Source organism: Lissotriton vulgaris, chromosome 12 (genome assembly GCF_964263255.1).
Source record: "Lissotriton vulgaris chromosome 12, aLisVul1.2, whole genome shotgun sequence".
In the NCBI taxonomy this organism is placed as follows: domain Eukaryota; kingdom Metazoa; phylum Chordata; class Amphibia; order Caudata; family Salamandridae; genus Lissotriton; species Lissotriton vulgaris.
In genome coordinates, this window is record NC_141700.1 from 787042466 (window position 1) to 787114554 (window position 72089).

Consider the following 72089-nt stretch of genomic DNA (forward strand, 5'->3'; position numbering starts at 1 on the left):
GACTCAATAATTTCGAGGTAAATTTAAATAATGGGGAAGACAGTGTTTGGGGCTTACGAGTGAAAGAGAGATATACTCGGAATGAGAAAGGAGAGAAGAATGAAAGTTGGACCAATGCCCAAAGGGGACGATCCTTTTTAGATTCACATAACCAGTATGAAGCCTGCCTCAATAGAAATGCTTTGTGATAAGCGAGAAAATTTGGAAAGTTGACCCCACCTTCAGCTTTAGGGCGTGATAACTTAGAGGTAGACATACGTGGTTTCTTTTTATTCCATAAGAAGGAGGATAACACTGAATTGATGGATTTAAAAAACTTATTGGAAATAGAAACTGGGATGTTGGAGATGGTATATAAAACTATGGGGGAGAGCATCATTTTAATAGTATCCAGGCGACCCCACCAAGAAAGATATAAAGGGTGCCATTTATTAGTTAACTCTGTGAGTTTTTGGATGCAATTGTTCATGCATAGCGTGACTGTATATTTTATTGTTGATGTGAAATTTAAACCTAAATATATAATTGAAGATGGTTTCTAGATTAAATTAGTTGTAGTGAAATCAGCGCTATAAGTGTATTTAGTTAGAGGCAAAATTTCACATTTATCACTGTTTAATTTGTAGCCTGATATTAATGAAAAAGATCGAACTTCTTCTAAAAAAGCTGGGATCGATTCATTAGGGTTTGAGATTAAAAGTAAAATATCGTCAGCATATGCCGCGAGTTTGACATCAGATGTGGTGCGCTCGTTGAATATTGAGGATTGTGCTTTCTGGCATGTGGAGTATCTTGCAATACTTCGGGTCGTTTCCCTCTTTAGGCATTAAACATATGTGAGCATCTGAGAATGTACCACTGGATTGTCCCATAGACTGAAAGGATTCAATTAGTAGGTGTAGTTTGGGCATTAATAAATGAGAGAATTGAAGAAAGAATTCAAAGGTAAATCCATCTGGCCCAGGAACCTTGTCTTTTTTAAAATGTGTAAGTGCGTCCATGAGTTCTTGTTGTGTCTTCTTAGTTTCCAATATCGATAGGTCATCGGAGAACTGTCGAGATTTTTGAATGGGCGAGAAGAAATGTGAGAGTGTGTGATCCGTTGGGTCAGTTTCGGAAGAGTACAATTGTTAATAAAATAAAGCAAATTCATTTGAGATGGCCATATCTTTGAACTTTAAAGTAGAACTATCATCAAAAATAGAATCAATATTCACTTTGTTTTGTTTGGTTTTGAAATAGTTCGCCAAAAGTTTACCTGCCCTGTTCCTACTACCATAACATTTTGCACTCGATTTCAATAAATATAACGAAGCGGTATCTGTTGATTCCTTATTAAATTGTAAGTTCGCTTTTATAAGGGAATTGAGAACATCTTTAGAATTAGAAGTGTAAAAAGAATTCTCCAGTCTCTTAATCTCTTGGAATAAAGAATGCGTACGATTGCGAGCAATAGTACGTCTCTTTGCCACGTAAGTTATTATAAAGTCCCTTGCGGAGTCTTTAAAAGCATCCCAAATAATTGAAGGAGGTAGTGAGTCAGTCTGGTTTAGGAGAAAGTATTCATCAAAAAAGGTTTTGAAAGAGGTGGAAAATTGAGGATCTGAAAGTAGAGAGTTGTTAAATCGCCACCTCCTGGGACCGCTGACTTTAGGTAAAATGTCCAAATCAATTAATTTAGTTATGCACCGGGGAATAAAAGGTATATTCTCTCGTGGTAGGATTACATAGTCTCCAGGCATCCCTAAGTTTATGTTGTGTAACCGTATTAACAAAAGATTTATGTGGTTTGTTAGGGATAAATGTGACTTTAGAATTCCGATCTATAAAAGGATTGAAAACCGAATTACAGTCACCAGTCAAAATAAAGTTATCTTCTATGTGAAGAGTAATCTGCTTGGCTACTGAGAGCCAAAAAGAGGCGTCACCACCAGTAGGGGCATAGACAATGAAAAAAGAGACTGGAACATCTTTCAGCAATAATTTAACATTTAGCCAACGCGCATCTGTGTCAGAGTCCTGTGAAATGAATTTAAAATTAAGGGACTTGCAACATAACATCACAACCCTGTTACGTTTACCATCACCACTGGAATAAAATAATTTTCCCAGCCAACCTTTTTGTAATTTTAATGATTCCTCTGCTGTAAGTTTGGTTATTTGCAGGAAGGCTATAGCTGCATTTAACTTAGCCAAATGAGCTAGTACTCTCTGTCGTTTAATGGGAGAATTAAGCCCTCTAACATTCCATGAAACTAACTTTAACAGCATAATGAGCTAGGAAAAACATGAAATAACAAGAGTCTGCAATAATAAAGCAGAAGAATTAAATCATGAAAATTAGCACGAAGAAAATAAAGTATTGTACATATAATGATCATAGATGGAAAGGGAGAGGAAAAATATAAGGAGAATAATAGAAGAAGAAGAAAGATGGAACTTAATAAGGAAAAGAGATAAATAAGAAATAAAATCAGTAAATAAAAGGAAATATAGCATGAGACATGATGCAAATAAAAAAGTAAAATGAATAATAGTGAGATGGCATAGATGAATAAGTAATGGATTTGGAGAGTAAGAACATGAATGACAGACTCAAAAAGAGAATACAAGACAGTATAACAGGAAATATCCTGAAAAGAAAGGAAATATGTGATACCTAAGAATAAAAGGAGAAGTATAGTAAGGAGAAGAAAAAGAGAGAGAATAAAGGAAAGGGATAAAGTGAAAATGTAGGAAAAGAACATACCTACAAGGGGGGAGAACACATAGACACGGGGGGAAAGAAGCCACAACGGATGGACGGCACATCAGAGATCGACTAAACTGGACACCCGGAAGACATCATGAGATAGAGATAAAGAATCTGTGGAAGTGAAGAAAATACAGAAAAAATTAGGGTAATGGGGTAAAACGAACAACAATGTCGAGAAACGTTGATGATAATAGAACAGATAACAATTAAATAGGAGCAAAAACTAGATACTGCACATATTTAAAATCGTGCTAATTATAAAAGGTTAAAAATTCAACTTTTAGTAAGGAGAACCAAAGAAGCAAACAACATTTGAGAGCAAGCAACAATAAAGTTCAACCATGAAATGAAGAGGAAGGGCCGGAGGAATCCATTGCAGATGTTTTACAGGACTTTATGAAACTTTGCAAGCGCAGCGGATCTTCCTAAGTGGTTGTTTTGTTATTGTATGTAACCTTGAACAAACAGGGGTGGAAAAGGCCACATCTGACTCCCATCGAGTGAAGATCAGCTCTCATATTTAAAAAGGCCTTAGGTGGGTTAGCTGTAGCTTTGGCATAATCCTGAGCAAAAAATAAAGAGGAACCTGACCATGTGATTTTTGGAGAAGATTTCACTGCTGCTAATACCTTCAGTAAATCTGTACATTCTCAAAAATATAGGATAACTCCTCTTGGTCTATGCGAGGAAGATGCAAGAGATGGTAAGCGACCTAACCGGAGCGCTCGTTGAATATTGAGGAATGTCCTCTCTGACATGTGGAGTATCTCAGGGGGGGGGAAACTTAAAGAAAGTAAGCGGGTCAGATCCTTCGAGACCCTCCTCCAATTCATAAATACATACTTTGTTTTGCCTGTTGCGATTTTCTAAATCCTCAACTTGTTTTTGGAGTGCAGAAACTTGAGAATAAAGGTGAGAGATGTTGGTGCAGGACTCTGTCAAAGAAGAGACTGTATGTTCAACTGAAGAGACCCTCGCTTCAAGTTGTGACCAGTTGTCCGTCAAGGTTTGGAATTTAGTATTAGTCTCTACCATAAAAGGACAGAGAGCTCTGATTTCCTTGAGTAATAATTCCATGGATACGAGGGATGATTGTTTGGGAGGTGAAGGTGGATCTTTTTTCAAACGCTTGGTATTAGATTTCCCAGAAACATTTTGAGAAGGTTCCGTTGTTGCGACCAAGTCTGGTGAAGATGATGATAGAGAATCTTCAAAGTTGGTAAATTCTGAGAAAATCCTTGAATTCTTTATAAAAAATGCATTTTGGTTTATAGGAAGAAGGATATAGTGTCTTGGTTCTGCCCATAGAACGTATACTGAAATACTGCTTTGGTGTCACTTGATTCAGAGATATCACTGCGCAGTAGGACTCCTACTGATAATGGTGAGTGCTGTTGAAGAGAAACACAACAGAAATATGCTTGTATAACTTGAGATGAGAACACAAAGGTCACCACCAGGTGAACACAACAGCCAATAAGGATATAAAATGCCACATTAAATAGCGCGGTGTGGGGTCAAAAAATGAGTGCGCATTGAAAAAATGAGGAGATGTAGCTAATATGGAGCAAAGCTAAGGTGAAATGGAGTTAAAATGGCCGCCATACAGCTTATTACCTCAGCTGTGTAACGAAGAATAAACCAGAAGAAAGTGGCTTGAAAACAGTAGGTTCCATCATGAAGAAAGCCAAAATGGTGAGTACAGAAAGCCTCTTAATTCATGACAAAAAAGAAGTGAAACTCATTGTTCAAACAAGGTCCTTCAGCGTTCTGTGTGAAGCAATGTCAGGTGGACTGCTGAAGAATTACAAGGCTCCTAAAATGGCTGCTCTGAATACTTCAGTTAAGAAGAGAGACCTGTGCTCCTTTAATATACATTAGCGCATAAGGGCTGAGCAGTTACAAATAAAGTGTTCTTGTGACTTGAAAAGTCAGTTGGCAGACATAGGAGTTCTGCTTTATTAGTTGGGATCAAACTGAGCATACCTGTGAGCCGAGGCAGAATCGCGCAAATGACCCAAAATGGTGGCCGCAATCCAGATGGAGCAGCAAAAGCTCACTGGGTCAGGAAAATGCTTTGAAGGTGCACCGAAATAGGTTCTCACGGGTAACAAATGGGTCCTGGCATCCTCCGACGCCCGTGAACGTCTCTGGTGGAGGAAGAAACGGCTTGCAGAGGTAGGTCTCTCGGGTGAGCCACTGAGCCTCACTCGAGTGCCGCCATCACCATCGGGCGCTAAACCACGCCCCACCACTGGATGACCCCTTTAACCATGAAGGCTGCAGAACCACTCTGGACTATAGGGCGTTGAGCAGGTTTTTGGTGATTGACGGGGTAGTAGTTGCAGATGGACCCTGCAGGGTGAGGAGACACAGTTTGCTGTCATCAAGGATTTGCAGAGCATTGTGAGATATTTGAAGGCTGCTGTCTTGAATCTGAATCCAGAGTGGTAGTCTTAGGGCCTTATTACAGATTGGATGGTTAATGTGTGCGCAAACCCCTGTTTATGCACAAGACAGAATGATGAGTTTGATTTCATTTACCATACCTTAAATAACCTAATAGTCATTAGATTTCAGCAGGTCAAACCTTCTGAGATGTAACTGGGGAAAACATACGGTATTTACCATATCATGAGGATTTTGGATTGATAAACAGCAAAATCTGCATTATATTCCCCATAAACTCATATCCGCCGCCAATCAATAACATACCCTGTTGTATTGTTATTTATCAGGGCGATAAATAACGTCTTAACTGGTAATTGCCCCTTAGAGGACAGTATCAAATTATTTCATGGAATTTAATGGCATTCATCTTTTTGTGATAGGTCAGTAGATGGTCCTTTGCAAGATGGAAATAAAAATGTTACCCATGCCTCACAATGAACAGGTGTTGACATGTATCGGTGTCTTTTTCAGTGCCATACGTTCATCTAGAGAAACTGTATATATTTTACCTGGTTGGCTAGCATGCAGTGGCAGCAGTATGTCATTAATAAGTGGGGTATAGAGTACAGAAATAAAATAGTTTAAATTATCATCAATCAAAGTGTTCACTTAGAAATTCTCTAGTTGTATGAAATATATATAAATAATGTATGTAATATTTGAATATTTCTGGTAGGTGAGGCTGTTGAGGGCCTCTCAATACTTACAAGTTCTGATGCATCATTTCCTCCCTTAATACTGGTTCTTGGTTGCCAGGACAACGGAGAGGATGCCCGCCTCTACGGTCATTTGACGTCCGTCTTTACCTTTGAACCATCGCTCTCCAGTCTGTGCTTCTGCAGATGACTAAATAATCGATGCGGACAAGTTTCCCCTGCGAGGTCTGTTTGTGGCATAAAATAAACAAAGACTTGGCCTAGAACATTAGAACCTCAGGCTAGGACTTTGAGCAGCTTCTTTCATCTCTGTTCATGCTTGTGATATTTTGGATGGGAAACATCCTTTACAGTGCAACTTTTACCACGCAGTGCTATTACAACGCAGGTTTTACAACGAAAACCATTACACGCATTGCGCTGGGGGGCGCTCTAGGATAGGGAATAGATTTAATTTACTATCTAACACCTTCCCTAGTGTCCACGGGGACTGGAGTTGGAATAGGAAATTAAACTATTCACTATCCAGCACCCCAAAGCGCTATGCGTTGTAATGGTATGCGTAGTAAAACCTGCGTTGTAACAGCATGCGTGGTAAAAGCGTGCGTTGTAACGTCATACATCCATTTTGGATGTACCTTTCACCTTTTCAAAGCTGGAGTTACTCTTGCATAGTATAGCCTTGCAGCATTTATGTAGTGCTTCATAGCACTGACGAGGCCACAAGGCGCTCTGGTTTGCAGTGGGTTCTTGGCTTCCTTTCTGAGCACATGGTTGGCAGGGTGTTGGACGCAATTGAGCCTATGCGGTTCTGCACTTTATTTTTTAAAAGTGTTTGGCAGTGGGCACGGCATTTGTCTTCTGCAGGGTACAAGCACAGATAGTATTTTAACACTGAGGAGCGAACCGTGAGAGTGTGAGCCAAGTGATATATTGTAGTTTATCATGACTGAGATACAAGTCGTACCGAAAATGCTCCGAGAGTTTTGTCATTTGCATTCCTAAACACTTTCGGCCTGATTCACAAAGGTAAACTGAGATGAAAGTCTAACTTTACGAATTTTAGTTTTCACAAATGGCATTTACAAGTAGTAAAGTTAGACATTTGTCTCAGTTTTTTTCTCAGTTAAAATTAAGACCAAAACTTAAGGTAAACTGAGACGAAAATCTAACTTTACGACTTATGGCATTCACAAAGGGCATTTACGAGTAGTAAAGTTAGACGTTTGTCTCAGTTTAACGTAAGTTTTGGTCTCAGTTAGACTTAAGACCAAAACTTAAGGCAAACTTAGACAAAAGTCTAAATTTACGACTTTTGGTATTCACATTTACAAGTAGTAAAGTTATAGTTTTGTCTCAGTTTTGGTCTCAGTCAAACCTAAGACCAAAACTTAAGTCAAACTGAGACAAAAGTCTAAATTTACGACTTTTGGTATTCACATTTACAAGTAGTAAAGTTATAGTTTTGTCTCAGTTTTGGTCTCAGTCAAACCTAAGACCAAATCTTAAGTCAAACTGAGACAAAAGTCTAAATTTACGACTTTTGGTATTCACATTTACAAGTAGTAAAGTTATAGTTTTGTCTCAGTTTTGGTCTCAGTCAAACCTAAGACCAAAACTTAAGTCCAACTGAGACAAAAGTCTAAATTTACGACTTTTGGTATTCACATTTACAAGTAGTAAAGGTATAGGTTTGTCTCAGTTTTGGTCTCAGTCAAACCTAAGACCAAATCTTAAGTCAAACTGAGACAAAAGTCTAAATTTACAACTTTTGGTATTCACATTTACAAGTAGTAAAGTTATAGTTTTGTCTCAGTTTTGGTCTCAGTCAAACCTAAGACCAAAACTTAAGTCAAACTGAGACAAAAGTCTAAATTTACGACTTTTGGTATTCACATTTACAAGTAGTAAAGTTATAGTTTTGTCTCAGTTTTGGTCTCAGTCAAACCTAAGACCAAAACTTAAGTCAAACTGAGACAAAAGTCTAAATTTACGACTTTTGGTATTCACATTCACAAGTAGTAAAGTTATAGTTTTGTCTCAGTTTTGGTCTCAGTCAAACCTAAGACCAAATCTTAAGTCAAACTGAGACAAAAGTCTAAATTTACGACTTTTGGTATTCACATTTACAAGTAGTAAAGTTATAGTTTTGTCTCAGTTTTGGTCTCAGTCAAACCTAAGACCAAAACTTAAGTCAAACTGAGACAAAAGTCTAAATTTACGACTTTTGGTATTCACATTTACAAGTAGTAAAGTTATAGTTTTGTCTCAGTTTTGGTCTCAGTCAAACCTAAGACCAAATCTTAAGTCAAACTGAGACAAAAGTCTAAATTTACGACTTTTGGTATTCACATTTACAAGTAGTAAAGTTATAGTTTTGTCTCAGTTTTGGTCTCAGTCAAACCTAAGACCAAAACTTAAGTCAAACTGAGACAAAAGTCTAACTTTACTACCTGTAAATGCCCTCTGCGAATACCGAAAGTCATAAAGTTAGACTTTCGTCTCAGTTTACCTTTGTAAATTGGGCCCATTAACACTGGCCAGGTGGCAAAATAGATAAACAATCTCTCTTCAGCAGAACAGTTGTAATTACACTACCGAGCCTCTCTCACCAACCCTTCTGCACATGCACAGAGGCTCACTAGTCATGAGGAAGAGGGTCTCTTGTCACTTTAGATGACTTTTGAAAAGAGCACAGGCTCCCAAAGCAGCACTTGCCACAGGCTAGGATCCCTAGACGTGGCTGCAGCTCAGCTTAGAACACATTACGGCTATTGACGTGCACCTACCTGCTTCCTTCCCAAGAACCTCCATCCACGCAGTGTCCATCCAGCGTCCATCCAGTATCTATCCAGTGTCTATCCAGCATCCATCCAGATTCCATCCAGCATTCCTTCAGCGTCTATCCAGTAACTATCCAACCATCATCAATCAAGTCCATCCATCATCCAACCAACGTCCATCTAGCATCCATCTAGCACACATCCAGCGTCCATCAAAAGTCCATCCATAATCCATCCAGTATCCATCCAGTGTCCATCTATAATCCATCCAGCACCCATCCAGCGTCCTTCCTGACCCCATCCAGCGTCCCTCAAGCTATGCAGCATCCATCCACCATCAAACCAGTGTCCATCCACCATCAATCCAGAGTCCATCCAGCATCAATCCAGAGTCCATCCAGCATCCATCCAAAGTCCATCCAGCATCCAACCAGCGTCCATCCAGTGTCCAACCAGCGTGCATCCAGGCTCCATCCAGGGTGCACCCACCATCAATCCTGAGTCCATCCAGCATTCAACCAGCATCCATTCAGCATTCATCCAGTGTCCGTCCATCCAGCATCCATCCAGTGTCCAACCAGCATTCATCCAGCATCCATCCAGTGTCCCTCCAGCATCCATCCAGCATCCATTCAGCATCCATCCAGTGTCCATCCATCATCAATCCAAAGCCCAACCAGCCCCCATTTGCCATCCTTCCAGCATCTATCCAACATCAAAACAGAGTCCATCCAGCATCCAACCAGCGTCCATCCAGTGTCCATCCAGCATCCATCCAGTGTCAATCCACCATCAATCTAGAGTCCATCCAGCATCCAACCAGCACCCATCCAGCAAATGTCCATCCAGCATCCATACAGCATCCAACCAGCATCAATCCAGCAGCCATCCAGCGCCCAACCAGCATCCATCCAGTGTCCATCCAGAACCCCTCCAGCATCCATCCAGCATCCATTACGCGTCCATCCATTATCCAACCAGCGTCGAAGCAGCGTCCATCGAGCATCCATCCAGCACCCACCTAGCATCGACCCAGCAACCAACCAGCATGAAATGATATGCGGCTTATACTGTGCAACTGTCACTCCTAACAGAGTCTCCTGGCGCTGACCTAACAGAGTTTACTGGCGCTAGCATCCATCCAGTATCAACCTAGCATCCATCCAGCATCCACCCAGCTTCCATTAAGTGCCCCTGCAGCATCGACCCAGCGTCCACCCAGAGTCCAACCCATGTCTAGCCAACATCGGCCCAGTGTCCATCCAGTGTTGCTCCATCCAGCATCCAACCAGAGTCAAAGCAGCGTCCATGCAGCATCCAACCAGGATCTGTCCAGTGTCCATCCAGCATCCATCCAGCACCCACCTAGCATCGACCCAGCAACCAACCAGCATCCATCCAGCATCCACCCAGCATCCATCCAGTATCAACCCAGCATCCATCCAGCATCCATCAAGTGTCCCTCCAGCATTTAGCCAGTATCGACCAAGCAACCGACCAGCGTCGACCCAGCATCCATCCAGCATCAACCCAGCATCCATCCAGCATCAACCCAGCATCCATCCAGCATCCACCTAGCATCCATCAAGTGTCCCTCCAGCATCTAGCCAGTATCGACCAACCGTCCATCCAGCATCCAACCAGCATCCATTCAGCATCCTTCCAGCCAACCTCCAGCATGCATACAGCATCAACCGCACCGTATGGTGTCTATCCATCATCCACCCAGTGTCCCTCCCGGATCCATTCGACATCCATCCAGCGTCTCCCCATCATCCACCCAACATCCCTCCCGGAACCATCCAGCGTCCCTGCCGGATCCACCCAGCGTCCCTCTCGGATCCACCCAGCGTCCCTCTCGGATCCACCCAGCGTCCCTCTCGGATCCATTTAGTGTCCCTGCCGGATCCACCCAGCGTCCATCCAGGGGTCGCAACCCTGAGAGGGCAGCTGTAGGGATTACCACTCTTTCTCCACAAGGATTGCTCCACAGCATCCATCTGTCAGACCTGCACTGTCAGTGATGGCTGCCAACCAAGACTGCTAAACTCTGATGCAGCGCCGACCCCTTACAGAGGGCTTCAGTGAGCTTTGCAGCTGGAGCATTGCACCTCTCATGGTAAACCACTCTAAGGACAGCGTAGGCAACTACTGACTCTACTAAACCCCTACTCAGCACGCTTCTGGGCAAGGACAGGTGTCCAGCACCGTGTTTGACGTCATTCCAGGGGGCACTAGGCGGGTGATAGTCTCTGCCTTGCGAGGAGAGGGTTGGAGAGGGTCCCAGCAGGGCAGAGGTGGGCTAGTGAACGGTGTCACAGGGCTTTCGATTACCAGAGCGTGGATCAACACGTGCACAGTGCTGCACAGTATAGCGCTTGGCACGCAGACCTGCACAGTGGTAAGTAAGTAGGCGCTACCTTGTGCGTCATGTAGTGTTGCGGGCGTGCCCTTGGAATCACTAGTGGGGTTGGGCTCACAAGTTAAGAGTGCTCCTCAGCTCAGCAGCTGTAGAGAAAGAGAGGGCAGACTCAGAACTCTACAATAATGAGATTTATTCTGAAGAGTCCTCGGAGTCCTCGGAGTCCTCCTTGTCGCTTGAACTGCTGGTCTCAGTATAGACGTCCATCACCTTCAGCCTCCTGTACCTGCAGGGAGAAGAAGGAAGGGTCAGACCTCCAGCCACAGAGACCTGCCCGGAAACGAACACGCCATAGATGCAGACAGACACCAGGACGTACACGGCTGAGCAGGCAACTTAATGAGACAAACAGACACCAGGAGACACCAAGAGACACCCAAGCGAGCAGACACCTCAAGAGACACAGAAACAGGCAAAAACCAGGATAAACCTAGATATTCAGACAGCTCAACAGACACAGATACAGACACATCAGGATTACCCTGGATGAGTAGACAGCTCAGAGCCATAGACATAGACAGATACCAGGATTTCCTTGGATGAGCAGACAGCTTAGAGACAAAGACAGCCAGACACCAGTATATAAACAGATGAGCAGGCAGCACAAGAGACACAGAGGCAGACAGACACCAAGATACACACGAGCGAGCAGACAGCTCAGAGACACAAAGGCAGACAGACACCAGGACAAACCCAGATCAGCAGACATTTCAAGGGGCACAGAGACAGACTGACGCCAGGATAAACCTGGATGAGCAGACATCTCAGAGGCACAGTGATATGTACAGGCATCAAGGCAAAAATATCTGCACAGACATATCGACAGACAGAAGGATGCAGACAAATGGAATTACACAGGTATATGCACAGAATGGACAGACTCAAGGAACATGTGTATTTGTAAAGCGCACATTCACCTTAAGGTCTCTTGGCACTGAATAACAGATGTTTATTGTTACCCAACTCAATAGTACTCATTTTATCGACCTCAGATGGATGAAAGGCTGAGTGGACCTGCCGGGATTTGAACTTGTGACCATGAGGTTGAACACAGGCCCCTGCAATGGACACATTAGCCCACTGAGCCACCAGACCCGGCTAGACACAGACAGACCGAATGAAATGCAGAGCACACATGGGTAGAAACTGCCAAACTCAAGGATACACACAAACGGATTGATAGAGACAAAGGGGCTGAGGTAGAGTTTGTTGGATAAGGGGGTACTCCGTTGCAAACACAAGTAGTACCCTGCCTGCCAAACCTTCTGTATGCCGGCTGTAGGGTCGTGTAAATATAGAATGACGGAAAGCTTTTGTTCCTGTTGGACTCTGTAGACCTGTGATGTAAGCATTGGAGGGTAAGGAAATGAAAGCAGGTTGAGAATGTGGAGTTCTTGCTTACACGCTGAAGAATAAAGACGTGTATAACTACTCTTCATGTGTGATGTGGTCATCGGCGAGTGCCCGGGCTGGGTAGGACGCTACTCCTGCCTCCTTCAGAGATGGTCTGACCTTAATTATTCTGTCGACGGAGAATCTGTTGGCTCCATCCACGGAGAACAAACTCAGATGTCCCAATGGGCTGGGGTCAAAAGAGGAAGAACATTACACCACCCACCCAGAAGGTGAAAAGGCCTAGTCTGTGCTTTGCAAAGTTGAAAAACTTCCACCTGAGCATTACCGGGCTCACAGTGGAGCCCAGCAAGACTCAACGTCTTGTTGCTGCTCCCAAACGCAGAGGAGTTTATGGGCCTCCAGACACATCACATTATCCTCCTTGACAAAGAAATTACAGAGTACAGATCATAATGGCTACGTTGGCTCTAAATCGGCCACGTAGAGCCTCAGCCTCATTTGCCCTAAAGGACCACCATTGGCTACCCATTGCACAAAGAGTCCAATTTAAGGCACTCTGTATTGTCTATAGGGCAATACATAAAACTGGGCCTAAACTACTACAAAGGTAGTTTGTATGGTACTCCCCTGTTAGATCCCTGCGCTCTTCCTCTGCTAATTTGGTCTGTGTTCCCCATGTCAATAAAGCTCGAATGGGTGGCAGATCCTTTAGCTTTACAGCATCCAGACTTTTAGGGGTGGGCGGAATTTGCGTAATCGCGTTACGAAAATCTCAGCGAAATGGTAAAAAATCTCCGCGAACACGCAGAAATTTCACGAACACGCGGAATTGCTTGTTCGCGATGCTTTTTTACTGTTCGCAATCGCTGTTTGCTTGCTCGGGGGAAATATCTTGCAAACTCGCATTTGAGAACGCGAACAAGCAAAAAATAAACCCAAAATTACCCAAATTCTGCAAATTCCGCGAGCGGAACGGAATTTACCGCCCAGGCCTATTTGGAATACACTACCTCCAAAGCTTAGATAATTGAACACCTTGTCACGCTTTAGGAAGGAATTGAAAACCAGATTGTTTCACAGAGATTAGATCTTCGCCTATCTCAGTTCAGAGACACGTTGCTTGGTAATCCAAGCGCCAGGATACCCAAATGTGCCTTACATTACATTACATTATGCTGAATGTGCTTTCATGGCTTGGGGGTGGCAGGCGGCTCACAGGCTTAGCAAAGCCCTTAAAAGACATTGGAACAAACCGGAGGGATATGGCTTTGCGGTGACTTCCTGGGGCAGCACAGGCCCATTGCGCCCTCTGTCGGCAGTGTGAGCTGTGTTGTGTGTTCACTTCGATCTGTAATCGCTTGACGGTTAATTTTGCTAGTAATCCCCTCTGAGGATTTGAAACCCCAGACCCAAAACAAGCCCCTGTCAGTCAGTATGGCTAGCTGTTGTAAGTGTGTGCTTGACTTGGCAGGTGTGCCATCTACCAACATGTGAACAAAGCTTCAGAAATGCTGATATGTACATACAACAAGGGTCCCAGAGACCAACGGGCACACCATCACACAAGATCACACTTATATAGTAAGAAAAGACACAGAGGTCACATGTACAGGCGGACACATAAAGATGGGCCCAGAGGCAAACACAAACCACTGAGACACACAACACTCACTCGAAGAAGCAGACCACGAAGCCCACCAGGATGGAGAATGCAGAGCTCCCAGCGAGCACCAGGATCAGCTGAACCAGATCCAGCTCCTCTGCAAGGGGGAGAACAGAGATCAAACGTCAGAGGAGCAATGGGTCTGGAGAAGAGAGATCTAACGTCAGAGGAGCAAGGGGTCTGGAGAAGAGAGATCTCAAGTCAGAGGAGCAAGGGGTCTGGAGAAGAGAGATCTAAAGTCAGAGGAGCAAGGGGTCTGGAGAAGAGAGATCTAAAGTCAGAGGAGCAAGGGGTCTGGAGAAGAGAGATCTAACGTCAGAGGAGCAAGGGGTCTGGAGAAGAGAGATCTCAAGTCAGAGGAGCAAGGGGTCTGGAGAAGAGAGATCTAAAGTCAGAGGAGCAAGGGGTCTGGAGAAGAGAGATCTAAAGTCAGAGGAGCAAGGGGAATGGAGAAGGGAGATCTAAAGTCAGAGGAGCATGGGGTCTGGCAGAGAGAGATCTCAAGTCAGAGGAGCAAGGGGTCTGGAGAAGAGAGATCTCAAGACAGAGGAGCAAGGGGTCTGGAGAAGAGAGATCTAAAGTCAGAGGAGCAAGGGGAATGGAGAAGGGAGATCTCAAGACAGAGGAGCAAGGGGTCTGGAGAAGAGAGATCTAAAGTCAGAGGAGCATGGGGTCTGGAGAAGAGAGATCTAAAGTCAGAGGAGCAAGGGGTCTGGAGAAGAGAGATCTAAAGTCATAGGAGCAAGGGGTCTGGAGAAGAGAGATCTAAAGTCAGAGGAGCAAGGGGTCTGGAGAAGAGAGATCCAAAGTCAGAGGAGCAAGGGGTCTGGAGAAGAGAGATCTAAAGTCATAGGAGCATGGGGTCTGGAGAAGAGAGATCTAAAGTCAGAGGAGCAAGGGGTCTGGAGAAGAGAGATCCAAAGTCAGAGGAGCAAGGGGTCTGGAGAAGAGAGATCTAAAGTCAGAGGAGCAAGGGGTCTGGAGAAGAGAGATCTCAAGTCAGAGGAGCAAGGGGTCTGGAGAAGAGAGATCTAAAGTCAGAGGAGCAAGGGGTCTGGAGAAGAGAGATCTAAAGTCAGAGGAGCATGGGGTCTGGAGAAGAGAGATCTAAAGTCAGAGGAGCAAGGGGTCTGGAGAAGAGAGATCCAAAGTCAGAGGAGCAAGGGGTCTGGAGAAGAGAGATCTCAAGTCATAGGAGCATGGGGTCTGGAGAAGAGAGATCTAAAGTCAGAGGAGCAAGGGGTCTGGAGAAGAGAGATCTCAAGTCATAGGAGCATGGGGTCTGGAGAAGAGAGATCTAAAGTCAGAGGAGCAAGGGGTCTGGAGAAGAGAGATCCAAAGTCAGAGGAGCATGGGGTCTGGAGAAGAGAGATCTCAAGTCAGAGGAGCAAGGGGTCTGGAGAAGAGAGATCTAAAGTCAGAGGAGCAAGGGGTCTGGAGAAGAGAGATCCAAAGTCAGAGGAGCAAGGGGTCTGGAGAAGAGAGATCTAAAGTCAGAGGAGCAAGGGGTCTGGAGAAGAGAGATTTCAAATCAGAGGAGCAAGGGGTCTGGAGAACAGAGATCAAACGTCAGAGGAGCAAGGGGTCGGGAGAAGAGAGATCTAAAGTCATAGGAGCAAGGGGTCGGGAGAAGAGAGATCTAAAGTCAGAGGAGCAAGGGGTCGGGAGAAGAGAGATCTAAAGTCAGAGGAGCAAGGGGTCTGGAGAAGAGAGATCTAAAGTCAGAGGAGCAAGGGGTCGGGAGAAGAGAGATCTAAAGTCAGAGGAGCAAGGGGTCGGGAGAAGAGAGATCTAAAGTCAGAGGAGCAAGGGGTCTGGAGAAGAGAGATCTAAAGTCAGAGGAGCAAGGGGTCTGGAGAAGAGAGATCTAACGTCAGAGGAGCAAGGGGTCTGGAGAAGAGAGATCTCAAGTCAGAGGAGCAAGGGGTCTGGAGAAGAGAGATCTAAAGTCAGAGGAGCAAGGGGTCTGGAGAAGAGAGATCTAAAGTCAGAGGAGCAAGGGGTCTGGAGAAGAGAGATCCAAAGTCAGAGGAGCATGGGGTCTGGAGAAGAGAGATCTAAAGTCATAGGAGCATGGGGTCTGGAGAAGAGAGATCTAAAGTCAGAGGAGCAAGGGGTCTGGAGAAGAGAGATCTCAAGTCAGAGGAGCAAGGGGTCTGGAGAAGAGAGATCTAAAGTCAGAGGAGCATGGGGTCTGGAGAAGAGAGATCTAAAGTCAGAGGAGCAAGGGGTCTGGAGAAGAGAGATCCAAAGTCAGAGGAGCAAGGGGTCTGGAGATATGAGATCTCAAATCAGAGGAGCAAGGGGTCTGGTGGACCGACATCTCAAGTCAGAGGAGAATGTCATCTGGGGAGGAAAAATCTCGAATCAGATGAGCAAGGGGCCTGGAAGAGTGTAGACCTCTGGATCAGAGGGACACTGTGGTGTCAGCAAGGCCGAGGGAGGGAGTAGGAGAGCAGAGATCTTGGGAACAAGGAGACGAGGATCTGGAGAGCAGGGAGGTCTCACATCAGAGATGTAAGGGGTAAAGTAGAGGCCTCAGATCAGAGAAGAAAGGCCTGAAGGAGAGCAGAAACATTAATTCAGATGGACAAGTGGGTGAATGCAAAGTTCACAAGTCAGGAGCAGAGGATGTGGGAGAGCAGAGACAGAGGAGAAAGGATTCTAGGTAGAGATGAGATCTCACACTGGAGGTGCAAATGGTGTGGGGTGGAGCAAACCTCAGGTCATAGGAGGAGGGTCAATAGAGAGGAGACCTCAAGTCAGAGGGCCGGGAGTGGGGAGTGCAAAGACCCTGAGACAGAGGATCAAGGATCTAGAGCAAAACATAAATGGAATATCCGAGGAACATGGGATTTATGGGAGACCAGAGATCTCAAGCCAGAGGAACAAGGATTCTGCAAGAAAAGAAGGAAGTAGATCACAAGTCAGAGGTGTAAAGGTGGGACAGTTTACTTCTAGAGTCACAGGAGCATGGAGTGTGAGGGCAAAGACTTCAATTCTGGGAGACGGGATGTGGGAGAGAGCCCTTATAAAAACGCCATCACCAAATGCATCAACAATTTCTTAGAACACCGTGAGGTCGTTTCTCCCCCACACTAAGACAAAGTTTGTAGACTGAGCTTGTGATTTCCACAGATCCAACTCTGAGGCCAGTTTCAGGCAGTTCCTGAGTTTTACAGGTTTATCCCAGAATTGTCTAGCTATAGTCTTTGGCTCACAGTGTCAGCAAGAGGGTGGGATGGAGAGGGGGGCTCCTTCTTCCCTGGTACCAAAGCAAAGGCACTAAAGAGGAAGGGGCCTCTTTACTTAACTGCCCATCAGTCTGCTGTGGGTAACACTTCTCGCGGAAAATGGAGCAGGAAAAGGCTCTCGCTACACCTCGGAGGGACTTGCAGGCCAATCCCCAACATCCTAGAGTCTTGTCCGCTACAGAGAGCATCAGGAAGGATTTTGAGAATTCCTCAAGACATTGTGGTCTGGGTTCTAATCAACCTCAATCCATCAATCAATTTACCCTAATGTGAATCAAAATGAATTAGAGGCTGACACAGCCACACACAGCACATACAACACACATATATATGGTAAGCATATGTGTATCATCATGTCATAGAAACTCGCTCTGCGGAACTCAAGGGCACACACTCTCCAGAGCCAGGAGGGGGGTCTTTTCTGTCCCAACAAATCTCAAGTCAGAGGAGCAGGGAACCTGTAGGAAAGCAGAGGATGTGGATGAGGAATAGAGACTCGACAGGGGGGGACGAGTAGAGGGAATACACATTAGGGGACTGTGAGGGAGCATAGAGACTAGGTCAGGGAGGTGGAGGTATAGGGCATGCAATGGCACAGAAGGGGACCATCCCCATAACTGTGCAGAGAGGCCCTCAAACAATGGGCTATGGAGGGTGAAGAAATATTCAAGTAAGGAACATCACTGGGGGAAGTGGTGCTCACCTAAGCACTTACTATGGAAGAGGAAGCACCTGTGAAGTATCTCTGGGACATGAGGGACTTTCCAAAATCATATCTGGGCTAAAAGACAACCAAACACTGGGGGAGAGGCAGAAATTAAGCCGAGGGCATGGGCGCCCTGGGGGAAGGGTGTTTCATAGAGGAAGATGAAGTAGAGAAGCAGGAGAAGAAGAAGGACTAGAAGAAATATGGGCTTATTTAGAGTTTCATGTCCCACCCAGATGTGGGTATGCCCAGATGGGGGTCCTCTGCTCACTATGTCACTGGAACCAAGCTGTACCTGGCTGATGAGCCCATAACTAGAGTGAAACTGGTGCCGGGCTGCTTATGTTCTGGTTCAGGGAGCACCTGGCTTGGTGGTTCAGGCTGGACTGTTCCCATGAGCAGCAGGGTCAAGACTGATTTGTATATGGCTGGGTCCAAACTTAGGTGGCGAGGTGAGCAAAAGAACAATGGGTTGGAGTGCTACCTAGAGCTATTGCAAGCAGCCTCTCATCACCTTTAATTTCTTTCATTTAATTTAGGGTTTGGCAGAGAAGGGGGAATGCCGTAAAATTCTCTGCCTCCCACCCCGTCAAAGTTGTTTTTGACCCCATTCTATTTAAAGTCAGGGAAAAGGTGGGTAACCACTGGCAGAGCCTCTGCTGGCTTCACCAGGGGTAACCCTTGACCCAGCAGCCTTTCTGCCACTGGATTTCCAGGTCACCATGATAGTCATTCTTCCCCATAAGGAGCAGGATGACCACTGTTCACTTTACCTGATTGTGTCGGCCATGCAATGCATGCGGACACAGCGGGGAAAATGATTATTGGCCCTCACTCATGGGGAAAAAGTTTCCTGCATGTCAGGGCCATTCTTTTTTTTGTTTTAAAGATACAAACTCCTGCTTTTGAAGTTTGTTTCAATTTTTTTAAAGGTTTGCCAGGAGGGTGCATTAAACATGGTGCCTGCTCAGCAAACGTCACTGTTGTGAATGGATCCATGGCAGTGGCTGCTTTCTTCACAGCAGTGAGATCCCCACCAGCCAGGAGGGGGCTCTGTACGTGAACTCTGCCCCCCTCACCCCCCCCCCGAGGATGCCCTCCAGCGGCTAAATAAAGTCCACAGTTAAAAAAAAATATTCATGCAGAGAGATGGTCCTGCTGGGTGGGAAGGAGAGCTTACCAACTGCAAAATGGAAGTATTAGGATTAGTAAGAGGGAGGGGCTTCAAGTGGGGACGCCCATGGGTGGGTGGGGCTTACCTGGATAACACTTCGTCATGGACCAGCACTTCATGCTTTGCTTCTTGCAGGTCGTGCAGTTGATTGCAGACCCCTCGGTCCCTGTACGGCGGAGAGGACATGGCTGTCACTTCATCCTGGGAGTGGACCTTATCTAACGCCACTTCCAGGTCCACATGTCTGCTCCACCCAGCAACCCTCCTCCTTCGTCCCGCAGTGCCCCCTTCTCAGCAGCACCTCCCCTCACAATCGCCTCCACCTCCACTGTGGTTCATCCAATGGACTACTCTGTTACCCTCCACTACTGCACTCAACATTTCCAAGAAACACCTCTTCCACCACAAGGCTACAGCACCTTCCCGCCCCTGATGTTGATGTCTTCTGCTCTTCCAGAATTGGGGCCACTCTCTTTTGGGGTACCCCTCCAATGGTTGCATGTGATCTGACATCACCTCAAAGTAGCTGCCCAATTCCACTACCCCCTGATTATCATCACATGTACACAAGAGACGCAGACACTTTCTAGTCTCTGTTGTACAATACAGTCACTCATGGGATTGGAGAAAATGGATACCAACTCTTCTCTCTGCTTAAAGAGCTACCCTCCTCCTCTCACACTCTCCCCTCTCCCCATCACAGCCTCATTAGAGACAGATTACCTCCTGCCCCCAGCCTTTGGGGTATACTTACTGCATGTAGGTGGGCACAGAACTGCAAGAGAGGGAGACAGAGCTGGTTAGACACTGATGACAGCAGGAAGAGGGAACAAGCATAGAGGTGGTAACACTGAGCAAGGGCAGTCCTCGCTGTGGCGTCCTGCCCTTCTTGACCGCTTGACCCCGCGTCTTACCCTAGTGTGCTCAACAACTTCAAGGCCCTCAATGTGCTCCTCAGAATTGTGGCTGATCCAGTAACAAAGCTCTGCTTAATTGGGGGTGGTGCCCCTAATTTGTACCACCACCAGTGGTGTAATGAAACTTGGGCCCCTTCAAGACCCAGTCAGGAGCTCTCAGGCCAGGAGCCCACCGCCTGTGCCCAGTGCCGGAGGTGGCTACTGATCGGGCTTTACATGTGTCATGTGGGGAGTCTGAGCTCCGCGGCTGTAATATGTGTAATATGTGGAGTCCGCTTTGTGTCTATGTCACATGTGAAGTGGAGACTGTGCCCTGTGGATGCGTCGTGTTATGCGCATTGACACTTTGGCCCACATTTGCTGACACTTAGCACCTAATTTGCATCTTAAAAGTGACGCAAACCCAACGTAAATAGTTGTGGAGGGATTTACTTTCCAATGCAAATTACAATTTATATTGAAAAAGTTTCTTAAAGTAACACAATGTAGCCCCATGCACTGCTTTAATCTACTTTTTTTTTTTTAAAGATCCATCCATTTGAATATTTTTATTTGGCATATTTAACCATAAAAAAAGCACTTTACAAACAATTAAAACATGATTTATCCCAAAGGTTTTACCCTAAAACAGTAAAGTACACAGTAAAAAACCTGCTAAAATAGACAATAAAGGACACACATATAAAATCTCTTAGTTCTTCACCAAGGCAAGGAGTTGCTTATACCATAGCTATACATTTGTAAAATCTTGCGTAATCCCCAGATTGTAGGTAAGAATGAATTTTCACCATATATTAATTTCAACCTATGCCATTTCCTTCAGTGACTCCTGTATAGCAATTAAAAATCTTCCTATTGCACATGCCACATCTAAACATCTCATATTTGTCAATAAGCTAAGTGCTTGGTCTCTACTAAAACCTTTATATGACTAATCTACTTTGCATCAAGTGGAACACTGGGTTTATATGTAGGGGGTGTTACATGGGCGTTCCTATGCAACCACCCATGGCTTGTGATGCAAATCTCTATCTACCAACATTTATAGACAGGGAACTGCACCAATAAAGTACGCCTCCTCGAGGCAGGCTTTACAGTGAAGCTAGTTTTAAAACTCTCCACATCTGTCCAACTTCACACATGTGCTGCACTGGACAGCACACATACAAGGGGGGGAAGTATTAAAGCATGGCTTTGTACTGGAAGGGTCTCCTTCAAGTATAACACCTGTGCTTGACAGAAAGCATACTGCAGTGCAAGGGTGTGTGCTTTGGCGCATGGCAGCCTAAAGTGAGCCAGCACCAGGAGAGAGAACACAGTGCCACATCTGACCAGCTGTGCCACTCTTCTTCACTTTTGTGCAGAGGGGCAACTTGATTGCTGAGCTGCGTTGCGTGTGAAGTTAGTAAGCCTGCCAATTTGTGTTGTGCGGATGGCGTCCTCTTACAGAAACACAATCATCTTCCATGGTTCAGGGGTAAGGCCTCCAGAGCTCTCTCTCCTAGAGCAATCCCTGGGGCCAATGACTCAGAGATGCTGACATAGTTTTGACAAGTTACAACTTCTGACAGCAGCATACATTAGGCCAATAGTTCTGGCCAGAGCTCTACCTGTCCTAAACCTGCTTGGCTTCCTATGCAAAGTAGAGTCAGATTCTGCTCAGCAACAGCTCCGCCCCGCGTGGGATGTCTGCCCACACACATCCCAGAGATATTGTGCTACTCTTGTTTCTCTTTTTTGTTGTAAGTTATAGAAAATGCCTGCTTTCTAGCTGCCTGTTCAGATTGACTTGGAAGTTGACCCAAATTTGAATTAGGCTTTGACTTCTCACCCGAGCCTGCATTCCTCCCATCACCGTTTGCGTGTTTGATGTAATGCCTTAGTGGCCAGGGGTGTGCCAAGACACGGGCCCCTCGATCACTGTGCCACTGGAACTAAGGTATACCCGACTGATGAGCCCAGATCAGGCCAAAACAGATCTTGGGTTGCTTGTGTCCGGTCCAGGGTAGACCTGGCCTGGCAGTTCAGGCTGGACTGTTCCCATGAGGCACAGGGTCAAGGCTGATTTGCATAAGTTCCTTTGACTAATCTGAGGTGGTGTGGTGGGCAGAAGAACGATGAGTTGGAATTCTACCCCGCGGAATCACGAGTGGTGAGACTTATTGCAAGCATTCCTCCCATCACCTTTTGTGTGTTTGGCCTACAGGATGAAGCCAGCCTTGGTGGGATTCAAACTTACAACACGGAGATCAAAGCAGTTTTCAGGGCTGAACATATATCCACTGAGGCATCTTGTCACTTTGAGTAGAGAGTACCAGATGACAAATATCTTTGCCACATGCAGTCATTTTCAAATCACAGGTCTGACCACCTTTGGATGCCCACTGTGAGCTAAAATGGCATTTCATAGTACCCACTGTGACCCTGACCTTTTACTCAGTCCCTAGCTGTTTGCTAATCCCCACCTCATTGGATGGAGCCTGATGGCACTGGCGTGAAGCCCAGTGTTTCCTTGGCAAGGAGTATCCGCTATAGTTGGCCTTGGGACCCCCAGTGCACGTTGGTGTATACTGACTTAGCTACCCTCCCTGATCCCTGGGATGAAGAGAAGCAGGGACTGGAATCATTGGGACCCACTTAGAGACACTGTAAACCCATCTGCCACCCATCTTCCATTGAGTAGAACATGGGAACTGAGACTCATACAATCACAAACGTCACCCAGAGAGGTCTCAAGTCTGCTGAAGCTGTCGTCACCCATCCCCGAAGGACGACTAAGGCCACTGGCTAATGTAATACAGCGCCTTACCCCACACATATTTATGCTTTGTGGTCGTAGGTCAGTCCCAGAAGGTGATAGGATATTTTGCTTTTTGTTTCAATATTTTACGTTAATTGCCTAACTTTAACTTCTGTATGTGTAAGAATAAGGAGCAGCCCCGTAACGCTGGGACCCGGGTATCTCTACCTCCTTGGAGAAAATTATTCTAACCATCAAAAGATTGGTTCCATTTCTAAACATGACAGTTTTATTCAGTTTCTTCACCAATAGAAAAAATCATTGCAACTTTTCACCCAAGCCATATTGAAAGTAAAAAGGTGATCCCAAACGGCGCAACGGGTCGAAAAGTTGACACAATAATAGTGTACTGTTTTTATTTGATTTTGGGGCATTTCACCCTGTGTCAGAGTGTGTACCAGCCACTTTTGCATCCTGGATCAGTCACTCTTTATGTACATAGACTGTATAGCAATAGCGCACTTTACACTCACTTATTTCATTTGCACTGCACCGTTGTGCTGTTTGGCGCAAATAGGGTAGCCAATGGCGGAAGTGGGATGACCCACTGCCCCATGCTGTATGCTGGGTGGAAGCTAAGATTAAATGACAGAACTGAACAGACCAATGCGTGAAGACCACATGCAAAATGCCCCTCTATATTTGTATATTATATAGTCTTAAAACAAAAAACAGCAACAGTCTGGTGAGGCAGTTAAAATTGTCTCAAAAGTTAGACCGTAAAAAAGTAATAACGTTGAAAGGAAATAGAGCTGATAATGGAGAAAGAGAAGAAGAAAGCAGAAAGATACATGGGGCCCGATTCACAAAGGGCCTCCGCCCCTGTGGCCCGCAGTGGAGGTGGATCCTCTGTACTGCAGATTCTCATTGCGAAGGTCCCACCAGGAGTGAGGGCCCCCGGCACCACTGCGGGGCCTCCTCCACAAGTGCGGGCCCCCGCCACCACTGCGGGGCCTCTTCCCCTAGTGCTGGTCCCTCACCACCACTGCGGGGCCTCTGCCCCTAGTGCTGGTCCCTCACCACCACTGCGGGGCCTCTGCCCGGAGTGCTGGTCCCTCGCCACCACTGCGGGGCCTCTGCCCCGAGTGCTGGTCCCTTGCCACCACTGCGGGGCCTCCGCCCCAAGTACAGGCCTCCCGAGATAAAATAAAAAAGAGAAAATGAAAGAGAGCAGAGAAAGCCCTAACTGAACGGGCAAAGAAATATTAATAGAGAAAACACAAATGGAAGAACAAAGAAAGGGAGAAATTAAAATGGAGGATAATGATAGAGAGGGACAGAACAACGCGGAGATTGAGAAAAAGAAAGTAAGGGTTGGTGCAGCTGAGAGTATAGTGAGTGGCAAGGTCTTGTACCAGTACCACTGAGGATGAGGGGTGGGGGCAGAGAGACAGTGAGGGAGAGGGAAGACGAGGGAGGGAACTTGGGGAGGTGGGGGCCTGAGATGGAGAGGGCATGGTGGAAGAACGAGAGAGAAGGTTAAAGAGTAAGATAGGGACTGAGAAAGAGTCAGAAAGAGACGCAGAGGGAGAAACTAAGAAAGAGGTGATGAATAGCAAGAGAGAGGTAAAGAAAAGGGAAGGAGGGGTAGCATTTTTCTACCAAGACACTGAGGAGGTGAGATAGATGGAAACAACGTAGCAACAGAGAGAGAGAGAGAGAGAGAGAGAGAGAGGAGGGGACATAAATAAGGGATAAAAACAAATCAAATGAATTTGCAAAGAGTATGGAGGAGGGAATATGGAGCTGGAAAAGAGTGTGTGTGCGTGCATTTGTGCGTTCGTATGCGTGTGTGTGTGTAGGATAGAGAGAGTGCCTGTGTGTTTGTAGTTATGTGTAAGTGTGTGTGTGTGTAGGTTTGTTGTATCTTGAGTAGTTAAGGTCCAAAGTGTTAGGTAAAGTCCAAAATAAGTGTGTCCAGAAGTGTACATTTTCTTCTTCTTTTATTTCTCAAAACAGCATTCACTTGGATCTTAGCCAACACGTGTTTCGTCTTTGAGCGAAATACGCCATAGACTTCCTCAGGGCTAGAATATGCAAGAAAAGACCAATATTACAACCTCCAAATGAAGCAACAAGTTAACTCAACAGAGGAAAAGAAACATACACCATGTGTAAACACAAAATTTACTTTCACCGAACGTAAATTATAAAAAGGAATGAATACTAACCATCACACTCCTACAAGTGTGACAATTCAGACAATTCCAGGCCCCCAAAGCTATAGAAAGAGCTTGGGCGGCAGGTGATAGTTATTTTAATGCATATTAACTTAATAATTGACTATTATTGTGATCATCTCTAAATTGGCTAGACAGCGTCACTTTGTGGCAGACTGTCACAAGCGCCGGTGTTGACAATTAAGTGCCAGTGCTGAGCACCAGAAACCACCGGCTCAAATTAAGCACTGGTGTATGCTTGACATGCAAAAGCCATGAGAGAAATGGCACAGTATATTTTCCATACACTTTGTAAAGTCACCCTCCCACTGCAGCACACGCTGCTCGTGCTCACATCGAGTTTCACAGTTCTTTCCAGAAGTTTTGTTCTAAAGCCAGTTTCCCTCCCCTCCCCCGCTCTCCCTTGGTGAAATCTGTACCTAGGCTTTAACCTAGGGGTACCAGGCATTACGGATTTGCGGGGATAGTCACAGTTTTTCACCAATTGTCCTAGCAGAGGAAATTTGGCACATGGCCTGGTTTTCAGAGAAGGGGCGACTGAAAACAGAGGGACTGGAGGGCGTTTTTCTTTTTTAGCAGTTGTCATATAGTGTGAACTCGACCCGCAGGTATTACAGAACTATAAATAAGCACCTGTAACATTTCACAAGGACTCGTTAAATTTTGGTAGGTACGGGTAGATTAAGTGAGCTACCCAGAATCACAGGATGTTGGACCGAAGGGGCGCCCAAAGCGCTACCCTTATGACGGTAGAAGGCTACCACCTTCTCCAGAAGTTCAATAGCACAAGCGCTGGGGTGGCAGAATATAATGTAGTGATCAGTAGGAGGGAACAGCTACTTTTTAACCTGTGTCACTGGAGTGAGGTCTACAGGGTCACTCATTTTTAAAGTTCGGCTGCTGTGTGCTTAACTCACCCTTGACCTACATGAGTTCGGCAGTGCAGAGGTGGGGTGTCTGCGCTGGGTGTATGTGTGCCTGGGAAGAGTACAATGTAGGGATACTGTGCTGGAGGTATATGTCCCTATGCATGGTACAGCCCTGAAAGATGTAGTGCTGTGCTGTGCAGTGCCAGCTTCTCAGGAGACTCCAAACCTGAGATATTTGAACCTGTGGGGCCCAATAAAAGTAGAGAAGAGATTTACCTCCCAGGATCAGAGGGTAGTTCAATTAGGGCTTTAAGTGGGATGAAAAAAGTGAGAGGTCTCTAAAACGGGTGTGGCCTAAAAAGCTTGACTAGGGGTCCTTTCCAAGGGGTGTGGCCTATATAAATAAGGGTGTGGTTTAACACCTGTAAACTTAAATGCTGTGCTTCCTGTAGCGTTTCCCGCCCAACCAGTATTTTGGGGCTGCTCTGGGTTTTCTGTAATTGCTTCCAGACACATCATACAGTAAATGACATGCATCTAAAACAAACAAACCTTATTTGCTTTGCCAATGCTTGTCAGCTGCTTTAGATAAATGAGAAACAACAATCATTTTTTTGTGAATAATTAGAATTGGACATTTTCAATTCTAAAAATTGGAAGCTTTGAATGAAACATTACTACGGTCTTTGACTGTCTCAGTCACTCCGTTTTTCCCCTTCACACCACTCTCTTCAGCTGTCTTCCAATCTGTTAGGGGCACATATATGGCACATATATATCAAGCCCTTTTCCTGTTCGCAAACGGGCCCATTCTCAGAATCGGCCCATTTTGCGAACAGGAAAAAGCCTTTTGAGATTCCCTATTTTGCGAGGCATTTAAGGAATCACAAATTGCGATTCCTTAAATGCAATTCTGGAAGCCCCCAAGTTGTGCGAATTTGCCTTAAGAAATCGCCAATTACCACCAACTTCAAGTTGGGGGTAATTTGCGATATCCTAGAAAAATGCACTTTATAGCATTTTTCAAAGTGCATTGTGGCACACATAGAGGCCCTTGGGGCATGTACGTGTGCCACATGCATATAAGTGTGCAACAGGGTGTCCTTTTAACACCCTTGCCCCCTTGAAATTGTATTCGCAATTTGCGAGTACCTAATGGGTACTCACAAATTGCGAATGTCTTCCCATTCATTCTTATGGGCCTCTAGGCCCATAGGAATGAATGGGAAGGTATTCCTTAATTGCGAATCACAATTTGTGATTTGCAATTAAGGAATATGTAGGAATCGCAATTAATATTGCGAATCCTACATGCATTGCCTTTTTGTGAATCCTTAATAGCGAATCTCTAAAATTCGCTATTAAGGACTCGCAAAATGCTTTCTTGATACATATGCCCCTTAGACACTTATCTTATTTTTCTCCCAACTTTTCTGAAATCCTCCACCTACATATCTCGCACTTCATCACTTTCCACTTCAGCGCCCTATTTTAATTCTCTCCTACACATTCTTCCACGCATCTCCTTCACTTCACTATCCCTAAACACACTCATTCTTCCGTAAGCACTGTGGGGCATATTATCAAGGGGGTTTATCTCCGCTTTTTTGGCTTTAAAAGCCAAGAGAGCGGAGATAAAATGATCTCCCTATTACCTAGCTGTCGCTAACACCAGTTAGCGACAGCTAGTAGGAGATAGCGACCATCTTGGGCCCCGCTTTGCATGTCAGTGATATTTATCACTAATGACATGCAAAGGGGGCGTGCCAAGATGTTAGCGACTGGAAACAGTCGCTAACATCGCTATCTCCTATTACCAACTTTTGGAGATATTCGCGCTAAGCGCGAATATCTCCAAAAGCTAACACCTGCCCCTCAGCAGTTCTTAGCCATGTTATCTAATGGGAGGTGGATAACATGGCTTAGAGCATTAGCTATATAATGCATGAATATCGCTGACTTTTCAGGGATATTCATGCATTTCGGCCGATTTATATCGCTCAGGAGATATACCTTGATAATAGCAAGGTTCCTAAGCGATAAAAATCGCCGCAGCTCGGTGATAAAAATATAGCCGCTAAACCAACATAGCGATAATTATCGCTAGTTGTTGGTAATATGCCCCTGTGTTTTCTTTTACTTTTGCCCTGTCAGTATTGATTTGGTCTCTCTCCCATGATCAGTGGCTTGTAAGTCCATCAGGCGTTGGAGTACAAGGTTCCCCTCTGTACTGGATGAAATCCTCTCTCTGTTCTTGCTCTCAGGTTGTCTACTTTCCTCCTTACAGCTCCAAATTCAAGACTTTAACACAGGGAATTCCCTCAGGCTCTTCTTTAAGCCCTGCCCTTTTTAATTTGTATGTGCAGTGCTAGCTGAATTAATTTGCTCCTTTGGTTTTAAGTTTATGAGCTATGCAAACAACGCCCACATTTTAATCTCGTTAGATGGCAGCTGAGTAAACCCTGCTGATGGATTTCAAGAGTGTAGGCTTGCAGTGGCTGGCAGACAATTCATAGAAATTCAGCTCTGACAAAACTGAGGGCCTGATTCACAAAGGTAAACTTGCTCTTGTGTTTAAGTTTATGATTGTTTGCTGTTCACAAAGGGATTTTGCTAGTAGTATCTTTACGACTATAGAGGTTTCACACATAAAAAGATAAGTTAGCCCTATTGTTTTATGTGCGGCGACCCTGTAGTCGTAAAGATACCACTGGTAAAATACCTTTCTTCAATAGCAAGCAATTGTAAATTTACACAAAAGGGCACAGCAATTTTATTGATATGAAGAAATATAATCACGTCATCTCCATGCTGCTAGAACTCCATTTGCTCCATCTGCAAAACCAGCAGCATCATTTAAAATGCTATCACGATGAGCACTCATGTTTATCTTACAGACAAGCTCACCATCTCTGGTGGTTCTTGGCACACACACAGCAAGGACACTATCAAACTGCAGAATAAGGGCCCGATTCTTATCTCGTGCAGAAAGCAAACCGAAAAACTCCTGTCCGGAATGCTTTATGTACGACCCGTGTCAGTGGAGACCGACCGAACAAGTACGATGCATTTGAATGCATCCGCATACGATTCGGTTGTTCTCCCATTGACTTCAATGGAAGCCTGTGTACCAAACGCGTACACAGGCTCCCATTGACAAAAGTGGTGGTTGGGGATCATGTGGCGGGCACCCCTTGGTGGTTGACACACTGTTCATGGTCTGAAAGGGGGGACCCATGAGTAACCACACAGGCATGAATTGGAGGGCCCTTGGTGAAAGGGGGCCCCAAAGAACGATTCCGGCAGCCTTTTCAATCCAGGCAAAAGGAATCGTAAAGGTTGTCCAAATCGTTCATTGTACTTGCTCACTTGGAAAACCTACTCCATAGAGCTGTACGTTTTGGTCTCGGAGGGCTCTATCTCTCCGTATGCCTTCCGGAAATGATTTGGTCAACATTAAGGGTTTCCAGGCATCTTACTTGGTAGTTCTGAATTGGGAACGAGTTGGTCATAAACAAGGGCTCCGGATCTGTTTAGGTAAAACCAAATCCAATTTAGAGCCCTTCCGACCGTGATCCTAATCAGGCTCTAAGAAGCGTAAGACAAAAAAAACAAGACATCATACCTTTTCCATCTATGCAGCCAGAATCTGGAACAGTATCCCAGTATCCATTAGGACTGCCCCAATCCTACAAATTAGGAAATAGTTGAAAACGCTCCTCTTTAAAGTAGACAACATCACAATGCATTAACCGTCCACAACCCAGCGTCCCCTCCTCATAGTCATTCGCTTTATGCTTGCTTTGGACGACATATAGCACTCTGCTGCCTCTTGACTAGGTTTGTCCTGTAGAGACACCGTAGACATAAGTACATAAATACATACATAGCTTGTTGAGATTCCCTACGGTTTCCCCCTCACTGCTTTTCTCCTTCTCCATTGGACCCTGCCCCAATCCTGGTCCCTGCCGTCCATACCTGGGGTTTCATTTTGATTTGGACTTCTCGCTAAACATTGTCGGCAACCATCTGCCATCCATGTCTTATACTTTCATGATAATTCTTTATAAAATTCTTTTATTTCTTATGGCACAAATACGCCCATTCGTGGTGTAAGTAACTATTTTGAGCTGCATGGACTATTGCAATTCGCTTTTTGTTGGTTTTCCTATTGGGTTGATGAAACGACTACAACATTCAACATGCAGCTACAACTCTTGGCTTGGAATGGTTTAGTTTTTCTTGGTTTCTCTTTAAAAACATGACGCGTGGAGGGGTGAATAAAATGTATTTCTTTTGGGTGTCCAGAAATCCAGAACTCCCACTGAGGGGCTGTTAAGGACTCCATATCTGTAAGGCCCTCCCTTCCGCGTCGCCACACCCCACCTCTCCAGATGTCCCACCTACGCAGCCATCTTACCATTCCTGGCGTACTCGTTCAGCTTCACCCCCAGCAGCCAGTCCCAGTACGGGCGGAAGTCCTGCAGCTTCTTGTTTATCTCTGGAAATAAAAGAAAGTTGTGATTACACCAGGAGGAGCTTTGCCACAGCCTTGTGGGTGCGGAGCTAGGCCACCAGCACCCCTAGTGATAGGAAATGTTATGGCAGGGAGCTGTCGCCCACAGCCCTGTGCTTCCCCTTCACAACCACGTGTGGGGCAGATTCTGGACTAGAAAGTGTACCCAGAATTTAGAACCCAGGGATAGGGGGTGAATGAGAGAGCATCTTGCTAATATGGAAGACACGCATGCATGAGTTAGCTACAGCAGGATTTCAGGATATCTGCGAACAATAGATTTGCAAACAATGAATATATATGGGAATCCGTACATAGACGGGGGTTAGAAAGAAAACTGATATGGCTCTGGCCCAACATTACAGTACAGATTAGTAAGGGAAACCAGTACACCTTCCAATTGACTCTGACGGCTCTTGCCTACCACTAATGGGTATTTGAGGGGCACAGCTTCAACAAAGAGAAGAACTGGCAGAGAGGCAGAACCAGCAGAGAGGGCCTGTTCTCAATCAATGCTGGAAATGGGAACGCAGACTGTTGGGCAGAACTCACTCTTTCTGGGGATAAAAGGTCATATTAAAGCCGTTTGGACCCAAGAATTAGCTGGAAAATCAATTTTCATGGTATACTCTGGAGTCAAAAAGAAGCGAGAAAGTGTTGAAAGTCAAACCCGTTGACCCAAAGTCCTACTCATGGACTGGACCTCTCCTTGGCCAAGTCACTGGTGCTGTAATGCACATTTATATTACCTTCCTGGGGAAGGTCCTGTGGCTATGGAGGGCATTACAGGTGTGTACAGGTAGCTTAATGACCAGTTGGCTGAGCATCTTTGAGAAGAAGGCGGTGGGATTCAGTGGAATTGCGATAGTTGTCAAATCATTGTGGGAACCAAAAGGCTTTCCGTGTTCATAATAATGACAAACAGATGTTTGATTTGGGATCCAAGTTCAAATTGTTTCACAGTGTGGGTCCCCGTAGACAGAGGGCTGTTCCACCACATGTCACTTTCTTGGACATCTTGGGGCAGACCAAGAAGGTTCTAGAAACGAGTGAGGGCCCAGTTTATGCAACATGGCAACATGGTTTGTGCTCAGCACATAAGACCTTGACATTTTGCTGAGTCAATGTTTGGGGAGTTTGTTCTTGTTTTGGGTTGGTTTGGAGCCCATTCTAGCTGCCCAGTTTTGCAGAATGTTACCTTCTGGTAAATGAGTTTTGGGCAGACCAGACCTGAGGACACAAGATTAGAGAAATCCAGCCTCCTTATAATCAGAGATCTTACTGACTCCAGTTGGAGTTAGCATGTTGGACTGGTGATTTATGCTGTTGAACTCTGTGTTGAACTGTTTATGAGGATGTATGACGTTACAGCGAATACCTTTACAACACATTTTTTACAACGCAACATCCATTACAACGCATTCCATTACAACGAATTTTTAAAAACTACCTTTACAACTCATTCAATTACAACGCATACTACCTGTACAATGCATACCATTACAACGCATACCATTACATTGCATGTATGGTAAGTATTGGATAGTGTAGGGGTAAAAATTACTATTCTAACTCCATGGGGTGCAACATTAGTGTAAGTGCTGGATAGTGTAGGGGTAAAAATTACTATTCTAACTCCAGGAGGTGTAATAGTAGGGTAAGTGTTGGATAGTGTAGGGGTAAAAATGACTATTCTAACTCCAGGGGGTGCAACAGAAGGGTAAGTGTTCGATAGTGTAAGGGTAATATGCTTTGTGATGGTATGCATTGTAATGACTGCGTTGTAATGACATGCGTTGTAATGGTTGCATTGTAATGGCATGCAATGTAATGAATCTTGCGTTGTAAAAGATTCGTTGTAATGGTAGTGCGTTGTAAAAGTTGCGTTGTAAAGGTTGTTCGGATATTTCCTTACCAAAAAGGTGGCCGGGCTATTGAACAAGGGTCTTGCCAACTTCCATGTAAATATTTATGTATATGGTCTTTGTATAGGGTGAGAAGAGTTGGGTCTAAGTTTTCTTTTACTTCCATTTTCTTTTTTTTCTGAAGATGAACAGTTTGTTGTTGGTGAGGTCCTTGGAGCACCAGGGTGTTCGAAGGTTTGGCTTGCATGTGCGTGTTTCAGATAGAGTGTGCGTGTTCACGTAATTTTCCAGAAAACTACTGAAGTCGCTTAGAAGGGTGCTAACTTCAGACCTAGAATTGAGAGATGAGTTCAAGCTTAAGGTTGATGGAAATGTCTTTGAAGGATCAGAAAGGTTGGCCCTGGTGTGTTGGTTTGACACTGAGCATGGAGCTAAGTTTCAAGTTTCAAACGTATTTAAATTCATAGCTAAGTAAAAGCAGTGCAGATTAAAAGAAAAAGAAGAACATATATTTTAAGACCCAAGTAAAAAATAAATCTAACACATAATAATTTAGATTCTGCATAAGAAAGAAATTATATGATAACACTAGGGTTGAAAAGTGCACAGACAGTAATAGACCTGTAAACAAATAGAGGCTAGCAGAGTACTTAAATGCCAAGGGAACTTTACCTCTAGTCTAGCCCTTCTTCATGACTAATAAAGTGCACTAAAACCAACAGCAAGAGGGAGGCTTCCTGCCATATGTCATCAAAATTGTGTATTGTCAGCTGAATCATAAGGAATAGAGAGCAGTGCATAAGAGATTTAAAATTTTGTAGTTACAGGCTGCTTGCTGCGGGGGCGACTGAGGATGCTGCAGGAACACACCATACTGGGTCTTGGCAGTTTTTTGTTCTGCCAGTGCGAGAAACTTTACCAGCTTGCAATTCAGCCGCAGGTCCTCTGACTTAAAGCAGGCTAGCACTGCCGGTCTCCGCGTGCGGATCCCACATGAGTTAAACTGAGTTTTAACCCCTTCCATGCACATGACGGAACCACGCCGTCATGAGCCACAGACGGCGTGTGCTCATGACGGCGTGGTTCTGTAATGCTGCGGCCGCTCCGCTCACGTGCACTGATTCCCAGACTGTGCGGCGAATTAGTGAGTGGGCGGAGTCATGACGGAACAACGCCGTCATGAGCACAGCTCGCCCGTGACTCATAACGGCGTGGTTCCATCACAAGCATGGCGGCGCATCGCTCACCCCACCCCCCCCAGCGCCGCAGCGCCGCAGCGGAATTAGCGCAGCGGCCAAGGGATTAGGCAGTCGAGTCCTCTCCTCCTTCAGGTTGTTACGCAGGCAATGCGGATGTGGCATGTCCTCTGTCCCATCGCCACACAAGCTGCAGGTTTGCCCCCTCAGCCACAGTGGAAGATGGAGGGCAGACGCAAGTATGCCCAACCGATATTTCAGAAACTTTCCCTCTATGCTCCTGGAGTAGCCCAGGCTGGAGTAAATCTGCGGACAAGTGATTTGTAACCATTAATCGTCATCCAGGCGTGGCTTCGGTCTGAGAATGAGGCCTTGTCTTCTACTAAAGAAAGAATCCTGGTTCACTTCTGAACCACTTTTCTTAAGGCTGCATGTCTCGTTGGAATGTCCCAGAGTTGGCAGAGCCCGGTGATTGCAAGGCATTCCAGAAGGGAGTTTCTGGCCGGCGATGGACTGTCCTGGGTGATGCTCTTAACAGAGTAGATGATTTAAGGTGTTACGGGCAGTGTTCCTGATCCTGTGCCAGCAGGCTATGTCTGCCCCTTGCCTTGCCAAAGATTGTTTGGTTAGGCCAAACTCCAACCGGATCTGCACTGCTGAGGAATAGTTAGGTGTGGGGAACAACATTCTGTAGACCTTAAGTAGTGTGCAGTCCAGGATTGCAGAGTCCCTTCCTCTCAAGGCTTCACTTCCATATGTGATGGTTGTTTCGAGCAACCTGGAGAAGTGGAGAGAGCGTCCAGCCTACCAGTTTGGATTTTGAGTTCCTCAGCCCTTTCCTTCTGATAGTTTCCAGCTGGTTGAAAAATTGACCACCATTGTCGATGATCTCTGAGCATGGAGATAAGGATGGGACGATGGGCTGTCCAGTCCAGCGTTAGAGGTGGTTTGCATTGGATTGTTGATGATGTTGAAACAACAAGGTCATGGATGTGGCCTTCGGAGAAAAGTGGAGGTTGTTGTTGACTCTCCTGCTCATTAACAAAGCTTGTTTTGTCTCTGTTGGGGTAGTCTAGTCTCTGTCTTTCAATAATGGGTGGCCTTCAGACATGTCCCCTTGTACTCAACAAAGAAAGCCCGATGCGCAAAGGGGCTTAAGCGTAGTGAAATGATGAGTGCGGAGTCTCCACACTCGTGGTGGATTCTCCGTATGGCGCACCGCAGAGAGTGTGCCGTACAGAGATTCCGCCTCGAGTGCGGAGACTCCACATTCATAATTTTACTACACGTAAATCCCTTTGTTAATCGCGCCAAGAATGTGGATATTGTCAGCTTACATTGGTAACTGTAAAGGTGTTTTGCCACATGACCCAATGACACATTAACTAGCTTCTGCAACACTAACCAGGTACTAGATTGATTGGGACAGTATTTTACTCAAACACTTCTTTGGAAAGGCTTCATCCAATCTAATTCTGTCTCTGTTACTCATGTCAAGACTGTCCCTATTGGAGCAGAGCCAAGTCTGATTTCCATATGGCTGGCATCTGGCTGGAATGGCATAGCGTCAAGAAACAACTGGAATCCAGCCCTGAGCAATTACCAGTGGTTGAGATTAAGTAACTCATTCCTTGCAAACCTGTTTGTTGTTTTTGCAAGCAGTGTGTGTGGCTCATGCAAATGACTCCAGATGTATTGCGGTTGTGGGTTGGTCCTGGTGCACACTGATGAGGATTTCTTCTCACTGTGCACCTTGACTCTTCAGAGGGTGACAGACCCTATTTGGTGCTCGGGGGCCTTGTGGGCTTCCAAGGTGGGCTCTTTTAGCCTGATCCCTCTCAGTGGTAGTCCATGTTTTTTTTGTTTTTTTACAGAGTTTTATATAGCGCGAACTTGACCCCAATCGGGTATCAGAGCGCTTTACATAGCACCAGTTTCGTTACATGAGGGCACATTCATTTTTGTTAGGCACGGGGAGATTAAGTGATTTGCCCAGAATCACAGGATGTTCAGCGTCATTGTCGTAACTCGAACCCAGTTCCCCAGATTCGAGGTCGACCGCCCTAGCCGTTGGGCCAACTCCTCTCCCCGAATTGGAGATTGAGTGGTAGTTGACCGGGTCCTTGGTGTTGTCTGATGGTGGCCTCAGTACTGAAGTGTGACTTCTGCCCTGACAAATTGAGACTTAAATCATCCCGTCCTGTCCCGAGCCAGTGTTATTTGGAATTACTTCGTCCCCCACAGCTCTGCTGGGAACAATAGGTAACAATTTAAACATTTAGATACTGAGGCCCTGATTTATATCTTGGCGGGCGGGTTCCTCTGTCACAACGGTGACGGATATCCCGTCCGACGTAATATAAATCCCCTGGGATATAATGGGAACAATATTTCAGAGGACGGGATATCCGTCACCACTGTGATGGAGTAACCTGTCGGCCGAGATCTGAATCAGGCCTGATTGCATCCGCGGTCCATGCAGGTAACCGCAGTGGGGCCGTGTAAGGGCGGACATTGGGGCACGATGTCGAGAAATAATTAAATAAATATTTAATTTTCCCTCTGCATCGTCCCTCGAAATCCCCCTTTACAATGCTCCACCGCTGTTACCTGCACGGACCGCGGCTGCCTGATTGTTCTGGGTTTTATTAGTTTTAGCACATATGAAATTGGCTTCGCACTCTCTATGGCAGGCTGGGTGCCTTGATGCCATCTATAGGTAGAGGAAGAAGGGGCTTTAGACTTTTCAAACAAAAAGTTGGGCTTATTGTTTCCTTCAAAGCCTCATTTGGGATCAACCTGAAGAAGTAAAGTCCATTCTGAACGACTTGCAAATAGATGACTTTGAATGCCCAAGTAAGGTTTCTATTCCTTACTTTCTTCAGATGAATGAATTTATATATACATATGTGTGTGTGTGTGTGTGTGTGTGTGTGTGTGTGTGTGCGCGCACTCAAACAAGTGTGCCACCTCTATCATCAGTTAGTGTTCCATCCTGTCTGGTGAGTGACCCAGGAGCCGGAGAGGGCGTATCAATCTATCTCCAATTAGCACTGATTGCATACATACATACATACATAAATACACAAATAATTATTATAAATATATATGTATATTTTATTCATTTAGTCATGTAAGTGGTGCTCAGTCGAGACTGCTTTATCCGCGCTCTCGTTAAGGCCCATATATATGTATATTTTATTTATTTAGTTAAATTATGTTATGTTATGTTATTAAGTCATTTATTGAGCGCACTAACACTGATTAGTTTCTTGGCGCTAAAATTGACAGTAACAGAAACCGGGGTGGAAAGGTGGATTAAAAAGCTTATTTAAAAAGCCAGGTCTTCAGTGCTTTCCGAAAAGGTAGAAGGTCTTGGCAAGATCGGATCTCCAGGGGAAAGGTGTTCCATAGGAAGGGGGCTAGTGTTGCAAATCTACGTCCACCAGAACGTAAGTGATGCTTAGTGGTCTCGCTCTCATTAAGGCCCTTGGGCCCTTGGGCTTGGCTATCAGACTTTGATAAAAGGAGAAATACGACAGAAGCAGAGCTGTTAAGAGGAGCGCACCAAGTCCAGACCGATTGGAAAGGCAATGGGTCATCAGAGGTGTGAGGAGACAGAAGAGAGAGTGCACAGGGGCGCCTCCCCCCGGCCGCCCACAGCCACCCGGCAGCTCTAGGCAGTGGAATGTTAACGTGAACAGTGTCAACACGAAAAGTGCACGTGGAAAGGGGAACTTATTCAGCACACAGTATGATAACGTTACCTATGACGCGGAACACTCGGTGGGTTTTTGCCGTCACTACATCCATGTCGGCTGCATCTGCGAAAAAAGAAACAGTCATTTTAAAAACACTCTTTTGAATGTTTTAAAAATTTTTACTTTAAAAATACCCATTTTAAATAGACCATTGGTGCACACGATTTCTTCTGTTACGTCTTTTTGATGGGACTTTTCCTCGCTACATTTCAGGACAGGTGGACCCCTGCAGATAGTTGTATCCATCACCCTAACACTTATTTTGCACTCTGCCCCTCTGTATCCCCTTTCCATGGCTCGCCTTTGCATAACAACTCTGCTCCTCCCCTTGGGGAGTTGTAGCCCAGCCCATGGACCTTGCAGTCCAAGTGTGAGGAGGAAACCCAATGATGAAGCATGTCACCCTTGGGTGAGCGAGGGTTCTTGTCCTAAAAGGATTTCTTTTCTGGTGGCTCTATTACAAACAGGTACTAGTGAGCATGTAGGACTAAACTTCTATGCAGGTGATCTGTTTGTCCTGTTTGATTAAATAACCAGACGTACAAATTGTGAATTTTTATGACTACTAGGGATTGGTACACTTCTGGTTTCTTTAGTCCCATTAAGATCCTCTGTGTGGAGATCATATATAGGAAGGTGCCGGAGACGTCTTTCTGACACTGAGACCCTACGCTTATCGGCTGTGGAGAGCCGAGCCTGTCTACCAAGCAGTAGGCATCAGTGCTCTACGGTCGCCATGTTGTTTTTTCTTTAGAATCAGCACTTGTGGCCTCTGCGCCATGTTGACTCTGGTGGGCTGGCATGAGTGAGGAAGGAAGAAGCCAGGGTGAGAGACGTCTTTCTGGCATGTAGACCATTCCGTCTTTCAGCTGTGAAGAGCAGAGACCGTCTACCTGACAGAAGCCGTCTGTACTCTACGGTCGCCATTTTGCTTTTTCTTTAAAGCCGATACTGGTTGACTTTGGTTACTTGTAGTCATTGGGGAGCTGGCATGGTTGAGGATGAGTTTGGGATGAACTGTTGCTGGTGTTCAGCAGTTCCCCAAGAGACCGGTGGGCAGGATGGATGTGGCCCCTACCTAAGCCCAAGCCTGCAAAAACCACAGCCGTGCTGTACTTGCTGCAGTGCTGCATGCCAAAGTCCTTCTTGTAGTTTTCACAGAGTTTTTTAAAGCGGCCAAAGATGTTCTTATTGCGGTTCATGCAGAAGACGCAGCAGGCACATGGTGGTACCAGGGCCAAGAGCAGCAGCAGTAGCATCACCGAGGCCATCTTGGAAAGGCTCAACCTCTGGAACCGGAACATAGAACCCGCTATGCTTCTGTGTCTGCAGCTTCCAGAGAACAATCACAGCTGGTTCCAGATCTGCATCTCAGGCTGGTGGTGCACTAACCTCCTCTCATGAAGGACAGGTTCCAGAACTACATCCGTGCATGGTGGTGCACTAAACTTCTTTCAAGAAGGACCGGTTCCAGATGTGCAACCCAGGCTGGTGGTGCACTAACCTCCTCTCATGAAGGACCGGTTCCAGAACTACATCCGTGGCTGGTGGTGCACTAAACTTCTCTCAAGAAGGACCGGTTCCAGATTTGCATCCCAGGCTGGTGGTGCACTAAACTTCTCTCAAGAAGGACCGGTTCCAGAACCACATCCATGGCTGGTGGTGCACTAAACTTCTCTCAAGAAGGACCGGTTCCAGAACTTCATCCGTGGCTGGTGGTGGACTAAACTTCTCTCAAGAAGGACCGGTTCCAGAACTACATCCATGGCTGGGGGTGGACTAAACTTCTTTCAAGAAGGACCGGTTCCAGGTCTGCATCCCAGGCTGGTGGTGCACTAACCTCCTCTCATGAAGGACCCGTTCCAGAACTACATCCATGGCTGGTGGTGCACTAAACTTCTCTCAAGAAGGACCGGTTCCAGAACTACATCCGTGGCTGGTGGTGGACTAAACTTCTTTCAAGAAGGACCGGTTCCAGATCTGCATCCCAGGCTGGTGGTGCACTAACCTCCTCTCACGAAGGACCGGTTCCAGAACTACATCCGTGGCTGGTGGTGGACTAAACTTCTCTCAAGAAGGAACGGTTCCAGAACTACATCCGTGGCTGGTGGTGAACTAAACTTCTCTCAAGAAGGACCGGTTCCAGAACTACATCCGTGGCTGGTGGTGGACTAAACTTCTCTCAAGAAGGACCGGTTCCAGATCTGCATCCCAGGCTGGTGGTGCACTAACCTCCTCTCATGAAGGACCGGTTCCAGAACTACATCCGTGGCTGGTGGTGGACAAAACTTCTCTCAAGAAGGACCGGTTCCAGAACTACATCCGTGGCTGGTGGTGGACTAAACTTCTCTCAAGAAGGGCCGGTTCCAGATCTGCATCCCAGGCTGGTGGTGCACTAACCTCCTCTCTTGAAGGACCGGTTCCAGAACTACATCAGTGGCTGGTGGTGCACTAAACTTCTCTCAAGAGGGACCGGTTCCAGAACTACATCCGTGGCTGGTGGTGGACTAAACTTCTTTTAAGAAGGACCGGTTCCAGATCTGCATCCCAGGCTGGTGGTGCACTGACCTCCTCTCATGAAGCACCGGTTCCAGAACTACAACCGTGGCTGGTGGTGCACTAAACTTCTCTCAAGGAGGACCGGTTCCAGAACTACATCCGTGGCTGGTGGTGGACTAAACTTCTCTCAAGAAGGGCCGGTTCCAGATCTGCATCCCAGGCTGGTGGTGCACTAACCTCCTCTCTTGAAGGACCGGTTCCAGAACTACATCAGTGGCTGGTGGTGCACTAAACTTCTCTCAAGAGGGACCGGTTCCAGAACTACATCCGTGCATGGTGGTGCACTAAACTTCTTTCAAGAAGGACCGGTTCCAGATGTGCAACCCAGGCTGGTGGTGCACTAACCTCCTCTCATGAAGGACCGGTTCCAGAACTACATCCGTGGCTGGTGGTGCACTAAACTTCTCTCAAGAAGGACCGGTTCCAGATTTGCATCCCAGGCTGGTGGTGCACTAAACTTCTCTCAAGAAGGACCGGTTCCAGAACCACATCCATGGCTGGTGGTGCACTAAACTTCTCTCAAGAAGGACCGGTTCCAGAACTTCATCCGTGGCTGGTGGTGGACTAAACTTCTCTCAAGAAGGACCGGTTCCAGAACTACATCCGTGGCTGGGGGTGGACTAAACTTCTTTCAAGAAGGACCGGTTCCAGGTCTGCATCCCAGGCTGGTGGTGCACTAACCTCCTCTCATGAAGGACCCGTTCCAGAACTACATCCATGGCTGGTGGTGCACTAAACTTCTCTCAAGAAGGACCGGTTCCAGAACTACATCCGTGGCTGGTGGTGGACTAAACTTCTTTCAAGAAGGACCGGTTCCAGATCTGCATCCCAGGCTGGTGGTGCACTAACCTCCTCTCACGAAGGACCGGTTCCAGAACTACATCCGTGGCTGGTGGTGGACTAAACTTCTCTCAAGAAGGAACGGTTCCAGAACTACATCCGTGGCTGGTGGTGAACTAAACTTCTCTCAAGAAGGACCGGTTCCAGAACTACATCCGTGGCTGGTGGTGGACTAAACTTCTCTCAAGAAGGACCGGTTCCAGATCTGCATCCCAGGCTGGTGGTGCACTAACCTCCTCTCATGAAGGACCGGTTCCAGAACTACATCCGTGGCTGGTGGTGGACAAAACTTCTCTCAAGAAGGACCGGTTCCAGAACTACATCCGTGGCTGGTGGTGGACTAAACTTCTCTCAAGAAGGGCCGGTTCCAGATCTGCATCCCAGGCTGGTGGTGCACTAACCTCCTCTCTTGAAGGACCGGTTCCAGAACTACATCAGTGGCTGGTGGTGCACTAAACTTCTCTCAAGAGGGACCGGTTCCAGAACTACATCCATGGCTGGTGGTGGACTAAACTTCTTTTAAGAAGGACCGGTTCCAGATCTGCATCCCAGGCTGGTGGTGCACTGACCTCCTCTCATGAAGCACCGGTTCCAGAACTACAACCGTGGCTGGTGGTGCACTAAACTTCTCTCAAGGAGGACCGGTTCAAGAACTACATCCGTTGCTGGTGGTGGACTAAACTTTTCTCAAGAAGGACCGGTTCCAGAACTATATCCGTGGCTGGTGGTGCACTAAACTTCTCTCAAGAAGGACCGGTTCCAGAACTACATCCGTGGCTGGTGGTGGACTAAACCTCTCTCAAGAAGGACCGGTTCCAGAACTACATCCGTGGCTGGTGGTGCACTAAACTTCTCTCAAGAAGGACCGGTTCCAGAACTATATCCGTGGCTGGTGGTGGACTAAACTTCTCTCAAGAAGGACCAGTTCCAGAACTACATCCGTGGCTGGTGGTGCACTGACCTCCTCTCATGAAGGACCGGTTCCAGAACTACATCCGTGGCTGCTGGTGCACTGACCTTCTCTCAAGAAGGACCGGTTCCAGAACTACATCCGTGGCTGGTGGTGCACTAAACTTCTCTCAAGAAGGACCGGTTCCAGAACTACATCCGTGGCTGGTGGTGGACTAAACTTCTCTCTAGAAGGACCGGTTCCAGAACTACATCCGTGGCTGGTGGTGGACTAAACTTCTCTCAAGAAGGACCGTTTCCAGAACTACATCCGTGGACATGGGTTCTTTATGCCACTGAGAGGAGCAGAATCTGGGAACCGAGTCACCATCCTCGGGTGCAGTGGGGTGAGTGGATGAACGCACCAGGCAGTATCTCCATCCTCTGGTGCAGTGAAGTCAGCGGGTGAACCGACCAGGCAGCGTCTCTATCCTAGGCTAACGTCAGGTGAGTGGATGAACCCACCAGGCAGCGTGTCCATCCTCGCTGACGTCAGGTGAGTGGATGGGTTGACCGGGTAGCATCTCCATCCTCGGGTGCAGTGAGGTGAGTGGATGAACCCACCATGCTGCGTCTCCATCCTCGGGTGCAGTGCGGTCAGCGGGTGAACCCACCAGGCAGCGTCTCCATCCTCGGGTGCAGTGAGGTGATTAGATGAACCCACCAGGAAGGGTCTCTAACCTCGGCTGATGTCAGGTGAGTGGATGAACCCACCAGGCAGGGTCTCCATCCTCGGGTGCAGTGAGGTGGGTGGATGAACCCACCAGGCAACGTCATCATCCTCCGGTGCAGTGAGGTGAGTGGATGAACCCATCGGGCAGGGTCACCATCCTCGGGTGCAGTGAGGTGAGTGGATGAACCCACCAGGCAGGGTCACCATCCTCGGGTGCAGTGAGGGGAGTGGATGAACCGACCAGGCAGCGTTACCATCCTCGGGTGAAATGAGGGGAGTGGATGAACCCACCAGGCAGTGTGTCCATCCTCGCTGACGTCAGGTGAGTGGATGGGTTTACCGGGCAGCATCTCCATCCTCGGGTGCAGTGAGGTCAGTGGGTGAACCCACCAGGCAGCGTCAGTGGGTGAACCCACCAGGCAGCGTCTCCATCCTTGGGTGCAGTGAGGTCAGCGGATGAACCCACCAGGCAGCTTCTCCATCCTCGGGTGCAGTGAGGTCAGCGGGTGAACCCACCAGGCAGCGTCTCCATCCTCTGGTGCAGTGAGGTGATTAGATGAACCCACCAGGAAGGGTCTCCAACCTCGGCTGACGTCAGGTGAGTGGATGAACCCACCAGGCAGCGTCTCCATCCTCAGGTGCAGTGAGGGGAGTGGATGAACCCACCAGGCAGCGTTACCATCCTCGGGTGAAATGAGGGGAGTGGATGAACCCACCAGGCAGCGTGTCCATCCTCGCTGACGTCAGGTGAGTGGATGGGTTTACCGGGCAGCATCTCCATCCTCGGGTGCAGTGAGGTCAGTGGGTGAACCCACCAGGCAGCGTCAGTGGGTGAACCCACCAGGCAGCGTCTCCATCCTTGGGTGCAGTGAGGTCAGCGGATGAACCCACCAGGCAGCGTCTCCATCCTCGGGTGCAGTGAGGTCAGCGGGTGAACCCACCAGGCAGCGTCTCCATCCTCTGGTGCAGTGAGGTGATTAGATGAACCCACCAGGAAGGGTCTCCAACCTCGGCTGACGTCAGGTGAGTGGATGAACCCACCAGGCAGCGTCTCCATCCTCAGGTGCAGTGAGGGGAGTGGATGAACCCACCAGGCAGCGTCTCCATCCTCGGGTGCAGAGAGGTGGGTGGATCAACCCACCAGGCAGGGTCTCCAGCCGTCACTCATATGCTGCTGAGAGGGGGATCTTTCTTCCTGGCACTCCAGGTCTGATGTGGATCAGTGGGGCACTCTCTCTCTCTTGAGTGACTGGCTTCATGATGGCTCAGGCCAGAGGAACAGAAGGCATCTTTTGCTGAGGAATATGGCTGCCCTTTGCTGGCTGGTGTGGCTGAGTCCAGGTCAAACACGCGTTGATTCTGACCCTGGACAGGTAGAGATGGGAAGGAGGCCTCACCCAGGGATGACTCGGCTGCCAACCTCCTCAATATGTGGCTCAGGGTTTCTGATCCGGGTACAGTGGGCAATGGTTAATTACAGCTATGCAAAGTTGAGAACTTTTACCCACACAAACTTTGTGACATGTTTTTAAAACGTTGTTTGTTTTGCAAACCTTTGCAAATCTTCACAAGTTTTTCTAATGTTGCACATTTTACATTTTGGTTTAAAAAAAAATCCACGAAAGAATAGTTTTGGGGGAAAAGTCTCAACAAAAACTCTTTTTTATGTGAGAATTCTTCTGAAAAAAAGTAGTTTTACTAGAAAACCCTTGCAAGCTTCTGTTTGTAAAATTCACGAAACTTTGCAGGCGAAGTTTAAATTTGACCCACTCATTATCAACAATATAGTTCAGGAAATAAACATACCGGATGTTGCTGATGGGCAGATGGCTTCTCCCACTCCCCACCCAGATTCGACTCCTTCTGACGTCCGAAGAGGATTCCATCCTACCCTGGTGCACGCCATTCCCCCTGTCCTGGAAGCTGCTGCGCCTGTGAACTCCTCTCTGCCCTCCCGAGACCCTTTACAGAGACCTCCATTTGTCTGTATTTGTGCAAGATTTCCATGGCGCACACCTGTGCACTGTCCAAGATGGCTGCAGTGAGTGCAGAGGATGGCTCAAGATTGTGCACAGAGTGAAGGGAGGGGACGAAGGAGGAAGTAAAGAAGCTGTAGGGACAAAGGAGGTCTTGATGGCCGATGAGATACCGCATCGAGTGGGTATTATTTAAGCCATCTTCCCAAGAGGGATGGGGCATGACAGATCCTTGCGGGCAGGTTTCATGGTCCTGAATTGAGGACCTTGTCTCCTGGTCTTGTGTTGGGTTGAAGGCAGGAGATGTCATGGTGCCTCTTGATACATTGGTCTCCTGAGATGGTCCATTGTTCACCCAAAAAGACTAGGGCTCCTTGATGGCTGTCTTCCAAGTGATGAATCTCAATAGAGACAGGGCAAACCCAAGGAGAATGGGTACCAGGGAGTTCACACGCGCAGAGAATGATAGGCACTGCTGCATGCCACGCTCAACATCTGGATGAGTTAGTTAAAGATGTAAATTTTTCTTAGCGAATCCCTTTGATTCAAGTGGATTCCCTTCTAGCAGTGACACTGCATCCTCACTAGCTCTGAAAACAGGCAATAACTGCAGGGAACTTCAATGGTCCCTCGATTCAGAATGCCTGCAGCTGCTGTTCAGTTCACAACCTGCCCTGATGGAGACCCTGACATTGACACCTCTGGGTTGAAACTCAGGAGCTGCTCTAGATTGATTGTGAAAATAATGTTTCTGTCCTTCCTGCCCCTTGTCAGAGTTTTTAATCTCTTTCACAGTTTGTATACTTTTGCTTAATAGAAGTGCCATCGCTTTGCGTCATTAGTCTTGTGAAGTGCGTCTTTTTATAATTGCATATTCAATATTCATGATCAGCCATAAACCGTTTCCTTGCAGCTCTTAGAGGAACCATTGTTGTGGTTGTTGTTATGTAGTAAATAATGAACAGCCTTCCATTGTGGGGCGTCTGCCTGCTGTTCAAAGCAACTGGGAAGAGGGGGTTTAATCCTAATTCTGGGCAGCTCCAGCCCTGTGCAAGAGCTTTAGCTGAGAGCTCCTGCACCCCCAGGGTGTCCTCCAGAGTTTGTGTTTCACGTGGGGCTTCACATATCTTATTTAGGGCATCTACAATGTACAGGAGTAAGCCGCAGGATGCACAGCAGGTTGCAGACAATTCTACTTGAACTTTGTGGAGTAAGTGTTGTTCCTGTTGTCAAAGTCTGAGTGACGGGGAGCGGGGGCTATTTTGCGGCTTTCGATTACCCAATATGTCAGGGTTCCAAAGGCCTGGGGTACGAATCGTTTCACTAGGTCAGCTCTGAGCCCCTCTCTACACTGGAGGAGGAAGGGGAGAGTCTGAGTGATGAGAGTCTGCATGTGCACAACAAGAAGGACCACCTTGGAGGATTCTGGGGTGTCTAGGTCTTGAGGCTTGCCGCTCCTAGGTCTCCTGTCGGTCCTGCTGCAGAAGAGCATCAGATTCTCTCCTGGGCAGCCTGGTTTGGATGAGGTAAGTAGCTTGAAGGTGACTCAACTCTATGCATGACTGTCAAAGGTGCAAATTGAGTTGTCTCAGAGTTGGAGTGATGTCATCAAAGCTTCAGCCAATCAGTCAGTCCTTCTGGAGGAGAGAGCGTCTCTTGGAGTCCACAAACGTTACGCTCTCACTGTGGTCTCTTTCTAACCTCCCTCTGGGCCACCTTGCTACATAAATGCAACTTTTGAAGCTAGGGTTGCCCAGACTGGTGCACACAGGGGCAGAGGTGAATGTTTCCACCTGGTGTTCGAGAAGCCTCCTGAGATGTGTCAGGGCTGGTGGATCCATCTCACCCAACTGGAGAACCCAGTGGCAGGAACCAAGATGGCTGTCACAGGGCCTGTACGTTCTATTTTACACTTCCTGCATTACCTCTACGATTCAGCAGCAAATGGTCAGCTGTCCAAGGCCTTAAGATGGGATAACGGCCCGGCCCTTTGATGACAAAGAAGATTAAATGGTACAGGATGTCACTTCCACAAACCCTGGTGTTTCGGGGGGATCATTGTCGACGGAATCAATTCTTTCATTTTCTGCCTTTTCTCCATACCCGTGTATCCCTCCCACCCTCCCTAGTGCTGTGACTGCACCCTCCCTCCGACCCCACTTAATGGAACTCCTTTGTACTCTCTACCATTCCTATGTGACTCTTTATCCATTTGTATCCCTTCCCTATGTATATAGAGATAACTCTAATCACTAGTATATGCAGTAGACCTTTGTACTCTCTACCATTCCTATGTGACTCTTAGAGTATATCCATTCGTATCCCTTCCCTATGTATATAGAGATAACTCTAATCACTAGTATATGCAGTAGACTGTTGTACTCTCTACCAATCCTATGTGACTCTTAGAGTATATCCATTCGTATCCCTTCCCTATGTATATAGAGATAACTCTAATCACTAGTATATGCAGTAGACTGTTGTACTCTCTACCATTCCTATGTGACTCTCAGAGTATATCCATTCGTATCCCTTCCCTATGTATATAGAGATAACTCTAATCACTAGTATATGCAGTAGACCTTTGTACTCTCTACCATTCCTATGTGACTCTTAGAGTATATCCATTCGTATCCCTTCCCTATGTATATAGAGATAACTCTAATCACTAGTATATGCAGTAGACCTTTGTCCTCTCTACCATTTCTATGTGGCTCTTAGAGTATATACATTTGTATCCCTTCCCTATGTATATAGAGATAACTCTAATCACTAGTATATGCAGTAGACCTTTGTACCATCTACCATTCCTTTGTGACTCTTAGAGAATATCCATTTGTATCCCTTCCCTATGTATATAGAGATAACTCTAATCACTAGTATATGCAGTAGACCTTCGTACTCTCTACCTTTCCTATGTGACTCTTGAGTATATCCACTCGTATCTCTTCCTCGAGTGACTTTACTATTTGTACATTTGCAATTTTTCTTTCTGTTTGTATCTCTTCCTTGTGTGACTTTACATCTTGTACATTTGCAATTGTTTTCTGTTTGTATCTTTTATGTAACGCATGTAATTCTTAGTCCTTATGTTCTGCAACTGGTTCCTATGTAAAGCGCTCTGACACCTTCGGGTAAAGTTTGCGCTATATAAAATCGCATTAAATAAATAAATAAAGATGTGCCGATAGGCCTCAATAGTAGTGCTGTGAGAGGCGATGCAGGGTAGACTCAGGGGGCTGCAGGAAGTCTTGTGCGCCACCCAGTATTCCAAAGGGCTAATGGGTGTGGCCAGAGCCGCACATGCTCTTTGACACGGAAGTTAGTGTAACACAGTGAATTGGCATCCAATATGCAAAGCTTGAACGCATGTAGGTTGAATATATACGATTTATTGAGCCATATTCATTAGGAGCCGACAGCGCGTGCCTCCTCAGGCAGCCGGGGAGACGGACTCAACACACAAGAAGACTCGCACATTTCAAACTACAAAAAGGTGGATGTACGTGAAAAACAACCCCAAAGTAAGTTAGGGGCATTTTAACAAAGGCTTCATCTCCACTTTTTGGCTTACAAAGCCAAAAAAGCGGGGATAAAACTATCGCCCTATTTACAAGAGGGTGCTAACATGCATAATCGCATGTTAGCACCCTTTTTCCCCATGCCTTCCTTTGCATCTCTATTGAGATGCAAAGTGGGCATCACTGGGCGTACCCCAATGGACTACCTTGTAAAATATCGCTGATGTTCACATTGCGATATTTACAAGGCAGCCCACAGGACTTTAGCACACATTAGGTTTTGGCGAAAATGGCGGTTGTCGCCAAAATCTAACGTCTGCTAAAATCCAGGCTTAGCCATCCCTAACATAGGGGGTGGATTATGCTGATACGACCACAGGGTTGTATCAGCAAGGTTATTGCCGTTTTGCAGGGATCATCGCTGGAAAACCAGCGATGTTCCCTGCAAAACGATGATTTCCCAGCTATTGCAGGAATTTTTATCGCCTTGGAGATACACGTTGCTAATAACGCTATATCTCCGCGATAAAAACCTGCGATAGCCGCCGTTACAAAAAAGAGCGTAAACGAGCTTGCGATAGTTATGGCAAAGCGTTGCTAATATGCCCTGCAGTTCTAGCAAGGAGTGTTTAACATCAAGCAGCTTTCGAGTATGACACAGCGGCCACGCGCGGGATTCGATAGCAGTAAGCTTTACATGCATAGACAAAACCTTCCAACCTTGAAACAAACACAAAACAAATAAATAAATAAAAAATTGCCACACAACACGACTGTGTTACAAAGTCATCTTTGAACCTTGAAGACATGCCTACATTGCAAGACGCTTCACTCAGGAGAGAATGGTCCACGTAAGGTGTCATCTGTACATCCTGCACCGGAGAGGGATTGTAATCACAATCTGTATACTCCCACCCTCCAACAGCAGCTTCGACATCTGCAGCCCTTGAGATCTGAGGAGCAGATGAACCACCAGGCACAAAAAGTTCCTTTGCACAAATTTGTCTCACAGCAACCCTGGTCGAAACGCATTCACAATCCACACTCTTGTCCTTATTTAAATTGCTTACCAAATCTGGACAACCGCCACACCTAGGAAGTCTTAAGCGCAACAAAACAAATGGACCTACTGCGGTCGTACTATGAGGTGTAACCAAATAGGACCACATTTTCTTCCTCAAAAACTCCTTGACCTCATAACCCAGGGTTAATTCTGCCTGAACTCCCACCTTCAAGAACCTATTCATGCACTCACAAGACAATTGGACGAAGGTGAGTAGAGAGCCACCTTAATGTGTGTAATCTGATGTTCTTGGGAAACAAAGGGGCATATTACCAAGATTAAGCGATAATTATCGCTTAACACGGTTAGCGGCAATATTATTATCGCCGAGCTCTGCCGATTTTTATCGCAGATAAACCTTGCTATTATCAAGGTTTATCTCAAAAGCGATAAAAATCGGCCAAAATGCATGAATATTGCTGAAAAGTCAGCGATATTCATGCATTACCGAGCTAATGCTCTTAGCCATGTTATCCACCTACCATTGGATAACATGGCTAAGAACTGCTCTGGGCAGGCGTTAGCTTTTGCAGATATTCGCGCTTAGCGCGAATATTTCCAAAAGTACGCCATTGTAGGTAATAGGAGATAGCGATGTTAGCGACTGTTTACAGTCGCTAACATCTTGGCACGCCCACTTTGCATGTCATTAGCGATAAATATCGCTGACATGCAAAGCGGGCCCCAAGATGATTGCTATCTCCTACTAGCTGTCGCTAACTGGTGTTAGCGACAGCTAGGTAATAGGGCGATAAAATTATCGCCGCTTTAGTTGGAAAAATTGCCGCTAAAGCTGCCATAAGGCCCTTGGTAATATGCCCCTCAATGTGTTCCAATGTCAGTGACAATTTCCTCGTGTGCGCCTTCCACTAAGAAGATGTTCTTCAAAAAGTTGACAATGGAATCAGTATTGGGATTAGATGTAAAATCCATATACACCCACTTCGAAAAATAATCTATTAGCACCATCATGTATCTTTGTGTGGCTGGAAGAAATTCAAATGGTTCAGCAAAGTCTCATGCCACCTTGTTCCAAAATTCCTCAGGAAATGGTACATCAAGAAGAGGTCCCTCTTGTGACTTCCAGTGCTTGTTAGAGACCAAGCACCCAAAACAACCATCAACAAGTCTAGCCACTTGAGTCTCTAATGATGGCCACCAATAAACTGCTTGAGAACAGTACAAGTGCTGCTGACACCTAAATGTCCCTCATGAGCCTCCACAATTAGTAGCTCTCTTAACAAAGAGGGAGGCACACAACGGTCAGACCGCAGTAACGCACCATTGATCATAAACAGTCCCTCTGAGACTTGCACATAAGGCTGTGACGCAACTTCCACACTCCTTTCCCTAGGTCAGCCATTCCTTCCAAATGATGCAATGCTGGATACAACTGGATCAGCAGCTGCAGCTTTCAAGCACCTGTTGAGCAAAATGGGGCCAGAGCACTGCAAAATGTCACCCACTAATGCCACCACACATGCTTCTTCACACACATCACCAGAGTGAAATAAGAAACAGGTAACCTTGACAGACAATCCACATGTAATGTAAATTGATACTTGTATAGTGCACTACTCACCCGCAAGAGTCTCAAGGCGGTTGTACGAATACCGCTGTGGAACCCATCCTGGCTTTCCCTGTGAGGCGTCCACTCCTGAGCACCCCCAAGGTGGAGGCCAGGCATCCTTAGCGTTGTGGGGGCCGTTGCGGAGATTAAGCAAGCTATTGCCCAGAGCTGCAGAGTGGGACTCCATGATTGGAATAGGCACCGAGGCGAGAATTATCAGGTCCGTAGAATTTTGAGCCCAAGACCCGCCAAGGTGGAGAATTGAACCCTGGTCCCGGGCTAGACCTCTGCATCAGGGTCTGCCGCTCTAACCATTGAGCCACACTTCTCCACTCCACATGCACATTCTTGCCACCAGGAATATGCTTCAACATAAAATCGAACTCTTGTAACTATGACAGAAGTCTGACTAGGCGTGCAGAGGCTCTACGACACTCCTTACTGTTGAGAAGATGCAGCAGTGGTTTGTGGTCCGAGAACATGTTAAAATGTTTTTCCCAAAGAATGTTTTTAGCCTCTTCCATGGGCGTGATGGCCGGGATCCGTCACGCGTCACGGTGGGCGTGTGCGCAGGACGGCCCCTGGCCGTTTGAATCCCCGCCCACTAATGGAAACGCCCGCACAGCATGGAAATTCTGCGTGCACGGAAGGGGTTAAATCTCTCCACCACTCAGGAACAAGCCAATGCTTCACCTTCAATTGTGCTGTAATGTGATGAACTAAAAATAAAAGAATGTGAAGCAGAAGAATTGGTGCACAACTTTCCTTGTACAAACTGAGACAATATGCCTCCCAACCCCATCTGACTAGCATCCACGGTTACCACACATTTAGTGCCCGCCAAAAATGGTGACAGAGCAGGAGCTGAAACAATAAGGTCTTTGACATCCTGAAAGACTTTATAAAACTCATCAGACCAAATGTATTTCATAACCTTCTTCAACAGGTTTCTTAAGGGATGGACTACATAAGAAGAGCCCTTAACAAACTGAATAATATTCACTTAAGCCAAGAAATGATTTAAGAGAGTCTTTGTCCCTGGGTGGCTGTGCTTTTTGAATGGCCTTCATAAGTGAATATGTTTGAGAAATAGTTTTTCGAGTAATGGTATGCCCCAAATACTCGAAACACTGAGCATTACATTTACATTTAGCTGAACAAAGAGAAATACCAAAGTCCTTGAAGGGGTTAACGCTTTATTGTGCTCAGGCAATATTTTGAGGAAGATGAGGACATCGTCCTGGAAAGCCAGGATAGCAGCAATATCCTCCAACAAGTGTCCACCAACCTCTGAAAAACACTGGCCGCAGACGCCAACCCAAAAGGAAGTCTAGCAAACTTAAAAGCTCCAAATGGCGTGACAAACGTCGTGAGATCTTGTGAGGCCTGATCCAAGCGAATCTGATGGTAAATGGACTTAAGGTCCAACAGAGAAAAATGACAAGCATTACCAATGTTTGCCAACAGTTCCTGCACTTTAGGAGCGTGTGACTCTCAAGAACAATATTCTTATTCAGACTGCTGAGGTCCACACATGGCCTGATATCACCGTTCTTTTTAAATACAATAACTATGGGACTCACCCATTCAGAAGCTTCTGCCTTCTTGATGATGCCATCAATGACCATTTGATCAAGTAGCTTCTTCACTTCAGATCTTACACTTAAAGGTACCGGGCAAACTTTGTGTGCAGCCGGTATTGCATTCCTTTTGAGTTTGATGACATGCACATCATTCTTAATGCACCTAATAGATTTGGTAAATACCTCTAGAAAATCTTTGCAAATAGTTTCCACTGATGTGAAAGTTGAAGAAATTGATGTACATAGACAGCATTCATTCCCCTTCTTCTCCCACTCCTCTCCCTGTGAGCACCATGAATACCGTAAACCATTGACCGTATCACTCTGCCAGTAAGAGCCCATACCCCTATGCATATGTACAGCCATTCTAGGCACCATGGCCTTTTACCCATTGAAATCCCCTGGCTTCCCTCCTGCGCGTATCTTACACCCCCTCTCTCATGCATAGACCATGAAACCCTCTCCCTCTGCGCGACCCTGCTGTGAAAGGCAACTCTCCTGCTTGACCCGCACAAAACCCCCCCATTCCCTCTTGAAGAGGCATCCTTCGCCTTAGCTGACATAGCCCTCCCCAGCTGCACCTGACAGCCCCCGCTCTCTCATGTACGGGTCATAAGATCTCTCTCTCTCTATGTGACTCTGTCCCCGTGTCCACCCTGGCTCCCCCCTCCCTTCTCCTCACATGGGCAAGTCATAAACCTTCTTCTTCTGCAAGACCCTGTCCTTGAGAGTCACGGCCGCGCCTGACCAACACCTCCTTTCCTTCCATGAATGCCCCTCTGTTGACAAGCCTTTCCTCCGCGCTCGATTGTCCACGCAGCATGAATACCACTCCTTTGATGACCCCTTCCCCCGAGCCCGGCTGACCACACATGTCCGAGGCCATCGCCTAAGCCAGGAGATACCATTTGCTGCCCTTATTGTATGAAGTCACTCCTCTTCAAAGAACCCACTATTGATCCTAGCTACCCCACCCCCTGGTCTATGATCAGGCGCACACATCCTAAACAGTTGACGGAACACTCAGCTGCGTGATTGCCCTCCCCTCTCATCAGCAGGTCAAGGGCCCCTATTGTGAACACATGTGGGGTAGGATTGACACGAGGATTATAGGGTTATCTTTCCTTCGTTTCACAATGCTGTGACTGTAATACCAAGTGTTTTGTAAGGTATAAAAGGAAGAGTCTCAGCTCACTTGTTAGAGCACCTCCCGAAAGACACTGTGTTTCGTGTCCGAAATGACTGGCTCTCCTCATGAGAATTAAACTCTGTTCTTGATTCCTGCTTCCAGCGCCCGTCTCTTTATTTGATAATTATTCAACATGGGAACCAAGAGGCGGTTTGCGCCAGCAGCCTGGGCATCGATAGAATTATGGGCTCCTGTTCCACAATTGGCGTCCCAACGCGGGGTCCATCAGTGACATAAGGTCCAGTAAGAGAGATCCAGACGATGAGGTGAACATCTAAATGATCGGAGTATACCTGCCTTGAGAGGGCCCTCGTCCGGCTGCCGATTGAATGAACTTCACCTATTCTGAACGGACCTCTCTTGAGTGACCTACTGTCCTGACTGGAATCCCACAGGACTGCTGCGGTAAAATCATGGAGTAAGAGAACGATCGGGCGCTGGAAGGAGGAAGGCGAAGAACTGCCCACACGGTCCGGTCCGGGTAAGGTCGCATAAATGCGACAAATTGTGAAATGATTGTTTGTTGGATAATACTAGTATTACGCTTTATTGAAACCTCTGGAGATTCACCGTCTGCAAACGGAGAAAACAACAGGCTCTCCCTTTGCAAGCAGTGAAGGATACGTAACGCAGACTTTTGTCCCCGTTGTAATCCGTCGTGCCTATCTTCCTCCCCCACTGTTTCCCGAACTATCGTTCGTGGATTATTGTCTGGAGATTCTTTGTCTGCAAACAGGGAAGAACAAGGTCTCTCTTTGCAGGTAGAGAAAGAGTGGGTAACGATAACTTTTCGTGCCCACTTATTCTCCCCACTGAATTGTTTGATTGACCGATTATTCGGTATTGGTTCGTTTGAGGTATTCACCGCCGCCAAACAACGGAGAATAGAAATATTCTGCCTAGTCTTTGCCCGCCGTGATAAGATAGGTAATGCAGACTTTTGTCCCCGTTGTAATCCGTCATGCCTATCTTCTCCCCACTGGTTGGTAGCCTGTTTAGCCCGGACCGCTTATTAGAGATGAACCATCCAGCTCCACTGGAGGGCACACCTAATAAGGACATGTTCATTAAGTGTGGACTAGTCGCTATAGCTTATAATAGGTTATGGCATAAAAATACAAGAAAAAAAAGAGTCGAGCGAAATCAGTAGGCCACTGATGAGTCATCAACTTCGCTAAAAATAAAATAAGAAACGATAGAAATAACCCGCAATAAGAAACATAAAAATGGCGAAGGAAGACAAGCTTGACACCAAGGCAGCCACGAGGTAGCTAGGTTCCGTTGCCTATTCCTGCCCTAAACATGTCTGCCTCATTGCCCACCACGCCCAAATAACGGTCACATGAAATAGATACAAATCCATAGGTACCTACCCCTATTCCGGAAACTCCCGAAGTGCCACAGGTCCGCGGTTACGCCCATCCGGTAGGCGAGGCCTCGAGGCATGCGGGGCTCGCCTGGACGCAGTCGGAAGGGGAGGCTGTGGGGCGGACGGCCCAGAAAACCGTGATGGCCTCTCCTTCTCTCCTCTTCTGCTGCCCTGCAGGCCACGGGGGGGGGGCTGTCTTGCCTCAGCCACCGACCACCCCCCCCCCTCTGTCTCTCGCCTGGTCCGACCCGCAAAGAAGGCCGAAGCCAAAAGCAAGAACGGCGGCACTTACAGGTAGTCCCGCCACATGTCAAATTCCTGCATAGTTACAGGTAGTCCCGCCACATGCCGACGCCTGGACAAGCGCAAGTAGCCCCGCCACATGTCTACCCCTGGAGAGTTGGAGGTAGTCCCGCCACATGTCAAAAGGGGGGGGGGGGGCTGTCTTGCCTCAGCCACCGACCCCCCCCCCCATCTTCAATAGTCGGCACGGCCAGTATCAAAGCGGCGGAGCCGAGGATCGGCGCAGGGTCGCTGGAAGGGGGAGGCGGCGCAAACGAGCCTCCCCCACCTCCCTCCAGGTGGAGGCTTCCAGCGACGCCCCAACGCTCTTACTTAAAGAGGGTCCACATCGAAAAGCGGTCCTTTGCCCGGGACGGGCACACGTCCCATGCCTTCTCTCCTCAACTTTGAAGATTCTATGAGAGCCGGGGGGCTACCCGACCCCTCCGCATGGGCGCCCCCGTCCCCCTCACTGGGAACCGCGACATCGGCGCACTCCTGCCGGCGCCAGCCTCAGTTTGGAAATGGCTAAAACACCGCCAAGGTACAGACTTGTTCAGTTCCGGTGGAACACCAGAGTGACCCGGTAGGAAAATTGTTGCCGCCCTCCCCACTCTTTGACTGATGGTCCATATTGTTAGACTGTTACCACATTATGCAAAACTTTTTGAACTACCAACGGAAGGTTCTGGTCCAACCACGAGTCATTGGAGACATTCTGACTATGTTGGAACCTGCCTGACCTCGCCCAAAATGGCGCGATACACGAAACAAAACTTTTTGCCCTGTTCACCCGGATTGCTCGAATCTTGATGCTCTGAGATACGTGTGCATTTTTGGACAATGGAAGTCGATAGGATGGATAATGAGTATGTGTTTAGAGAAGAAAGCAATGTAAGACAGATATTGATCATGTGTTTGGACAATGAACTGATTTAGGGTGGGTACTAATTATGATTTGGAAAATGAACTGGTGTAATTTAGACAGTGAATGAGCATTTGGATACTGAATTAATGAATTAATTGAAAAACAGAATTCTTGACATGCATCATGCTTGCTCTGTAGGGAAGTTTGATACGATTTTATTGCACTGCTGCACTTTATGCAATGAACTGCCACCAACTTCGTTCTTCTTATGTACAGTTCCAATCTGCTCCGTGGCCGGTCCACTGGGTTGTAGGCCTGTATTTATACATCAACACTTTTTATTAAAAGCATTTTGAAAAAGAAAGCATAGTTGTAGCGGTTGCATTAATGAGTTTTGGATGTTTTGCTACTATGAGCAAAGAATAAGTATGATGAAAGCTGAAGGTTAAAAAGGACCAGATATTTAGCAGCTACATTATGTGTCACAGGCAGCCGGAAAAGGGTTTTAGACGCTTTAAAACGACACCACAGAAATGCCACCTGACCGCCACCCTCGCACACAACCAAAAGGGGTCGCGACCAAGTAACTCATGTAGATACGCAGATCGTCAATGATTATCTGTCTGACATTACTGGTGCCTCTGGGCTTAAACGCCGAGATGGTAAAGAAATGCAGTACGTGGAGATAGGTCGAGTATGTGGTAGGTAAAAGCATTTTTCGGATTTATGCGCGCTGATGTGTTTTGAATGCTGCCCTCCCCACCCCTTCTTTCTCCTCCCTTCTGCAGGTCACGTCAGAACGACGGCTGAAATATGGGAGAGCGATGGTCGAACCACCGACGAAACGGGAAGGAGGGAATGTGTGCATAGTCCTCATAACGATAAGTTTTTAAAAGACGTAGACTTAAACTTGACTGTCCCTCCTTAGAACATAGCGACTGGGAGGATGGACTGACATAGAAACTGGACAGGTACTGAATGACGAAAAATTGACTAAGAAATGACGCGTTAAACAATGTAACTGGACGTTTGACTAGGTAGGGAAAGGACAACGAAAAATATACGGGTAAGGGTTGCCACGGCACCACCCGTCTGGGAAGTTAGAAATGTTGCTGATGTCCAAAATACACTGCCCCCTTTCTCACACTCTTATAGATGTAGCCAAGCTGTCCGACTGTTCTCCCGATCAAATACTTGCCGTTGCCTCAGCCTGGAGAACTTCCCACCAAAGGAAGGAACTGAAAATGGTTTAAGATCCAACCATGGGTAACTAGCGCGACCAGGTTAATTTCTGATCGACCAACCGAGGTGTGAGTATTGGCAATTCGGAACGATCGCAGACGTGACAAGCGAGAAGAAAAAGGAGGGAAGGGTAGAAAGAGCTAAGCACGTAGATAAATAGGATAGTAAAGATACGTAGGATATATAAAACAGATCTTGTTGGCTAACAATTGTTTCCTGTCTCGTCGTGAAATGTCTTATATATGTGTAATACATGTGCCGTCTTCCCTGTCTGAGTGTGTGTATGTAATGTACGGATTTATGTCTTCCCTCTGTCTGTATCTGCGTGTTACCTGACCTTTGCTGTTCTGTGTTGTGAGCGTACTAAATGACCTATTTTCGTACACGTCTCTCTCTCTCTCTCTCTCTCTCTCTCTCTCTCTCACCACCCCCTTATCTCTCTCTCTCTCTCTCTCTCTCTCTCTCCCTCTCTCTCTCTCTCTCTCTCTCTCTCTCTCTCTCTCTCTACATGTCATACGTGTACCGAATGGCTCGTTTAGATTGCGGACGACTCTCACTCTCTATGAGAGTCTCCCTATTTTCTCTCCCTCTTTTTGGTAAAATTGTGCCTCACCGGCACCAGTCTGATTTGGTACATATTGAACGCGAAGGTGTTCAGCGAAATTGACCGAAACTAAAATGATTGCATCTCGCCATATTACTGCCTCTCCTTTCTGCAAAATGAATGAACTTGAATTGGCTGAGAAGGAAAGGACAGGTAAGACGACTAAAGTCCCCCAAATCTGGCCATTTATAGGGGAACTGTATGTCCATGGCACCTTATGTCTGTTCTTCAGAGACGAACGCCAACGTCTAGATTGAACTCCAATGCCCAAACTGCCCCACCCCCTTTTGCACCCAAGCGCAAGCGCCCGAAGCATCCCCGCCCCATTTTTGATAGACCCCAGTTGCTGTCCCGAATATAAACATGATGACCATGAGTAGCTGTTGACCCCCGAGAAAACACTGTTTTGCCTGGCTCTCGATGATGGCATCCCCGCCCTGTTTGAAAAGGTTAGCCAGTCCTGAAGGGAAATGCTCCGTAATGTTGAATATGATGTAATGCACAGTTGATGGGAATCTCATTTGTCCTCACTCGAGTTATAAATAGGACGATGAATAAACCTGCTATGAACTCAGTAGGAATGCTGAAACTTGCACTGCTTGGTAATGGACCTCTGACTGTGACCAATGAGCGTATCTCCCAAATGCATAGAATTGAGGGAGGAATTCACATGCGTAGATATCTTCTTCTGCCATTTCTCTAAAAACTTGTTTTGTACCTATTCAAAGATCCACGATCACCGAAGGAGATGGGTCAGATGTGACATACGGCCTGACTGCAGATCTTGGGACACGTGTGACCTCGACCAAAGGTGGAGCTGCAGAGCAACAAGATACGGGACGAGACCGCAATTTCAACGTGGAAAACGAAAAATGACGGGCCGCCTTGAAGCCCTCCGTCTGCTAACCCACGTGTGCCTGGAGTCTCCGTCCCCCTTCTTTGGGCCCGATTGATGGGCCTGCCTGCTTGTTATCCTTTGCTCCCTTGGTCCCTTTTGTGCGTCCCAGGAACTCTGACCCAACTCCGCTCTCTCTCCTATCGACTATTTGAACCATGCTCACCCTCTTTTCCACGTGACTTTTTGCCAAAAGGAAGAACTGCCTTCATATGGGAATGGGGTGTTGCCACAGAAATATAGGTGCCGAGCATAAGGCGCCGCCAAACGGATTATTTAGGGAACAGGACTGTGGTCTAACAGCAGAGGACTGACCGCACCCTGCAACGCGTAAGGATAGAACTGAGCTGGACCTATAGCTCCACCGCCGGTGCTCAACAGCGCCAACGATAGTACACGGTCTAGAGCCTACCAGTGATGGCTCAATAATAAAAAAGACACTGTGACGAAGAAATCTTGTGTATTGAACTGAATTCCGCTCTCAACTACCTGGTCGAAACTGTTCATTGGTCACATTTTTAAGTTAGAAAGATTCATGCTGTGTAGTGCGTTTTATTGTCGGGAACACAACGAAAATGCAATTTCCTATGTGCTGCATTCTGCCCATCACCTCGACTGTCTATGTTTGTACGCCAAATGCTAGTCTCGACAAAATGCTAATTCATCAACGATGCCTGTCTACCTGTAAACCCATCTATTGCAAAAATGACTGCTGTTATGTAAAAAGGGGCGACTGTGAAAGTTGAAGAAATTGATGTACATAGACAGCATTCATTCCCCTTCTTCTCCCACTCCTCTCCCTGTGAGCACCATGAATACCGTAAACCATTGACCGTATCACTCTGCCAGTAAGAGCCCATACCCCTATGCATATGTACAGCCATTCTAGGCACCATGGCCTTTTACCCATTGAAATCCCCTGGCTTCCCTCCTGCGCGTATCTTACACCCCCTCTCTCATGCATAGACCATGAAACCCTCTCCCTCTGCGCGACCCTGCTGTGAAAGGCAACTCTCCTGCTTGACCCGCACAAAACCCCCCCATTCCCTCTTGAAGAGGCATCCTTCGCCTTAGCTGACATAGCCCTCCCCAGCTGCACCTGACAGCCCCCGCTCTCTCATGTACGGGTCATAAGATCTCTCTCTCTCTATGTGACTCTGTCCCCGTGTCCACCCTGGCTCCCCCCTCCCTTCTCCTCACATGGGCAAGTCATAAACCTTCTTCTTCTGCAAGACCCTGTCCTTGAGAGTCACAGCCGCGCCTGAACAACACCTCCTTTCCTTCCATGAATGCCCCTCTGTTGACAAGCCTTTCCTCCGCGCTCGATTGTCCACGCAGCATGAATACCACTCCTTTGATGACCCCTTCCCCCGAGCCCGGCTGACCACACATGTCCGAGGCCATCGCCTAAGCCAGGAGATACCATTTGCTGCCCTTATTGTATGAAGTCACTCCTCTTCAAAGGACCCACTATTGATCCTGGCCACCCCACCCCCTGGGCCATGATCAGGCGCACACATCCTAAACAGTTGACGGAACACTCAGCTGCGTGATTGCCCTCCCCTCTCATCAGCAGGTCAAGGGCCCCTATTGTGAACACATGTGGGGTAGGATTGACACGAGGATTATAGGGTTATCTTTCCTTCGTTTCACAATGCTGTGACTGTAATACCAAGTGTTTTGTAAGGTATAAAAGGAAGAGTCTCAGCTCACTTGTTAGAGCACCTCCCGAAAGACACTGTGTTTCGTGTCCGAAATGACTGGCTCTCCTCATGAGAATTAAACTCTGTTCTTGATTCCTGCTTCCAGCGCCCGTCTCTTTATTTGATAATTATTCAACATGGGAACCAAGAGGCGGTTTGCGCCAGCAGCCTGGGCATCGATAGAATTATGGGCTCCTGTTCCACACTGACAATTCACCTTGAACTTGAATGTGAGAAACAGGTACATTGCATATCCTCACAGGAGAGTCTGCACCTGGGACTAGCAAGATCCCTACCTTGGCAGGGGCCTGCCACCCAACTATGCACCTACCCTTCAGAGCCACATATATTCTGGTGAACACCTTTCTGCCCAAACAGGTTACAAAATGTTCAAATAACCCAATCATGTCTATATCTTGATCCCACTATGCTTTGGGTGGACTTCAGGTTTCTTAAGATCCACAGTGCCTCTCCAATGAGTGTCGAAGAGAGTATCAGAAATAATTGTGATTGGTGCACCTGAATCACACATCCTATCAACGGCAATTGTTTCACCTCAAGCTACCTGGTACATAGGATCCTTGACATCAGAATCCACATCAACTTCCAAGTTGAGCACCAAGTTAGACAAATTTAGAGAATTTCCTTTGTAGGATAACTCAGTGCTATGCACTCCATTGGACCTCAGACTCTCCTCTTCCCACCCTCACTTTAGGTCTCTCCTAAAAACTCACCTTTTCCGCGGTGCTTATACATAAGGTTCCTCTTTCTCCCCCCTCTGCCTCCCCCTGGGTTAGTGATCAGCGCCAAGAAACCGTCCGGTGAACGCAGCGCTCTACAAATCCTTTTTACATTACATATGCACCTTAGAAAAATGTTTGCCCATTCTCCATACACTGTAAAAATGACCTTGTTTCTTACACTTTGTGTAAAGTTTGACCTAGTGCTGGACAGTGCGGAGAGTTACATAAATGTGATTTAGAACCGCACCGGAAACAAAACTGGTTAGATGTATTACTCAATCTGACATTCTTGTCCTTGAGCCTAAATAAATCAACCTGTTCAGAATCACCAATAACATTGACAGCAACAGAAGAGGACAGTCTCTCTGGAAAGGTACCGGAGCCGCCAATCCGGATGTTTACAGGAGGCGGTCTGAGATCGTGGTATGTTCTATGTTTGTATGAATACATGACACACCCTGTGGTACTTCCATAGAACGAGCAGGCCACAGAGGAAGTGGCAGCAAAATCCTTCCAGCAGAAACAAAGTCTCGTGTTGGCACGTATGCCACCGCGGCGACCGAGGGCTGCTGTTGTGGGCGAGTGCCAAGGGGTGGTAGTTGCCAGGTGGGAACGACTGAGTCACCAGAGTCACAGGAACACAAACACCATGCTAGAGGGAGAGAGGAGGAGCAGATCCAGGGGATGTAGTAAAGCCAGGACCACTGGAATTATGCAGCAGTGGAAGGCCACATCAAGCATCAGGGTTGAGTATATTATGAGGCAAGAAAAACCAAATTATGCAGCATTATGTGCCCCATTTTGTGATAGTATTACTTCATTATTTTGTCAATTTTAAACGCGTTAACAATGACTGGGCATTAGTTGCACCTCTTTAATAACAGTTTAATACCCATATATAGCAATAAGCTACAGAAGGGTGAACAGTCAACCTTTGCATGGCAACACGTGTGCCTGCGTTTTTAGTAACTTTTGAACCGCTTGAGCTAGAATTTGTTTTGTGTTAAAATCAGCAAATTATCCAACAGATGATGGATTATGTGGCAAATGACGCAAATCTATAAGTATGTGAAAATCGCAACAGCCGCACAATCGCATAATTCCACTGGCCCTGAGTATACCAAACAGCATTGCAGCATCGAACAAATGCTGAAGCGGGGTGAGGGGGGCATGTCCAGAGCTTGCAGAACAGCAGGGTCAGACTGGGACAGAAAACAGGCCCAGACAACAACATAAAAGTAGACCTATTATTGAATCAGGAAGCTAAAAAAGTGACTCACAATAGAAAATGGGGCAGTTTTTAACTGGAAGAAACACACTGTATTGGTGTTGTGCAAGGTACGGAAGGCTGCATTCATGTGTGCTTGCTGCAGGCAATGTTTGTGGTAATATCAGGGAAATCAACAATAAAAAAAAGTCCCACCAGACCCTAAAACAGACGAACACACTGCCCATGCACTAACCTGTCAGACCAGCTCTCCTGACACTGCCAGATTGTCTCATAGGCCAGTCTGACCCCAGAGAACAGCACCCCAACCGGACGATAGCATGGTGGGGTTCAGTACATCATATGATTTTGTCCCATTAAGACCTCCACCCTTCTTTCCTTCATCAACTGTCTTTCTAGAAAAGAGAGATTGACGTCCTTCAGGACTCTCAGATGCATGACCGCCGCCATTTTACTTTGTCCACAACCTTTGTCCACCGTATGGAAAAGAGGTCCCCACAAGGATCTGAACCGCCCAACTAGTTACTAAAGTCTACTTGGGGGCTCTCGATCAATGCTCTATTGGTTCCATTATGTGCAAGTCCTAACAAGGTGTGCCAAACATCTTAACATATACATTAAAAATTTAAACAGACTTATACGAGAATCATTGTGCCGGCCTCAATATGAATCACAAATGTCCTTGCTTATTGAATTGTCTGGTTTAGAGTCAGTGTTGATGATGTACTGAACACCTTTGTTTATCTGGAGACCAGGCAGTGGTAATGTCGGTAGACGCTCGGATGACCTTCAATAGTGTTGAACGGAACTATCTGTTCGCTGCCCTGTCAAGGTTGACTTTGGGCCGAGGTTCTGCAAACAGGTCCGACTTCTGTATCATCAGCCGTTGGCAAGGGAGAGGGTTAATGGAGAGGTTTCTCTAGTTTTTCCGTTGCTGAGGGGTACCAGGCAGGGGTGCCCACTCTCCCCGATGCTTTTTGCCCTGGCCCTTGAGCCACTTGCACCCTGGATATGGCAGGACTCTTTGATGAGCGGGGTGTGCGGTGGTGGAAGCTGGGAGGAGCTTATATCACTATACACAGATGCAAAAACCACAGTTGATGGATGTATGTATGACATTGTTCTGCATTCTGTCCATCAACTGTGGTTTTTGTACTATACACAGATGGCATAGTGCTCGGCCTAACCAAACCGGCCTCCTCCATTCATAGGGTGTTGCACATGTTTGATCTTTTCAGCGGCTACTCGGGTTATCAGATTAACTGGTCGAAGTCACTGGTCCTTCTGTTGGCGGGTGGTGAGGTGAGGTGCCCTGATCCTGCCAGGTACCGCTCGGTGTGAGTGGCTTCCATTATATTGGGGTGTATATTACTAGAGAGCCCCAGGACTTTTTTGACAAAAATCTCCTGCCACAGTTAGATAGGCTGAAAGTGGATGTGAAACTGTAGTGTAGTTTATTATATTCCCAATAGGCTCTGTGCATTGGAATAACATAAACGATAGTTTAGACGTAGAACTGAAGTCGACTAAGTCTCTATTGAGTATGTTAGACTTAATTGTGAATGCCAGCTAGCTCAGAGTAGGCATGGGCGGAAAATCCGTTCCGCTCGCGGATTTTGCGGATTTTCGGGAAATCCGCAATCCGCGAGATTTGCGAATTTCCTGAAAAATCCGCAAATCCGCGAGCAGCGGATTTTGCTCGCACTGCTCGCACTGTTCGCGTGAGTTCGCGCCCCGCGAATAAGTGCGAAATTGCAGAAATACGATTTTAGCAAAACTGAAAGTAACTACTTACCAGGTTCAAAAGTTCAGGCTCATCATTAGTAGCCATTTCCTGTAGTGCTTCCTGAGGGGCCCCTCCAGAGTTCAGTTGCCAGTTGCAACTATTATGTGACCCTGCTCTGAACCTCAGAATAGTTACACATATGCCACAAAGGTCCTGAATTACAGCTAAGGGAGACAAGCAGGAGCCAGGCTGGAAGTTAAAATCCATTAATCAGCCCCTAATTCATTATTGTCAGTTGGGGCAGGGCAGGTGTTGTAACTAATTTTGCAACAATGAAAGCACTTAGCAAGTGCAAAAGATCACTAATCAGGGCGCACTAAGGAAGCAGGTGCCAGCTAAAAAAATATTCTGTGACACATTAATCAGCCCCAAATTAATTCAGGTCACTTGAGGCAGGGAAGGTGTGCTTTGCTTTGCCAAAAATAATGTACACTGGACAACCAGAGGGTGTGGTGATGAAACAGAGGGTGGCATGGGTGGGCCAGAGGGTGGCATGAGTAGTCAGAGAGTGGCAGTGGTGACAGAGAGTGGCAGTGATGAAGAAGAGTGTCCCAAACAGGTTGGACACGTAGAAACAACAAGTTCGCAAAACTTGCGACCCGACAGGTAAGTTCGCAAATTGCGAAATTGTAAAAACCCTCGCGAACTGGCAGAAACACGGGCGAACACAAAAAAAAAAAAAAATCCGCAAATTCGCGGGAATTCGCGGATTTTGCGGATTGCGAGTTTGCAAATCCGCAAATTCGCGGATTGCCAATCCGCAAAATCCGCTCATGCTTAGCTCAGAGGTCACTAGAAACTTTCTCGAATAAACAAGAAGGGATTAGTTTCTGTCAACCATATAACATGACAACTTTGTTCCCCAAGAATAAGAAATATATCTCCAGAGCCGCGGAAACAATAGATGGCTATTTCACTCAGTCAATCGTCCGTGCTTCGTTTCACCAGGGTTTTTGAAGAGAAATAGAGAGACGGGCGTTTTCGATAAAAAGGTTATTTATTGAGCAGTCTTCTTTCTCATGCAAGAGAAGTTAATTGCTACAATCGTAATACTTGCTATGAAGTAGAGTGCGTACTGTAAAAGGAGTATTATGAAATAATACTGTAAAAGCATAATATGGTTTCTAAGCCATAAGATACATAAAATAGATAAAATACATACAATGATAAATAAGGACTAAAACTACTCAACTGGTGCATCTAAAATACGCCTACCCCGGTGTACCTAACCTAAGTCTAGTACAAGGGAAGAAGTAAGTGAGGTGTAGCTTGAGTTAAATAGTTTCTGCCAAGGATCTATCCAAGAATTCTCTAAGGGTCTAATCAGCTCCGTACCTTGGTTTTAGAATGAAGGAGGTCTTGTATCTCTCTCTCAGGACTCGATCTCCCAGTAACCCGCAAGGGTAGCAGGGAAACACTGGAGCTGGATTTCTTGGCAGGAGAAAAGACAGCGTCTCTCTCAGTGCGTCAGCTGGAGGGTCGGCTTCCTTCGGCACTCGCTACAGCAGGGCGTCGGGCAAGTAGTTAGTTGATCTGCTCCAAACCACCGTGTGTTTGCTAGGGCAGATGTGGGCATATTTATACCTGGAAGGTGCCGAATTTGACGTAAGGGAGGACATAATAACGTCACTAAGAACTCAAAGTTCTTTACACACTCCAGGAGTTCTGGGACAAATCAATACTGAAGCAGGGGAAATTCCCGTACTGCTGAAGGCTGGTTGTCTTCAAGAACTCATTGTACTTTAGGAGCTTAGTGGAAGTAGCCATGCCGTGTTTGGACTGCATTGACTGTGTCTAAATATGGTTATGATTCTTATGCCTATATAAGGATATGATAAGTTATACCTCTATAAGGGCATAAATCAGGAAAATTACACTAGAGCCCTAGATACGTTCACAACAAAACATTGGGGGAAACAACCATTACAATGCAACTTTTACTCCGCACTACCATTACAACAAAACTTTTACAACGCAACATCCATTACAAAGCATGCATTTACAACGCAACCATTACAACGCATGACACTACAACGCACACCACTACAACGCATACCATTACAATGCATAGCATTACAACACAAAGTACCCTTACAGTATCCAACACTTACCCTACTGTTGCACCCCCTGGAGTTAGAATAGTAATTTTTACCCCTACACTATCCAACACTTACCCTACTGTTGCACCCCCTGGAGTTAGAATAGTAATTTTAACCCCTACACTATCCAACACTTACCTTACATGCAATGCAATGTTATGCGTTGTAATGGTATGCGTTGTAAATGTAGTATGCGTTGTAGTGGAATGCGTTGCAAAGGTAGTTTCAAAGAATTCGTTGTAATGGCATGCGTTGTAATGGTATGCGTTATAATGGATGTTGCGGTGTTAAAATTGCGTTGTAAAAGTATGCGTTGTAACGTCATACATCCAAACATTGGGGTACGCTCCCATTGACCCTGATGGGAAAGGTGGTATTATATAAAATGATGACACTGCCGCAATTACTTTATGTGCTCCAAAATACACCTCACTGAGTCCCGAAGGACTTTCCTCTGAGGATTGAGGGCAAAATGTGCACTTTGTTGTGGCAGGGCAGAGCACCATGCATAGCACTTGCCAGGCTGCAACGGGGGGTCTACGAAGACGGCTTAGCGATGCCAGACATCACTAAATATTATTAGGTGACCCAACTCCTCGTGGTAAATGAATGGGTCTTTGTGGATAGGCAGAAGTCGGCATAACGCCTTGACAGCAGGCTATGGGGCGAAATGGCTACGAGGCAATACTACCAGACAAAGTTGAATAAGGGGTGCCACAACACACACAGGTGGTAGTTAGGGCATAGCGAGAGGCGACAGGCTTTTCGGGGTGGGGGGCGATTTATGACAATGACTACTCTGTGGTGTAGTGATTTGCTCCGGGAGGTGAGTGGGCTATGGGTCTTCTTCAAGTGGGAGCTATTGGGGATAGAACACTTGGGGGATGTTTGGCACAATCAGGTGTATATCATGTTTGAAATTGTAGGGCAAGAATATGAGCTAAGCGATACGGAGAGGTATAGATATCTCCAGCTGGGGCACGCCCTGGCACGACATGTTCGAGAGGGTGAACAGTTGCCAGATGCCTCTCCCCTGGAAGGTCGCCTATTGGCGGACCATATCCCTGACAAGGCTATATCCATGATATACAGTAAATTGGTCAATTATTCTCCAGATCCCTGTTTGGCACTGAGGGAGGCCTGGGCAGAGGGCATCAGTGGCCTAGTTGATGATGATTGGCAGGAGGCCCTACAGAGTCCTTGGGAGGTGGTTATTCGGGTGCGATTTTGCCTAGTTCAGCTTCGAGTTCTTCATCACTCCTATTACTCAAGGACCAGGTTGGTGGCAATTGGGACGTCACCCACTACACCATCCCTTAGGGGCTGTGGCGGGGAGGGCACCTTCTTTCATATTCTTTGGGAAATCCCATTGATACAAACGCATTGGAGAGGGGTGACTCGGACAATGGCGGCTGTGCTGGCCCAGGAGGTACCTTTGGACGGGAAATGGCTCTTGATGATTTTAGAGGAGAAAACATGGCCCAAGTATCAAAAGATTTGGTTGGCATTGGAGGTAGGGTTGGCGAAAAAATATTTAGCGAGGGCCTGTGACTGGAAGACCGACCTGGACTAGTGCCTGCGGGAAGAAAAGATAGTTTACCAAAGTAGAGGCTGCCCGAAGAAGTGGGAGAAGATCTGGGGAGCAAGGCAAGCCTCTAGGGGGTTTTGATGTCCATGGGGAGGGTGGGTGTAGGGTTTGGGTCTTGCCCATGGGCCGCACAGGGGTTCTCATAGTTTGATTACCCTACTGCTCTACGAGGTTGGTCTCTGTCATTTATAATGTTGGTGCTATGTTATTCGTCATGTCCAGATGTGCGTTCTACTGTGCGGAGCATGTTTGAAATAAAAAGATTTTTTAAAAACATAGTTTATCTGGAGACCAGGATATCCATAAACGTCTAAAGCCTGCCATTTTTTCATTCTCCGTGCCAATAGTGTTTGGTCTTTCCTTTATGTCTATTGGGGCCTCATGAGGAATACTCACATCTGCAGAAGAAGGCTACAATGATTCTGGTCTCTGCTCTCAAACACCCTCTGAATTTTGAGTGGCGGATTGATGGACCGCGCGCAGGTATTTACCCCGCTGCCCCGCCGCGCACCTTTACCTGGTCCCCAGGTGCTGAGGCCGATCCAAGTGCACACTTGACAACATTCTGTGGCCTAAAACAGGCAGATGATTCATGTTCTGACACTTGCAAATAGTATAATGATGACATCACCACAAACGATATCACATGACTTTTTTGCAATGATGACATCAGTGCAAATGACATCATGGCCCTTTGAAGGAGCCATCCTGGCAGGACACACCATGCAAAGAACAGTCGCAGACAACAATTGTGACCACACACCAGTCCCAACAAGCTTTCGCAATTCCAAAAAGTCTGGGGTTCGTCATGCTTGTGCAATGGTTATATTTATTTTTTTGTCTGTATTGGACACATGCACTGCAAAAGAAAAGAAAACACACCACCACCTACACGTGGTTGTCATATTCTTGCAATAAAAAGTTTCAATCTAAAAATAATTGTGAGATTCTGATAGAAGAGTATAGGTGCTTTCCAGTAAACAGATGTACAACAGGTACAAACACCCCTTGTTTTGCACATCACAGGAACATGTCATTCTTGTTGCAGTAAAGCAAGGGTACTGTGGGCTCTGAAATACTATATTCTGAAAAAATAGTATAAACACACAAGTATGGCTATAATTGTTTTACGAAGAATGGAAAGATGAAACACCGAAACCTCTCTTCCAGATCTACCTAAAGAGCGAAGAATGGCCTAGGTGCAAAGATGCTACAACGAAAGGCAGGCGGCGGACCCTGTTGCGAGGGTGACAGGTGGCGGCCCCTGGTGTGAGGGGGACAGGTGGCGGCCCCTGGTGTGAGGGGGACAGGCGGCGGACCCTGGTGTGAGAGGGACAGGCAGAGGCCCCTGGTGTGAGGGAGACAGGCGGAGGCCCCTGAGGTGAGGCGGACAGGTGGCGCCCCCTGGTGTGAGGGAGACAGGCGGAGGCCCCTGGTGTGAGGGGGACAGGCGGAGGCCCCTGGTATGAAGGGGACAGGTGGCGGCCCCTGGCGTGAGGGGGACAGGCGGAGGACCCTGGTGTGAGGGGGACAGGCGGCAGCTCCCTGGTGTGAGGGGGACAGGCGGAGGCCCCTGATGTGAGGGGGACTGGCGGCGGCTCCCTGGTGTGAGGGGGACAGGCGGAGACCCCTGGTGTGAGGGGGACAGGCGGTGGCCCCTGGTGTGAGGGGGACAGGGGGCGGCCCCTGGTGTGAGGGGGACAGGCGGCGGCCCCTGGTGTGAGGGGGACAGGCGGAGGCCCCTGATGTGAGGGGGACTGGCGGCGGCTCCCTAATGTAAGGGGGACAGGGGGCGGCCCCTGGTGTGAGGGGGACAGGCGGCGGCCCCTGGTGTGAGGGGGAAAGGCAGAGGCCCCTGATGTGAGGGGGACTGGCGGCGGCTCCCTGGTGTGAGGGGGACAGGCGGAGACCCCTGGTGTGAGGGGGACAGGTGGAGACCCCTGGTGGGAGGGGACAGGCAGCGGCCCCTAGTGTGAGGGGGATAGGTGGCGGCCCCTGGTGTGAGAGGGACAGGCAGAGGCCCCTGGTGTGAGGGGGACAGGTGGAGACCCCTGATGTGAGGGGGACAGGCAGAGACCCCTGATGTGAGGGGGACAGGTGCATGTGAAGGGGACAGGTGGAGACCCCTGGTGTGAGGGGGACAGGTGCATGGGAAGGGGACAGGTGGAGACCCCTGGTTTGAGGGGGACAGGCGGCGGCCCCTGGTGTAAGGGAGACAGGTGGGGCCCCTGCTGTGAGGGGGACAGGCAGCAGCCCCTGGTGTGAGGGGGACAGGTGGAGGCCCCTGGTGTGAGGGGGGCAGGCAGAGGCCCCTGGTGTGAGGGGGACAGGCAGAGGCCCCTGGTGTGAGGGGGACAGGCAGAGGCCCCTGGTGTGAGAGAGACAGGCTGAGACCCTTGGTGTGAGGGGGACATGCAGTGGCCCCTGGTGTGAGGGGGAGAGATGGTGGCCCCTGGTGTGAGGGGGACAGGTGGAGGCCCCTGGTGTGAGGGGGACAGGCGGAGGCCCCTGGTGTGAGGGGAAGAGGCGGCGGCCCCTGGTGTGATGGGGAAAGGCGGAGACCCCTGGTGTGAGGGGGACAGGCGGATGCCCCTGTTGTGAGGGGGACAGGTGGAGATCCCTGGTGTGAGGGGGACAGGCAGAGGCCCCTGGTGTGAGGGGGACAGGCGGAGATCACTGGTGTGAGGGGGACAGGTGGAGATTCCTGGTGTGAGGGGGACAGGTGGAGGCCCCTGGTGTGAGGGGGACAGGCAGAGGCCCCTGGTGTGAGGGGGACAGGTGGAGGCCCCTGGTGTGAGGGGGGCAGGCAGAGGCCCCTGGTGTGAGGGGGACAGGCAGAGGCCCCTGGTGTGAGGGGGACAGGCAGAGGCCCCTGGTGTGAGAGAGACAGGCTGAGACCCTTGGTGTGAGGGGGACATGCAGTGGCCCCTGGTGTGAGGGGGAGAGATGGTGGCCCCTGGTGTGAGGGGGACAGGTGGAGGCCCCTGGTGTGAGGGGGACAGGCAGAGGCCCCTGGTGTGAGGGGAAGAGGCGGCGGCCCCTGGTGTGATGGGGAAAGGCGGAGACCCCTGGTGTGAGGGGGACAGGCGGATGCCCCTGTTGTGAGGGGGACAGGTGAAGATCCCTGGTGTGAGGGGGACAGGCAGAGGCCCCTGGTGTGAGGGGGACAGGCGGAGATCACTGGTGTGAGGGGGACAGGTGGAGATTCCTGGTGTGAGGGGGACAGGTGGAGGCCCCTGGTGTGAGGGGGACAGGCAGAGGCCCCTGGTGTGAGGGGGACAGGGAGAGGCCCCTGGTGTGAGGGGGAGAGGTGGTGGCCCCTGGTGTGAGGGGGACAGGTGTAGGCCCCTGGTGTGAGGGGGACAGGCGGAGGCCCCTGGTGTGATTGGAACAGGCGGCGGCCCCTAGTGTGAGGGGGAGAGGCGGACACCCCTGGTGTGAGGGGGACAGGCGGAGGCCCCTGGTGTGAGGGAGACAGGCGGAGATCCCTGGTGTGAGGGGGACAGGCAGAGGCCCCTGGTGTGAGGGGGACAGGCAGAGGCCCCTGGTGTGAGGGGGACAGGTGGAGACCCCTGGTGTGAGGGGGACAGGTGGAGACCCCTGGTGTGAAGGGGACAGATGGGGACCCCTGGTGTGAGGGGGACAGGGGGCGGCCCCTGGTGTGAGGGGGACAGACAGAGATCCGTAGTGTGAGGGGGACAGGCAGAGGCCCCTGGTGTGAGGGGAACAGGCGGAGACCCCTGGTGTGAGGGGGACAGATGGAGACCCCTGGTGTGAGGGGGACAGGGGGCGACCCCTGGTGTGAGGGGGACAGACAGAGATCCCTAGTGTGAGGGGGACAGGCAGAGGCACCTGGTGTGAGGGGGATAGGCAGAGACCCCTGGTGTGAGGGGGACAGGTGGAGACCCCTGGTTTGAGGGGGACAGGCGGCGGCCCCTGGTGTGAGGGGGACAGGCGGAGACCCCTGGTGTGAGGGGGACAGGCGGAGGCCCTGGTGTGAGGGGGACAGGCAGAGACCCCTGGTGTGAGGGGGACAGGTGGAGATCCCTGGTGTGAGGGGGGACAGACTGCGGCCCCTGGTGTGAGGGGGACAGGCAGCAGCCCCTGGTGTGAGGGGGACAGGTGGAAACCCCTGGTGTGAGGGGGACTGGCAGTGGCTTCCTGGTGTGAGGGGGACAGGCTGAGACCCCTGGTGTGAGAGGAACAGGCGGTGGCCCCTGGTGTGAGGGGGACAGGCGGAGGCCCCTGGTGTGAGGGGGACTGGTGGCCGCTCCCTGGTTTGAGGGGGACAGGTGGATACCCCTGGTGTGAGGGGGACAGGCAGTGGCCCCTGGTGTGAGGGGGACAGGCGGTGGCCCCTGGTGTGAGGGGGACAGGGGGCGGCCCCTGGTGTGAGGGGGACAGGCGGCGGCCCCTGGTGTGAGGGGGACAGGCGG

The 72089-nt window shown here is 47.6% G+C and overlaps 1 protein-coding gene across 1 annotated transcript; it reads right to left on the bottom strand.

Annotated features, from left to right (window-relative positions):
- Positions 1–11199: 11199 nt before the first annotated feature.
- On the bottom strand, positions 11200–38595 carry TMEM95 (transmembrane protein 95). Its single transcript, XM_086945719.1, has 7 exons — positions 38403–38595; positions 37331–37387; positions 30407–30487; positions 19975–19995; positions 19306–19386; positions 14096–14183; positions 11200–11293 (listed from the first exon to the last, which is right to left on the bottom strand). Exons 1-7 carry the CDS (start codon positions 38593–38595, stop codon positions 11200–11202), a joined length of 615 nt encoding a protein of 204 aa, XP_086801845.1.
- Positions 38596–72089: the final 33494 nt, after the last annotated feature.

What these genes read in the sequence shown, in the direction of transcription:
- TMEM95 (XM_086945719.1), bottom strand. Translation starts at nt 38,595, where the DNA reads ATGGCCTCGGTGATGCTACTGCTGCTGCTCTTGGCCCTGGTACCACCA. An exon ending in TTTTGCAGGCTTGGGCTTAG is followed by an intron (nt 37,388 to 38,402) that starts GTAGGGGCCACA and finishes CTTTTTTCGCAG; the next exon opens with ATGCAGCCGACATGGATGTA. An exon ending in TTCGTGGTCTGCTTCTTCGA is followed by an intron (nt 11,294 to 14,095) that starts GTGAGTGTTGTG and finishes TTCTCCCTGCAG; the next exon opens with GTACAGGAGGCTGAAGGTGA.